The sequence below is a fragment of the Rhopalosiphum padi genome, chromosome 2, assembly GCF_020882245.1.
Source record: "Rhopalosiphum padi isolate XX-2018 chromosome 2, ASM2088224v1, whole genome shotgun sequence".
Lineage (NCBI taxonomy): Eukaryota > Metazoa > Arthropoda > Insecta > Hemiptera > Aphididae > Rhopalosiphum > Rhopalosiphum padi.
The window spans coordinates 80,321,484-80,393,572 of record NC_083598.1 but is presented as its reverse complement, the minus strand read 5'-3'; the positions used below and the strand labels follow the sequence as shown (position 1 = coordinate 80,393,572).

The 72,089-nt window shown below is 27.0% G+C and overlaps 9 protein-coding genes across 10 annotated transcripts; 6 read left to right on the top strand and 3 right to left on the bottom strand.

Annotated features, from left to right (window-relative positions):
* The first annotated feature begins 12,275 nt into the window (after positions 1 to 12,275).
* On the top strand, positions 12,276 to 16,450 carry LOC132923394 (casein kinase I-like). Its single transcript, XM_060987374.1, has 6 exons — positions 12,276 to 12,384; positions 12,509 to 12,613; positions 13,463 to 13,632; positions 14,370 to 14,622; positions 15,955 to 16,122; positions 16,200 to 16,450. Exons 1-6 carry the CDS (start codon positions 12,276 to 12,278, stop codon positions 16,349 to 16,351), a joined length of 957 nt encoding a protein of 318 aa, XP_060843357.1. The 3' UTR covers positions 16,352 to 16,450.
* Positions 16,451 to 23,466: 7,016 nt separating this feature from the next.
* On the bottom strand, positions 23,467 to 25,105 carry LOC132919969 (isoaspartyl peptidase/L-asparaginase). The gene is made up of 4 exons (XM_060981938.1): positions 24,491 to 25,105; positions 24,199 to 24,424; positions 23,894 to 24,129; positions 23,467 to 23,818 (listed from the first exon to the last, which is right to left on the bottom strand). Exons 1-4 carry the CDS (start codon positions 24,756 to 24,758, stop codon positions 23,616 to 23,618), a joined length of 933 nt encoding a protein of 310 aa, XP_060837921.1. The 5' UTR covers positions 24,759 to 25,105; the 3' UTR covers positions 23,467 to 23,615.
* Positions 25,005 to 27,627, top strand: LOC132919094 (protein KTI12 homolog). Its single transcript, XM_060980442.1, has 6 exons — positions 25,005 to 25,017; positions 25,354 to 25,467; positions 26,322 to 26,505; positions 26,562 to 26,673; positions 27,193 to 27,255; positions 27,378 to 27,627. Exons 1-6 carry the CDS (start codon positions 25,005 to 25,007, stop codon positions 27,603 to 27,605), a joined length of 714 nt encoding a protein of 237 aa, XP_060836425.1. The 3' UTR covers positions 27,606 to 27,627.
* Positions 27,628 to 29,275: 1,648 nt separating this feature from the next.
* LOC132919972 (large ribosomal subunit protein eL31) lies at positions 29,276 to 31,690 on the bottom strand. 2 transcript variants are annotated; one of them, XM_060981941.1, is made up of 3 exons: positions 31,542 to 31,690; positions 30,970 to 31,214; positions 29,276 to 29,483 (listed from the first exon to the last, which is right to left on the bottom strand). In XM_060981941.1, the coding sequence occupies exons 2-3, from the start codon at positions 31,191 to 31,193 to the stop codon at positions 29,333 to 29,335; spliced, it is 375 nt and encodes a 124-aa protein (XP_060837924.1). In that variant the 5' UTR covers positions 31,194 to 31,214; positions 31,542 to 31,690; the 3' UTR covers positions 29,276 to 29,332. The 2 variants fall into 2 exon arrangements, with proteins under 2 accessions (XP_060837924.1, XP_060837925.1); XM_060981942.1 differs by having other exon boundaries at positions 31,463 to 31,616.
* Positions 31,691 to 32,845: 1,155 nt separating this feature from the next.
* LOC132919970 (cell cycle checkpoint protein RAD1-like) lies at positions 32,846 to 34,925 on the top strand. The gene is made up of 6 exons (XM_060981939.1): positions 32,846 to 33,128; positions 33,692 to 33,790; positions 33,864 to 34,018; positions 34,076 to 34,310; positions 34,388 to 34,594; positions 34,788 to 34,925. The coding sequence occupies exons 1-6, from the start codon at positions 33,021 to 33,023 to the stop codon at positions 34,812 to 34,814; spliced, it is 831 nt and encodes a 276-aa protein (XP_060837922.1). The 5' UTR covers positions 32,846 to 33,020; the 3' UTR covers positions 34,815 to 34,925.
* A 123-nt stretch (positions 34,926 to 35,048) lies between these two features.
* On the top strand, positions 35,049 to 36,003 carry LOC132919971 (uncharacterized). Its single transcript, XM_060981940.1, has 2 exons — positions 35,049 to 35,295; positions 35,368 to 36,003. Exons 1-2 carry the CDS (start codon positions 35,293 to 35,295, stop codon positions 35,794 to 35,796), a joined length of 432 nt encoding a protein of 143 aa, XP_060837923.1. The 5' UTR covers positions 35,049 to 35,292; the 3' UTR covers positions 35,797 to 36,003.
* LOC132919966 (protein mini spindles) lies at positions 35,939 to 53,899 on the bottom strand. The gene is made up of 36 exons (XM_060981931.1): positions 53,694 to 53,899; positions 52,370 to 52,502; positions 51,984 to 52,174; positions 51,717 to 51,923; positions 51,391 to 51,565; positions 51,213 to 51,333; positions 50,931 to 51,151; positions 49,898 to 50,092; positions 49,657 to 49,837; positions 45,599 to 45,711; positions 45,324 to 45,537; positions 45,085 to 45,257; positions 44,874 to 45,025; positions 44,577 to 44,798; positions 43,769 to 43,952; positions 43,505 to 43,696; positions 43,344 to 43,441; positions 43,131 to 43,269; positions 42,887 to 43,049; positions 42,657 to 42,826; positions 42,419 to 42,589; positions 42,236 to 42,358; positions 41,707 to 41,859; positions 41,429 to 41,641; positions 41,218 to 41,353; positions 40,927 to 41,120; positions 40,285 to 40,619; positions 39,919 to 40,098; positions 39,650 to 39,854; positions 37,940 to 38,077; positions 37,527 to 37,714; positions 37,298 to 37,466; positions 37,058 to 37,231; positions 36,850 to 36,960; positions 36,556 to 36,709; positions 35,939 to 36,475 (listed from the first exon to the last, which is right to left on the bottom strand). The coding sequence occupies exons 2-36, from the start codon at positions 52,430 to 52,432 to the stop codon at positions 36,240 to 36,242; spliced, it is 6,054 nt and encodes a 2,017-aa protein (XP_060837914.1). The 5' UTR covers positions 52,433 to 52,502; positions 53,694 to 53,899; the 3' UTR covers positions 35,939 to 36,239.
* LOC132921193 (carboxypeptidase B-like) lies at positions 47,227 to 48,789 on the top strand. The gene is made up of 5 exons (XM_060984064.1): positions 47,227 to 47,236; positions 47,292 to 47,427; positions 47,511 to 47,739; positions 48,300 to 48,486; positions 48,542 to 48,789. Exons 2-5 carry the CDS (start codon positions 47,381 to 47,383, stop codon positions 48,787 to 48,789), a joined length of 711 nt encoding a protein of 236 aa, XP_060840047.1. The 5' UTR covers positions 47,227 to 47,236; positions 47,292 to 47,380.
* Positions 53,900 to 59,860: 5,961 nt separating the features above from the next.
* LOC132921117 (xylosyl- and glucuronyltransferase LARGE1-like) lies at positions 59,861 to 70,270 on the top strand. Its single transcript, XM_060983962.1, has 14 exons — positions 59,861 to 60,588; positions 64,608 to 64,806; positions 64,869 to 65,086; positions 65,212 to 65,410; positions 65,498 to 65,712; positions 65,882 to 65,967; positions 66,069 to 66,318; positions 67,015 to 67,173; positions 68,255 to 68,435; positions 68,509 to 68,633; positions 68,710 to 68,865; positions 68,956 to 69,135; positions 69,475 to 69,698; positions 69,815 to 70,270. The coding sequence occupies exons 3-14, from the start codon at positions 64,937 to 64,939 to the stop codon at positions 69,894 to 69,896; spliced, it is 2,007 nt and encodes a 668-aa protein (XP_060839945.1). The 5' UTR covers positions 59,861 to 60,588; positions 64,608 to 64,806; positions 64,869 to 64,936; the 3' UTR covers positions 69,897 to 70,270.
* The last annotated feature ends 1,819 nt before the right edge of the window (positions 70,271 to 72,089 follow it).

Below are 72,089 nucleotides of genomic sequence, written 5' to 3'. Positions count from 1 at the left end.
GCACACCTCCCCTCGCCCGCACCTCGATCATTATATACTATTATATATATTACGTTCTCCTCGGCTCTGTATGTAGTTGTGTACCGACGCTTTTATTTTATTATTATTATTTGATATACATTTTTTTCTATTATTATTATTATTATTATTATTTCATCTGCCTTACACGCATAGCTACACCTTGTTTGCCTTTCAATCAAACACACGAAATCGTCCGACACATCACAAACGACGACGACTCTTTCGTTATACCAAGCCGCCGCCGCCGCAGTCGTCGAAACACTACACACACGCGTACTGTATATATATATATATATATGTGTGTGTAGTCACATCACATCTATATAATATTATCATCATTATATTTTAATATGTATATATACTAATTCGGTATATACACAATATACACACAGACATATGACTGCAGCAGCAGCACACCGCTTTTTATACACATATATAATATATGTACATATATATATATGGATATAAGCACTCGCGGTCGTATATTATTATATTTTTTTTTATTACGTACCTTACATATATATACATATGTATGTATATGCGTGTACAACACGATGGCGTTACAATAAACGTCTCGTCATTTCAATAATAATAATCTATTTATATTCATAAGTCATCGTTTTTTAGTGTTTTAATGCGCGGCGTCCGCTGCAGACAACAGCGGCGGCGGCGCTCCAAATGTCTCGTGTGATGACGTGCTTTGCCGCCGCGCGTTGTAGCTGCGGGTACTTTGTTTTCCCGCGACGACCGAAATCCGACACGAGACACACATCGCCGCCGGACACACAATTGGTACATTGGTAGGTACAATGTAATATTATATGCGTTTGTCGTCGTTATTTTCAATTTTGTTTTTTTTTTTTGTCGTTCGTTAAGAACATCGTGTAACAACCACTATAGTTTGTTCGATAATTGCAACTCGACTGTTCGACATAGTATGACAGTCGACATTTAGTGTACTTTTTGCGTTATACGACTCATAGACACGACCAGGCTAAATATAAACAGAGAAGACAGATATAAGTTGTACAGATTCGTACCTTTGAGACAATACCTTCGCACCCTCACCATCTTAATAGATATATAATAATAATATATATAAATTTAAATTTCATGAGTATTTTGACAAATTCATTTTTAATAGAAAGACAATTCGGTTTATTTGTTTTGTGAAAAGTTTATAGACATTAAAATAGAACTTAAAAGTGTAAATTGAACAAGAAATCAAACGTATATATACTTTATATCGACACGTAAGATTAAATTTATAATTGTATAAAGTATAAAATGATGTTTTTGTAAAATAAACTATAATATTTTTAATAATTAATAACTATGTAAACCTTACATTAGTCAATAGTCATAATATAGTAACTTTTCTAATGTTACCTAAGCTGCAGTTAATGTGTACATTATCCACAAAATGTATAATTATTGTTCGTTAATGTTAGGTACATTACTACATTAGTCAATTTTAGATTTTATAGTTTATAGCCATAATATAGATTATATTATGCATGACATTGTCATATTATAGGAGCTTGAATCTAAAAAAAATCCACGTTGTTAAAATAATATAGGTATATAAAGTATTTATAATCAATGTACCTATTAAATTATAAATACCTATCACCTGGTATTTATAATTAAAACTTTAAATTTCCTGAAAATACGTTAAAAAACTAAAGGTTAATATAGCTCCCCTTATTGCGTCTATGTCGTATTATAATTATGACGAAGATTCAAAAATCCCTTGCTGAATGCTGTTGCTATAAGACAGATTTGGCTACATAACATAACGACAGTGGCGATAACTCCATAGTACTATAGTAGTATAATATTATATTATGTTGTTTTACTACGAATGATGATCACCACTCGAATTGGCCACCTGCATTTAATGAAACGTTTCGTTATTACGATAAGTTGGAAACCACTAGACAATGCCAAAGGATAAAAACGCGACGATATAAATAATTGCTCGGGAAAAAGTTGCTAGAATTCGCTTTGTTTTCGTAAACGCCTGTACATAGGAATGATTAAAAGTCCAATACGACGACGTTGTTCTCCCCGCGAAATGTGGATAATGAATACATATTGTAAAGAGTAAAGACCGTCTTTTGTCTGGCCGGCAACCGGCTGCTCTCTTATATACTAACCTACCTATATACAATACAGAGTGATCAGAATCGAATTTAATGTTACAGCAGTTTTCTCGTATAAACATGTAAAATAAAGAAAAACGTACCATAGAATCAAAACGTAATAACACAATAATCACAATTACTTGAGAATTTGTTTTTACTGACTGAACGTAAAAGTACAGAAAAACACTGACGTCATGGCTGATGTTGCACATTGATAATGATCTGCATTTTAGAAACGACAGTTTCATACAATTTTCTCATACATATTATTATCATCAATTTTGTCATTGTAATGGACCTTCATATATTTTTAACTTGACAATATTTTTAACACTATATATAACATGCAGTTTAATATATATTCATAAATTGTAATATATAAGATCAAAAACAATGACAAAGTGTTTTCAATTTCAATATAAAAAACCGATCACAGTTTATATTACTTATTAGTTATTGATGAACTACGTGAAAAAAACCATACGAAAACAGCGATACATACCATAGTGATATATACACAAGGACATGGTGTTCGTGTTCGGGATTTCATTCTTTCGTATTTTGATCAATTATTTTTATTATTATTACCGAAATCATTGTCATTATTATTCCTTATCAATTTATATTTCAATATTTTGCATATGTGGCACCTACAACCCCCTCGCCGACGAGGCGTATTAAAAAATTGCATCGTCCGAACACTACGAACCATCCGATAAATTTACGATATAAAAAATAAGTGGTCTAGCGTATATAGTTATAGCTATTAAAAACTGATTTCAAACATTTTGATTGAAAAAAAAAATAAATCAATTTTATAAAATCTTGAAAAAAAAGTTTTTGTATAAAGTTATCAAGTTACACAGATGAAACAATTATTTCGAGTTTACCTTATCCAATTATTATGACATATGGCGATTAAGAAACATTATTCATTATAGTCTATAGAGTTTAATTATACTTCCTCCATCAGGATTCGTGCATATACTTTCACAGATCAAATGCAATACAATTTTTAAAAACTTAAAATCATTACCAAGCAAAGAGTATGACATTAAAATATATTTTTTTTATAATTATCAAAATTTATTAAATGTCCGATCTTTAAACGTGAATACTGCATTAAAACTTAAAATGAAGCATACCAATTTGAATTTCAAAAGTAAAAAAAAAAAAATAACTAAACAAACAGTAAATAACTACAATAAATTGGATATGTGTAGATACCTATAACACACATCCAATTTATATTATTGTGATTATTGTGTTTTGTCACATTTTGATTATATAAATAAATTATTCTCTATTTTGTACTTTTATATACATAATATGATAAAATCGCTGTAACACGAAATGCTGATCGTATCTATAAACATTACACTGGGCATAATATATAGATGCTGCTGCAGCTAAGACGGGTATACTATATTAATATAACAGCGCAATGAGAAGAATTTCGTTTGTGTTGTATACTAAATTGATACGGCTTTGAGAGCGATAAACGATATTATATGAACACAATTATAGAACCTAAAGGTATTCAAATACACACCATTTTAATATTTTATATACGTATACCACTCAGTAAACCTATTATTTTAAGTGGTGATATAAGGAAATAATATCAACAATAGAGTGAACCAATATGAACAATTTTAAATCATCTGTAAATAATAAGAACTTACAGAAAGCATTTTTTTAGGTCATCTATACATACAAGGAAAAGTAATAGTTATTATAAATATAAATGCATCTCGCACCGCGCGAAACACCTGACATTATAGAGTAACAGGGTAACTGTACATAATTGAATTTGTTGATATTTACTAATTATGAACGATCACATAAATAAAATAATAATAGTAATGGATCCCTTATTACCTAACTTGGGTAATTTGACTTGTGGAAGAAAATAACGGTCGACCTTGTTATAAGGCGGTGGTGTAAACAGCATCTACTTGTCTTATTCTACTTGTACACCTGAAGCGATTACAATATCTACTAGATAATAGTAAAAGTATAATTCATTTAAATCATTATAGATTTTGCTCGTTCAAATCCGTGTTGTTTATTTACTAAATCGTTATATTGACTGCCCTAAATAATTCAGGTTGGAGAATTTTTTCAAAAAGCTATGCGATAACTTTTAAGATGTAGACATATATAGGTCTATGATCTATAGTTATTGGCTAGAGAGCGAGAGATCCATCTTATGACTTCCGAGTTGTTGTGACAAAACTAACCTTCCATATAGCTGGGAAAATTCTGGATTATAAAAAAAGTGACTATATAAATGACAGATTGGTCTAATATACTATAGTTATTAATGCCCATCGGCATTTATTTAAATCAATTGGAAGGATGGAATCGGGTCCCAAAGAATAATCATCTTTTTGCGATTAAGAAATCAAAGACCTCTACAATGATTGAAACATCTAATATTATTATTATTATATGCGTATATACTATATAATATTATATATGAATATGTGTATATATGTGTGTGTGCGCGCGCGCGCGTCGTCATCTTATGCGTTGTGCACTTGGCGTGCCGGAAGGTCGTTTCCATTGATGTATTTCGCTATTTCTCCGCGCGTTTATCTTTCTTTCTCTGTGTATGCATCACCCTCTCACTCTCTCTCTCTCTCCGGTCCTTCTTACCAACACTGTGTACACACCACCCCGGCGTCGAACAAAAGCCTTACACACGCCGATTACGGTCGGCGAAGTCGCTTTAAAGGCCACGCCGCGCGTAGACACAACGGTCGCGATAATTGTTTCCGGCATTTGGAACACTCACGCGCGCCGCGTATATAACGATGTTTAGCGAGGAAACATACGGACGCGGCCGCCCAGAAAAGGGGAACCATAACGTCTCCCACCAGAACGCACGCACGCACACACACGTCGTCGTCGTGGAAATCAAACACGGTGGACTCGTGTGGATGCGTGTGTGTACGACGGAGATTCGCCTTTTCAAATGCTTATGTTCGCGTTTTACATTTCATTTTCGATCAATTGCTTGTCGAACACAAAGTAAATGCGTGTCGACCTAACTATATACGCATGTACATATATTGAACTATACGTTCCTATTATACAGATATATGTGCGCGTGCAAGTGAGGGCTGTATTCCTGTGTATACTGTGTCGTAATAATTACCTACATAATATACAGAATGATTCACCAAGTGCAGCCACGTTCATCTCCACATTTTCTTTAAATGACGCATTCATTAAAATTTTGATTTTTGAAATTTTTGAATATGGATAAATAATAAATAATAAGGACTACGTTTTAAAATATTTAGATTTTTTTTTTTTTTACTTCATTTATACCCTGTACGATATTTTTTATTTTCCAAATGAAAATCAATCTGTTTTTATTCTAAAATAATAGTCCTTAAACATGGTTTAAAAAAAATATAATATGTAATCTATTATATTATTTACATTCAATTTATACAAATTATAAAACGTTGATAGATTAGTATTAATTATTAAAATATCCAAATAATATTATAGTCACTAAATCTTCCAAACCTATTGTCGTGGACCAATTATCCGAGAGTGGCGCTACACGGAGGCAAAGATGGGCAAGTGCGCCCCAACATTTGATTTTTCCCGTCCATTGCCCCTCTCCCTATAATTTAATGTTTAGAATATGTAAGTAAATAAAGAAATTGTAAATCATTATTAATATATAAAATAGTATTAATTACTTACTTTAAAGAGTTTTTAGACTTAAGTTATATTATTTTAAGTTTGACTTTTATAATCAAATTCAATATGCTTTTTTTCACATTTAGAAATAAAAATACTCAATAAAGTTAATACGAACTGTTTACTTATAAAAATGTCATACATTTAAAATATAAAAAGTTATGTATTGTTAGTTGTTACATACAAATAAAAGAAAACGGAAGAAATTTGAAGTTTAAGTGTAGTACATTTGTGATGATAATAATATGGTAGGTATAAATTTATTTTGATTATTTATTTAGAAATATAACATATTATACCCAAAACATTCTTAGCAATACACTCTCTTGAAAATATAGTAAAATCAGATCTATATAATCATGATCAATGCGTAATTAACGCAGTAACGTGCAAGACCAAACAAATACTTAATTATAAGCGATTATATAACTGTATCATATTTTCATTGCTTGAATTATTTTCGATTAACTGCAATAGAATATTTATGTCAGGTCAGTATAGCTTTTTTATGTTAAGAAAAAAAAAGAATCATATTTTGTTTTTGTATAACAAGTTTAGTATAAAAACTTTCGTAATTTATTTCGATCAACATCGATAACACCAAACGTATTTTGAATATAAACTATTGTTGCTATAGGTATATTATATAAATACAGTCGAATCGCGATAACTCGAAGTTTTAGAGTAATAAAAATTCGTTTTGAGGTATGTATTATTCGAGATATTTTACTAAAATTGATATTTTTTTGTATTGTTTACTATGCTCGTTCTACGTTTAGTTTGCGTGAATTTTCCAAAATCACGCAGATTTTTTATATAAATATGGAAAAAAGAAAATGCCGGACAAGAGTGATCGGGATACCGATTTTTATATAACCTATACAATTTAACATTTTATGAATAGGACAATTTTTTCAAAGATATATGTTGAGATATTGTTCTACATAATTTATTTATGTTTTATACACATATTATGTAAAGAATAAGAATAATAATTTATATAAACCTTGATGCTGCTCTACAATTTTTTTGTACTCATGACCGAAATATGCTTCTTTTACTGAGTTTTTTGGAATTAATGTGGGATTTAATGGGATTCGTGACTCGTGTAGGTAGATTTCAGTTAATTTTGGAATAAGATATATTTATAAATTCAATGATTGGGCAACATATGATTAGTTAAGTATACATATAATATTAATATTTGTTAAACACATTTATGCTATAACACCTTATTTTAAATCATAATTAGGTATGTATCTAATTATTTGTTTAATATATGTAAAAAAAAAACATCAGTTTGTCATATATAATAATATGTATAATATTTTAATTTACAAAACAACAATAATTTATAATAATACACGATACTTTTAATTATTTATTAAATGCATCTAATAAGTAGTTAGTAGCGATGTATCAATATATCAATATTTTATACAGAAAAAAAATTGTCATCGTTTTTTTAACAATCATAAATTCATAAATTCATAAAAGTAAATATTTTTACGACCAAAAAAAATTTTAATATTATAACAAATAATACAATTATATCCATCGAATGATGCAATGAATTTTTGTCTATAATTCACATTGAAATCCAGAGTAACATAAATCAACCTAACCTCATCTCTCGTAAATAATAAAAATTAATTAATAATTATGTATCAATATATCGATATTTTATACAAAAAGAAAATGGTCATAATTTTTTCACATTCATAAATTGACAAATGCATGAAAATAAATATTTCTATGACAAATAAATAAGAATATTATAACAAAACATAATAAAATTATAACCATCGAATGATGCAATGAATTTTGTTCTATAATTCATATTGAAATCCCGTGTAACGTACTCAACTTAACCTCATCTTTCGTAAATACTAAAAATAAATTCAATGAATTTGGGTTAGGTTACACTGGACTCAATAACGGCGACGCACTTTCATTTTGGACCATTGTGCGCCGCATAAGAAACTCCTTATTGTGTATGGCGCGTGGCGCAGCCGCAAGTACAAACCGCTCGTAAAATATCTGACAAGCGTTTTTTGGTTCTTCTCCAGAACCCGCGTGGTTTTTCCAAACCGTCGCCACACGTCTCGCGTGGATTTTCCAAACCGTCGCCACACGTCTCGCGTGGATTTTCCAAACCGTCGCCACACATCTCGGGTGGTTTTACCAAATCGTCGCCACACGTTTCGGGTGGTTTTTCCAAATCGTCGCCACACATCTCGCGCTCTTCCCGACATCCTTGCGGGGCCATCGGCGTCTTTGAGGATGGGAGTGGTTTCCACAAAGAGCGATGCGCCCACGAAACGATGATCGGTGACGGTAGCCCGAACGCAATTATGATGTGGTTGACTTCCAAATCGAGGCTGTCGATAACTGATCGACACCATTTCTCGTGAGCATCCATTGCTGCACTAGACATTAGGACACAAGCTATAAAGACACTATACGTAATAGGAACTGCTCGTGTAGCAGGACATTAATAAACTGTTAATGATTTGAGACGATAAATAAATTCTAAAACTATTGATTTTATTTTCTAGTTTATATTGGCCAGTATAGTTAAAATTAAATATTAACATATGGCACATATGCACTAATAACAATAATTTTTATTATAATAATAATAATAGTATAATATTATTATTTTTATTATTTTTATTATTAATAAAAACTTATGAATGTTTTTCAAATTATTATACGATAAATTCTCGAGATATTATTTTAACCATTCTTGAGAATTTATGGTATATAATAAGTGTTACTCAAAGTCCTAACCTATCATTAGTGGTTAAAATGATTTATCGATGTGTACTATTATCGATGTATTTTAATTGAATAATGCATTATGCACCCTCATAAAATATTTAACTGGTCCACTAGATGTGTGTACCCTTGTGATTGTGCATGTCATCATATTTTTTACAAATGTTTAATAAAAAAGTTACAGACATTTTAATATAATTTATATGCATTTAATATGTTTTGAGTAAAATTATTGTTTTACTATCTAAATAAATATTTTTAAAATACAATTAATAAAATAAAAAATTTTAAATAAAATGTTTGAATTCATTTTTATAACTCTATATTTAATATTATTGTGTTTCCAGTACTATGTTGGCCATGATGGTCTAGTGCCTATAGTTATGGCACTGCAATAAAAAACACAAAATAAACGAAATTAATCAGATTTTGTGTTCAGGATTTCTTAACTTGGAAAGATCAACAATTGATCTAAATTAGTTGATCGTCAAATATATTAGTAATTAGTATAGAGAGTTATCGAATTACTATTTTATATATATTATTACTAATTTATTTTTATTAAAAATTATTACATAATTAGTCATATTTGAAATTAATTGAAGAGCATAACGATGTAATAAATAATATTTTTGGCTCTATGTAAAAATATAACATATAAATTATAAATGTACTTACACACAGTTTATTATATATTCATATAGGTAGGTACATTTTTCCTAGTGAATCATAATATGATATTTTACTAAAATTGATATTTTTTTGTATTGTTTACTATGCTCGTTCTACGTTTAATTTGCGTGAATTTTCCAAAATCACGTAGATTTTTTATATAAATATGGAAAAAAGAAAATGCTGGACAAGAGTGATCGGGATACCGATTTTTATATAACCTATACAATTTAACATTTTATGAATAAGACAATTTTTTCAAAGATATATGTTGAGATATTGTTCTACATAATTTATTTATGTTTTATACACATATTATGTAAAGAATAAGAATAATAATTTATATAAACCTTGATGCTGCTCTACAATTTTTTTGTACTCATGACCGAAATATGCTTTTTTTACTGAGTTTTTTGGAATTAATGTGGGATTTAATGGGATTCGTGACTCGTGTAGGTAGATTTCAATTAATTTTGGAATAAGATATATTTATAAATTCAATGATTGGGCAACATATGATTAGTTAAGTATACATATAATATTAATATTTGTTAAACACATTTATGCTATAACACCTTATTTTAAATCATAAGGGCCCGATTTAATGTATATTTTGTTCACTTAAATAATTCTGATAAAATATAATATGATTAAAATTTTCTAATACATAGATTCTATTTATATAGCTAATATAATCTTATTGATAGTTACAATACCTATTGGATATGTTTAATATTTTATAAACATTAAATAAAATAATTTTAACTTAGCTTAGTTATACATTTATAATTCCCTTTATTAATAACATTTCAATTTTTCATTGTAAATACATCTTTAAATACTTAACATATTTTTTAAAATATTTATACGCATGAATATAATATTCACAAACAATATATACATTTTTAATGCATAAATATTATTTATACAATTAATTGTTTGCATTTAAAACCGGGCCCTAGACACAAATGAATCCCTAATTAATTTTATTTATATTATTAGTGACCACTTTAAAATGCTAATATCATTTATAAGTCCAGGATTATGAAAAATCTATTCCAAATTTGATGACACAGCTTAATCAAAATTTTCATTAAGCTTTTATGCAAAATATGAGTAATGATAAACATGTGTTCAAGAAATTCAGAACAAATTCTCCATTAACCTCAGACTTAGAACAATAGTAACAATTAAAAGTGGCACTAATAATATATTAACTTGGGTATATAAATTTAATAATAATAATTAATAACTTATTAATAATTACCAATAAATAGGAAACAACATCAACCATTTACAAAAAAAAATGTCAATATTTTGCATATTATTAAGTAAGAAATATAATTTTAAAAATATATTTATTTTAATATTTAATATTAAAATTGGGTACACGTATATATAAACAAGTACTTAGTGATAATCATTATATACATGTGATAAGTTCATTTTTTTAATTTTAAATATTAATTTAATTTAAGTACTCTATTTATATGTATTATAATTATTTTATCTTAATTATTATTATTAAATACATAAGAGTTACCTATCATTTAATTTTTAATGATTGATGTTGCTGTCTCATATTTAATTTAACTACATATGAATAAGTATTAAAATTACAGTACATTAGCACTTACAATATTTTTTTATCATTCACAATTTTTGTTTATCATTTTTAATGATAGTGTTAACGATTATAAAATAACCGTTATACAGCACAGGTATCGAAATTTAATTAAATATTATTTTTTTTTACTTATTTCTTACCTCGATGAGTAATGAGTATAACTTCTAGTGTTGGCCAACGATATCGATAATTCGATACAATATCGATATCGTGGGTATTTTTTCAATAATTTCGATATCGATATCTAATAATAATTATCGAAAATATCACAATATCGGTGTGATTAATCGGGGCTCGGAATTTTGCGGTTTTACGGATTGGACAGATCTTAAAAGTTAGTGAAATAGACACTAATTTTTTAACTACGGTAAAAAAACTAATTTTAGATGACTTAAAATATCGAAGAGAAATGATGGGTTTAATATTAGCAAAATCATCAGCATTAGACCCTAGATTTCGTGAGTTAAAATTTCTATCTGAAGAAGAAAAAGAAACTGTTTGGAAACAACTTGAAAATGAGCTGAAAGAATTAATTACTGATCCAGAAATAGAAAATGAAGAAGAATTAATCTCTGAATCAATATTAGAAAATGAAGAACATTTTGAAACACACTCTCCTCCTCGTAAGAAATTACGATCATTAATGATAGATAGCGATGATGATGACGAAGACGACTATTCGGTAACTCAAAGTCCTACGATGAAACAACTTGAAGAGTATAAAAATTTGAAAATCAAAGTTCCCTACGATCAAGATCCTTTAAATTGGTGGAAAGAAAACGAATCTAAATACTCAGCTGTATCATTACTAGCCAAAAAGTACTTAAGTATAGTGGCCACTAGTGTTCCCTGTGAACGGTTATTTAGCGAAGCTGGAACAATCATTTCCAAGAAAAGAAATAGATTATCTCCTGAACAGATTTTTGAATTTATATTTCAAATCGAACCCAAGTTCTGAAACATTGATGGAAAAACTGCTCGAAGAAGAAATTTAAAAAATAATATATAATTGCTAATTAATAATTAATTTACACTCATAATATAATATTAAAGCAATATGTATTCTATACTTTTTATATACTTTCAATACACTCGTAATATAATATGCATTCTACACTTTTAATGTTTTAAATTTTTAATATGCTTCGATATTGAAAATTATATCGTTGGCCAACACTAATAAATACCGTTGTCATAGTATGCAATGTGATTATAATAATTTTACGATGAAAAATATACTCGTACGAACATCAAATTAATGAAAACTAGTTCATTATTATCCTAAGACGGCAAAAAAATAAACAATGAACACTGATGATAATTTTTTAGTACTCGACGGAGGTTTAGATGGTAAATTCGTGTCCAGCATTAAGAATGTAATCGGAAGTGGTAAATTTGGGACCGTCCTAAGAGGTCAATAAACATAAATCCCTACCACGACCCTGGGTAGGGGTAGACGGGTATTATTGGTTGACATAACATGCGTTATAACTCAAAACTACGTTTAGTAAAAATATATAACTGTATTCTACAACAGGAAGGAATTTGTACACGTTCGAAGAAATCGCCGTCAAAATTGAACCCATTACCTCTGTGCATATAACTAAAGAAATACATTTCTATGAGATGCTCAAAGGTAATAGTAAATTTATATTTTATTCCATATCGTTTTATTATGTATAACATTTTATAATAATAATAAAGTGTACATTAAGTGTAGGCTTAAATTGTAACAAATTTAAATGGTCTGATATAAATTGGTAATTTATACAAAATATTTTTAAAAATCAAAAGCAAATAATTTTAAAATAGTTTGTTTAATTATTTTCAAGAACGTGATGTATTGATGGTGTCTTCCTTATTTATATGGCATTTAATAATTATCGCATTATCGTGTGAGCGAAAACAATAGTTCTAATTATCGATAACAAGAATAATAATTTATAAAACTTTAAGTTATCAAAAGTTGAGAGACGAAAGTAATATAACGTTTATACGATATATACCTAACCTATTTATACTATTTATAGTATGTAGTATAACTATTATATTTTAACAAGTTAAATAAACGAATTGAAACTTTCAATTGTATAAAACTAATAGATTTTTACCAAGTTTAATAATTTTTAAGTTCCAAACTTGAAATCGAGTATCACAGGCGTATCTATTACTATTACGTATAGGTAGGTAAGTGTACAAGCACAAAGTTGCAAGTAAAACGATAGGAGTTGTATAATAATTAAAACTATTTATAGTGTACAAACTTACGGTTATCTTGGATTGTATATATACTCTCGTGAAAAAATCAAATTTGAATATTATTTGAGTTCTTGTAGGTACGTGTTTTAATTTTTACATCTATCGACATAATCTCAATAATTTTTTACATTATAATAATTGTAACGATTGTATTGTTTTTTATTCGATTAATATGAATAGGTATATACGACTTTTAATTTGTGTGTATAATATTATTATTGCACGGTTTCAGTGAACGATCACGCAATTGAAGGGTTACCCGACATCTACTATTTTGGAAATATCGGAGTGAAATACTCGGCCATGGCTATGGAGTTGTTGGGTCCGTCGTTGAAAGAGCTTTTTACGATTGGCGGAAACAAAATGTCACTAAAGACCGTCCTGATGATCGCTAATCAAATGGTGGATATATACGTATTATACACTAACGGACGATGGCATTTACAAACGCCATCTAAATATTATATTACAATATTATAATTAAACACATAAATTCGGAATTTTGATCGGTTATATAATTATCTTCAAAAACATATTATGCCGTCGTCGTCGTCGTCGTCTTCTATTGCCCAATATAAATTATTATAATATTATACCGATTGACGATTATCATTACTACGCTGTGCAATTAATTATATTTAGGGTCGAACGAAATAAAATATAATATAAATCGACAAATTTTTCGATACGCATATATGTGTATTCAAAATAAATTTTACCGTATAATTTGGTGCCCGTATATATAATTGCTGCGCATATAGACTGATTAGACTGACTAATAATTTCCATTGAATGTGTAACAGAGCTGGCTAGAATGAAGGCTTCTAATTATAATGCATCTGCAGCTATATATTCATTATACGCCAACGTTGACACCTATGCAAATACGCATTCGAATCAATTGAATTCCGCGTACAAAATTGTCTATTTTTTCGATAGTTGCCAAATTGTTTTTTTACTGTGGATTTTAGATATCTATACAAATGGTATTTATTGTATATTTATTGATGTGCACCGGCGGTGACAGTATTTCGACCACTGACATTACCCGCGAATTTGATGAAACGTTTCACCGTATAATCTATTTATTCCATACATATTCATTATATAATTTACAAACATTTGCAATTGTTTTACAGCTAACAAGAATCGAATACGTTCACCACTGCAAGCTAATTCACAGAGACCTTAAACCTGAAAACATATTAATAGGACGGCCGAGACAGACGTTGCCGTTCAAGGAGTCGACAGAAGATACGATATACTTAATCGACTTTGGAAATGCCAAAACGTACATTGACAAAACCACTAAACATCACATACAGTATAACACGGAAGTTGGCGTTTTTGGAACATACCAGTTCATGAGCGCTAACGGTCATTTGGGTATAGGTAAGAAGTGTACGCGTAGGTAGATATATATCTATAACATAATGTAACGACTCATAATAATTATAATTTCACTCATATCAGTTTAGTATAATTATTAAAATTTACATTATTTAGTTACTAATACGATTTATTCTTTCCTTATAATTTCAAAACATTACATACAATTCAATATTTTATTGTACATTTTTAATTCGTGGGTCTTCTTAAATAAATTAATAAAAATAAATGTATAGCAAAACCAATCATTTCCATACCATAATACATTTCAAAATAAACTTTTACCTTACAATTCAAACATTTTTTTATTAAGTGTCTGTAATTTTTATAAATGGGCATTATTAACCAATAAACAAATTAAATAATTAATAAATAGCTTAATTTAATGATTTATTTAGAAATAATAAAACTTTGCCCAAAACCGGATCGTATTTTTCATTAACAATTAATTAATTAAAAACATTGAAAAACAATTTTTAAATCGATTGAATTTTGAATGAATGAAATAATATTCAGTTTCAAAAATACAACAAATTGTAAAATTTTACAGTTTTTAGTAGATATCAACAAGTTTTTAAAACAAACTCCTTGATAATTTTTGTAATATTTTACATTTTTAATACCATTTCTACGTACTGAGAAAAACTTAATTTTATTTAATTAATTAATAAATTAAGGGCAATAAAATTAAAATTAAAACTAATAAAAAAGGAAATTTATTTAAACATATTTTCACACCTGTATTATTAGCCAATAGAATATTAAAAATAATTATAATACCTTGGTAAACAGTATTAACACTTATCAATAACCTTCCAGAATATAATCGTTGATTCTTATTATAAAATGCATTAATATATTTTTTTTAATTAAGTAATTTTAATTTTTAGATATCTTAAAACTTTAATATCATTATAGTTTAAACATGACATATTTAACGTTTCTTTATACGAGAATAAGATATCGTTTAATTTAGTCTGCAATACAATTTAATATTTTTGTAAATACTTTTTTGTAAATCATGGTAAAAAGGAGGCAATTGAGTCATACATGGTTATATTTTATATTAGTACTACTAACTTTCCAATATCTTTCAACATTGTGTACCTATGCCCAGAGCCGTGCCGTTAAGATTTGGCGCCCAGGGCAAATTTAAAAATATTCATCCCCTATTTTATTTATCATTATGCATTTCAATCTTTTTGGCACCCCTTTAAACCAGGCGCTAGGGGCGCATTCCCCCTACTCCCCCCCCACAGTACGGCTCTGTCTATGCTTATATATAGGGCTATATATTATAACGATATGTTTATGTTTATTATATACCGTCTATAGAACAAAGTCGTAGAGACGACTTAGAATCTCTCGGATACGTTCTACTGTACTTGATCAACGGCACGTTACCTTGGATGAAATACTTTGAAGAAGACAATATCAATGTCTTTAGCTGCGGAGAAATGAAAAAAAAAATTAAAACGAAAACTCTTTGCGCTGATTTACCAGGTAAACATAAAAACTAATCTCATATGAATATTTTAGAACAATGTGATGACTGATCAATTTTTTTCTTTTATCTATAGAAGAGTTTGCTAAATATTTTGACTACGTAAAAAAGTTGGAATTCATCGAAACTCCCGACTACGATAAATTGATAGATTTGTTTCAATCCGTTTACAAACGCGAAAAATTTCCGGATGATAATTTATTCGACTGGTCGACTGCACTCGTATAGCATAAAATAATACATAGGTACATCGTAAATAACAACAATACAAAGTCACATAGTGGCAATGTGTCTTAACGAGGTTCATATAAATGTTTACTAAATATAAAATAAACTTTTGGTTTTTTCCTGATTATGAACTAAGCATTTAAATAAATTTGTATTATTATCATGGAACAACGGCTACTCGTGTGAACAGAAATATAGTAATATATAAACAACTAAAACAAAAATCTATACTGGAAAACATACATCACATGAGTACATGACACATACAATAATTAGGTATTCCAAATAGTATTCGTCGTATTGCTAAGTGCGATTATATTTTATATCACAAACACATAAACAAATAATTGAAATTAATTACAACGAATATAACGTCAATGTCGTCGTTATTAATAATGTACCTACAGTTCTCTAATAAGACGAAATTTAGACCTATATTGTATATAGAATACGTATATAGGTACTATTATAATAACGACTGGACAATGAAAACCAATTTCTACAAACAATCGATCGTTTTAATCAGACAATGTATTCATCTAGTCGGCTATTGAATCACGAATTTTCGTATTAGCTTACCCATCTTGAGAATTACCTACACTACCAGAGCATTTATAATGTCTAGTAAATATAGTTATAGTACGCCACGGACTTGCGAGGATCTACCCAGCTTAATTTGATTCAACTGCACAATCTGCAACCAACTAGAAATGATCATACATAATAATTATGTTGTACTTGAAAATATTAAATCGAAATTAAAATGATTGATACACGTTTGAATATTATGCGATAATTAGTTTTTTTTGCAGAAATATAGAATTAATCTTTTTTTTTATCATAATTATCCACTAAGAAAATCAATGAAACCTGATAATTTAACCACACTGTACATGCATATAAATATATTAACCATATACACAGAATTCACTATTCTTTTAGATTTTTATGATGTATTTACATACAATATGGTAGTGTATAATAAAAATATATTATGCATTTCTATTGCGTTACTCTGTACCACTGCGAAAACCGACGAAAATATAGAAATAACGACGCGTGTACAATATAATATGTATATTATATATAACAGCACTCCTTTATATGTTTATCATTTCTTTTGTACGTTTTGTTTTATTTTTTATTTACTATTCTATGTATAATATTTCTGTAGTATACGCGTCTGCATAAAAACATTCGTCTTATTTATATTGGTACTGTCGGAACTCGGAATATATTGTGCAATGTAAACCATAAAACAGCTCACCCGATCGTTTGATATTTATGCTTATAATAATATCCGTATACCTACAGATAATAAATGTATAAACAAAAACGATAATATATATAAATATAATGTATATCTACTACACAGACAGAGAAAACGAGATACGCACATAAGGTGAAAACTGACAGACGTTTGAGAAATATTGTTTAATATTTATCGAAATATATTGAACGATTCGAACGTCTCGTATGTTTTCTTGGAAACCAAATTAATAGGTATAATATAACAGCTATTTATATAACATATATACCTATATAAATAATAAAGTATACTTACATATTATAAGCACGTGAAGAAGCAGCAATATGGCATACATTGACTGGACATTATCAGACGACGGACAGTTATTGGTTTAAAAGTCTCTCTAAAATAAATTATAAAACTAAATGTTTTAATTCAATGGTCATAAATTAAATTCTTTAACGGTCTAGGTAATTTAGAAAAAATTTCGAGGGCCAGAAAAAAACTTAAATATTAGTTTATATTGTTGCTTTGTTGTTAACTATTAATTTTAACAGCAAAAACAACTATAATTTAACAGTTAAATTGTCTTAAAAAAGATATTTAATGGATATGCAAGCAAATAAGTGAGTAGAGATGGGGCCATTTCTTATTACTAACCAATAGATTGAACATTTGAAAGAGAAAAATGCGTTCAGATTGGCTACACAGATACGCGCTGTTATGATGCTATAAAGAAAATCACACCATCGCTACCGGTGTTTTTTGTTGTTTATTTTCTCTTATATCTCTTCTAAATATTTCAAAAACATGCAATATCAATTAAATTTTTTTTAGTCTATCATTTGTATTTTTTTAGGCCAACCTTAGGCTTAGAAAAAAACAAATACTTGTAGTTCAAAATAGCAACCTGTTTTTATTTTACTTACAAACCCGCCAAACAAGTATTAACGAGGCCCACAAATACCATGTGGCCACTGGTCTGCACTATCATTGCCCATTGATCAGAACAAAATATAATATCCGAATAGTTCAGTTAAAAAAATACAATGTATACATAATACCTAAATTATGATACGTAAGAGAAATTAATTGATTAAAGTATTAAATAAGCCATATAATTACTTAAAAATAGGGAATAGGTATTAAGACAGTAAGTACTATAAATTATATATTATACACTAATACAGTAATACACTATACATAATTATCAGTACAGTATATGTATTATCAATAATATATTTAATTATTAAACAGATGGCAATATTATAATTTTTTAATTTACTTTATTATATTAAATGTTAATACTATAAGTACCTATAAGTTATATACGGTAGGTAAATTATAGGTAAGTAAAAAAAATTATCTTACATGTTTGATTAATTATTTTATATTTTTCCCTTTTTTAGTTCCATCATATTGCTAGTAAATTATTTCAGTATATCTCTCCATTTTGGTAACTGGATGTTTCCAATCTTCTTAAAAGAGTCTCCTTTATAGCTTCCTATCACTCTACTAGTATATCTGAAACCTGCAGGTTCTTTTGTCTATTCTAATTTCCAAGCCATAAAAAATAAGCCCATAATCACCTCCTTTAACACATTCTTAGAACCTATATATACTCCTCGAAAAACCTGCAGTATTTTTATCGGTCAGTAAATGTAAGTTGTGGCCCGTTTTATTGACATTTAATTGTCTCTAGTAGAAAATGTTTTTGTATATAAAGCAAAACGTACTTTCGCTTTAAAATAGAATAACCGATACATATTATCATTATTATTTTTAATTAAAAATTAAAATACACTGTCGAAAACTGTAGAGATTTACAACGAACACGTATTAGTTCACCGATAACCATTCTATACGATTAAGTTGGTTATTTTTATTTCATCTAAAATTAACATAATGAGAAGTGAATTATACAATACAATGAAAAGCGAAAAAAATAAAATATTAAAATTGATTGGCGGTCATAAATGTTTTTTTCGTAAAGTTTTACAAATTATATTGAACTTTGGTATCGTAAGTGCTTTGCAAAATTGAATAGTTTTAATTTTGTAATGAAAAGTTTTAACCAACATTATCATAAACTATTATTAAAAAATATTTTTAGTAGACAAAAACTTAGTAATAATTTAAAACAAAAATAAGTTGACAATATGTTTCATTCTGAACGGAAAATTATAATATTGAAAATATAACTTTTAGATATGTTTTATTAATAAAAAGAAATATCCATAATGCTCAATCTTCAAAGCTACCCAAATTGCCTACTCATTTTTATATTTTTAGAGACACCTTTAATAAGTGTATCTATCAAAAATATTCTTTTACAGGTGTTATCTTAAGTTTTGAATTGTATATTCTATATCTTTAGTCTTTACCACGCCGTAACTGCTGTTTGGTGTTTCTATTCTAATAAATAAACTAAGATAAGTTATGTTTAATGCATTTTAAATATTATTATTTATTACAATATTGTTATGTGATGACACGGCGTTTTGGGTAGGCTATTTTGCTGCACGTGTACTGTCTTGGTTAGTTGGTTCTATATTTTATTTTCAGAAGCTTATAAATCATTATCAATTATTTATATACAATATGAATAACATATTATTATGAACATCAGATATAGTACACAGGACATGGCACAATGGCCCAATTTAGTGTTTGCAAGTAATTCAACTGTGAAACGATTGGATTCAAGCGACTGTATCGGCACTCACTGCACATCTTGCACGTTACTCGACATGTCTGTGTGTTGTATAGGATGAAAATAAAAAAAAAGGAGTAAAATAGATAACCACTCTACTGTTTACAGTAAGTGTCAAGTGAACTTCGTCACTGGAGAGTAGATCACAGTAATATATGGCGCGTTAAATTAAAATTCAATGATAAATCATTAAACACGAAAAACGATTCTTAGCGAAAACGGCCAGTAAACGTGTATATAACTATAAAATATAGTATAAGTATATTTTATAATAATATATATTTATATTTATACTACAGTTATTCATTAAACTATTGATAATAATACAGTAAGTTGAATTAATGTTTACCGAAAATATTGCATTTAAAAATATCATTGTGTATAAAATATAATAATATCTATACAGTAAGTGTCAAGTTATCACGAATTATAACAAAACCGATTTTTTTTCCCAATATTATTGAGCAAATAAGTACTGAGAATTTATAACTATAAAAGATGATATTAGTGTTAAAATACGAAGCATTTTTCTCGGTATAAATCTTGTATATATTCACAAAAATTAAAAACAAACCACACATCGTTATAAAATCAATACTTTCATCGCCTTGCTCCATAATTTGAAGTATACTCTACGCCACCAAACTGAAATACACTGAAGCTATATTTGTATTGAACGTTTATTTAAATATATTAATCCATTCAAAGTGTGTTCAATACGCCACCAATAATATTGGCCGTCTCACAAAAACTCTTGAATGGCGTAATGACTGTATAATATCCTGTTGGGGAGGGGGGGGGGTGGTAATATCAATAATTTACCTGCAGAGCCACCGCTTAACCTAAACACAAGCTTGAGTCTTGACTCTTGAGGTATAGCCGGTATAGGATGAGTGCTTACAGACAAATTTTGCTGAAACATCGCCACAGCACAAACCGTAAAATACGAATACAATATATCATGCAACAATAGTGAACAATATTTTTGAGCTTGGAGCAAGACAAACATTTAGAAATCTACTCCTTACAGTTCAGCATATGATTTTTTTTTTTTTTACAGAAAAAATACGGTATATAGGTACTGTTATATTTTATAGTTTTGTGTTTTTAACATTCATCAAACACCCGCCCATTTCAGATGCCAGAAAATTGCCTCGAAAACACCTCCGGCAACCCGTGCTGTTATACTTGTCGTGGCGTTGACGGCAAGGACGGATACATAATATTATTATAATATTATTCCGACGGCGTCGGGAACCGAATCTTGTGACGGTGTGCGCGAGCGCCGCGTGTGTGTATGTGCACATACACAGGTATATATAGGGAACCACCACCGCACGCCCCGCCCCTACGACTAAAAGCTATCCGAATCAAACAAACCGACACGAACGCGCAGAAACACGTCATAAATATATACAAAACGTACAGTCGAATAAGTCGTCGTCGCCTCCGCCGCCGCGCCCGTAACCATGGCGAAAAGTTATTTGCACAAATCCATATTTGTACCAACGCCGCATCGTCGTTTACCCACACACATAATATAATATGATTTATGTACACAATATTTACCTAGAGCGATATTTCTGTAGTTATTTTTTTTTTTCTATGTCACTCGTTATGCACGGCGACATTCGATTACCAACCGATTGAAAACCCCTTATTACACGCGTTTAGGATATAGATAAGATTAACGTAGGTATTTTTTTTTTTTCGTCCGACAACTGATATTTATTGTGTCATAATAATATGATATCACTGCTCCTAAAACACAGCAATAATAAAACATATATAATAAAAAAATTCAATAACTCACACCTCATCGCGATTATAGTTCCATACATAAGTAGGTACGTCTATGCACCTACGTTGCAGTAGATAATAATTAGGTAGGTACCTACTTCATAGACAATTTTTTGTTCGACTGTTGAACAAAATGTAAATGAAAAGATATTTTATTATATAATATGAATTCATTAAATCTTAATAAATTTAAACTTTCTCACAATTAGTCTACTAGACTGAAGATCATGAAAATGTAAACAAACTAATTTGTTTTACAACTTTTAGTACTTATAGTTCTATTTAGTATTTGTTATAAAATAGTATCCTAAAAAAATATATTAATAATATATATTATATTTATATTATAATAATATAAATATTAATATAATACATTTTTCATATTTTTAGTACATGTGTAGATAAATTAATGCTTTTTTATTAATTATTTGTTAATTAACCACTTTGTCTAATATTGTTATATTAAACTTTTGTAAATTTTAAATGTTGAAATTAAAAGTCATCATCTTATAACACAAGCTTAGCTTTTTTGTGATGTTACAATATACTAGATATATCTTTTTTTAATGTAAGTTAAAAATGTACTTATTAACTGAATAATTTTTGTTTATTTTGTTGCAAAATAAATACATACTACTATTAATAGTATTGAATTAATAAATATATGTATTGGATCAATTAAATTCATTAGTGTATAATTCTATTTTTATAATAACTATTTTTGGATTTCAATATAAGCATAAAATAACTTATATAAATACAACTTTATGTAAATTTCCATAAAAAATAACAATCTAATTGAAAAGACATTAATTTCAAATAATTCAATTATCTCTACAATTACACTACTTCTCTGAGGTACATGGCAAACTAACTATAGAGTACCACAAACTCAATTCATCATTAAAAGACGTTTGTACCATGGTATATCAAAAACTTAACTTACCAGACATTAAACAAAATACTTCCAAAACTTCTGTAAATAGGGTCTATAAATTAAAGGCCTACTGATTTTTTTTTATTCTTCAACACAGACCACAATAGACATATGAATATTACTGCAAAACTGTATGTTACCATTCTAAAATTAATTCTCTGTTTTTGATACTTAATGACTATTATCTAATTGTCTAATTGAATCTAACTACATTTAATATATGTATACAAATTAAATGCGGAAAGGAAAGTAGTTACTCACCAATTTTGTAAATGATTAGATTATGGTTGGAAATATTAAAAATATTATAGTTGTTGTAATATTTACTTAATAGGACAATAAAAGCAATATTTGGTTTAATATTATTTATGCTTATAATTTATAAACATTTAAAATTTCAAAATAAATAATGAATATTTTTTTCAACTTTCAAAATTATTTAATAAATTAATATTAATCAGCATTTATAATTTTTAGTATATATTTAACAGTATTTAAAAAAATCTATTTTATTCAAATAAAATGTAATAAGTAAATTTTGATTCAGCAATCACATTAGATTGTTTTACAACTCAACTGTAAACTGTTCACCCTTTTTAATTCCATAATAAATGATTCCGTTTTTTAAGTAGGCCCATGCCATTTTAGGAGAAGAAAAACCAATACCGACTTCCCCACTCTTGGAAATAACAATAGCTCCAGCACTGCCACCCACACGGGCAGACATACCATCACATGCTTTCTGAGCTGCAGTATTTGGAGTTTCACCTAAATAATAATAATATAAATATTAGTAATAAACATCATAGTTTTTAACTAATTAAAGATGGTTATAATTTATACCGTTTTCCAAATTTTGCATTATTCTTTGAGCCAAACAATAGCGCATTATGCTATCACCATGGCCAGTGGTTGAAATAGTGCCCACGTTATTGTCACAGTAACCACCAGCACCAGGAACAGGTGTATCACCAACCCTGCCTGCCATTTTGCCGGTAATTCCTCCTGTCGAAGTACACGACACCATATGCCCGCTGTTTCCATCCATACCAATTGCACCAACAGTGCCAACACCTCCACTAAAAAATCAAAATTTATTATATTTTTTATACGGATAATTGATGTATATAGACATAATATGTTATTACTGTCCGATTTCAGTTAAAATGGGTTGGCTGCCCGACTTCAAAAAATTGTCTAAGCCTGTTCTTGCATCACTTGTCATCAAATAATCATCACTGACAGTCTCAAATCCCATTTTTTGAGCAAACTCATTAGCACTTGTACCCATCAAAAATACATGAGGAGTGTTTTCCATCACTTTTCTGGCTAGTGCTATTGGATGTGCAATGTTTTTTACACCAGTAACGCTTCCTAAAATCAAATAAAAATAAATTTAAAATTCATCATAATTTATATTTGACATTAAATATTTCTTACCAGCCTTCATGTCTTTTCCTTCCATAATAAGGGCTTCCATTTCAATTTCTCCCTTTAGATTTAACACCGATCCACGGCCTGCATTAAATGCCGGTTCATCTTCCATGTACTCAACAGCGGCTTGACATGCATCCGTAATACATGATGTTTTTTTATAGGTTTCATGAGCCTTTCTGATAGCAGTTAAAATTCCATCAAACTTTGGTTGATCACGATTGTCTGGTATATTTCCAGCTCCACCGTGCACAACAATCACTGGTTCAGACATTATATTTAAACGCCAGAAACAATCTTAAATACTATGATTTAATATCAACAGCATCAACACTAAATGTTAAACGCTAAATTCAGTACCTACATATAAATGCAATATAGGTGTAAAACTGTAAAGATGTTTTTGTAAAAGTAATCAAATATAAATCATAATATTAAACTAGGTACTATATACGTCAACACAGTAGGCATTCAATTATTGTAGTACTATAATCATCGTAATTTATTATTATTTACTATTATGCTGTACGACAGTAATCTGTTTAGTGTTAACTAAATAGTAAATACTATTAATGAGATAAATAGGTATTAGGTAGGTACTATTTAGTATTTATTTATTCTGTGATATATATTAAGAAGAAGAATTTAAATAAACATTTAACAAGTTGTTTTATCTCTTATCAATTAAACTTTGACTATTGACTATTGAAAACTGTAGTAGTAGTTTACTAGTATTGACTTAAAAGTAAAATCAAAGACCCGCTTCACGCTTGTGTAGACCCGTTTTTATAAGCGTGCAACATAGCAAATTTGCGTCCAGACCATAGACACATAATAGAATAGACCAGGAATGATACGAAATATATGAGGCGAACATGAAATTCAAAAATACTTCACTGAACAACAGAACAGAGAAGTTATTTTAATATCTGATAATGAAATAATTTCAAAAATGAATTTGGACAAGAATGTTTTGTATTTAGGTAGTTATAAATTAATTTATTAATGATAAACTATTTGAATTTTTAAATTTTTATTCTATTAATTGTAAGTTTATCAAGTATGGTAATTTAGGTAAATTATAGTTATAAGTTGACCAATATTTACTAACATTTTTGCATCTTATTTTAATTTTAAGATTTGTTTTTTTCATTAGATTTGTAGAATCTGTGACAAAATAAAATCTTCTAAGATATGAGTCAACTTAGAACATTTGTATAGTAATTTTAACAATAAAATATTTTATTAGTTTTAAATTATAAATAATATATATTTTGTTAACTTGCAATATTTATAGAAATGAAGAAAGAAGAAGATCTCTGATCAAAATTGCATTATGATGCCTTGAAGTTAGTATTATAATATTATTTTGTATTTTGTAGATATAAACAATTAATTCAAAGAATTTGGTCTATAGATTTCATATTAATTCCAAATTAGTTGGTTATAATATCATTGTAACCCTACCTCAAACACAAGCTTTTAGCTTACAGGAGGTAGATAATCTAAACTGTATTTGTTGAACTTGTTAATTTGTAACCATTTCTTTTGATTTCTAATAATAATAAAAAGAATTGTTCTATAAACCTGTAGTTATTCATTTAATAATAATCAACTATAGAAATACTACATTTTACAATAAAATTCAATTCTATTTTTCATTTATTCATTGTTCCACCATCCTCAGCTCCATAATGTTAAACTAATTATGTAATAATTTTAACTGTTTATAGTTGTTTAACCAAGGAAAATGTTGTAATATTAGATTCTGGAAATTTTATTAAAGGCATGTATAGTACTTTTTAATAATAATATTTTAAAACTTTTCATTTATTAGGATTTAGATATGAATTGTATTGTTCTTCTAAAAGTTTGAGTACACCAAAGTGTTTAGTTGTGTGTGATATTTCAACTGAAAAAGCTTGGGAGCTAAATGAACGCAGACCTGAACAAGAAAAATATATTAGGAAAACATTTAATGATCTTGTTATGAGATATGAAGAATCAAATCATTCAAATAGGTTAGTTTAGTGAAATATATTTAATTATATATTAAATAAGATGAATGTTTACTTAGATGGGATTCACCATTGATAAATTTACAATTGGATGACACTTTGCCCGCTGAAGACATTCGAAAAGCAATTTTTGAAGTTGCTGCTCCTGTACCAAATCAATCGACAATAAATGTAAGAATATACTAATGTAGAAACTAATCTATAATATTAATAAGTTAATTAATCATTAATTTTTTAAGATGAATTAAAATTTGAAGCATATTTCAAACTTAATTTTTAATAATGTTTTCATTTAGTTTTATCATTCAATCAAATATTAAATATTTTGTTTATTTTTTTACTTTTAGTTTTTAATTATACTTATTACTAATTACAAAATCTTAACATAAATAAAAATTTTTAATATTTTTACTTTTTTTTTTATTAAAAAAAATTAAATTAACCAGTTTTTAAAAGTTGAAAAATTAAGGTTTAAACATTATTTATTAACTTTTAAATCAAGTAATATCTTAATAATGAGAAATGTCGCTTGAAGTACTTTGAATTATTTTTGAACTATAAAAACATCACCTAATTACTTTTTTATACTTGTATATTATTTAATTATGAAAATTTTGTTTTTCTTGCAAAAAAATTTGAAGAAATTGAACCTTGTCTTTAACCTAATGCTTGTATTTTTGTTTACAATAGGCTCCATTAAATTCTAGTTCATATTTGTATGATTTAGATCAAAAAACACAAGAAGTAATTAATGTGAGTATAAAAGGATTTTTTTTATAGATTTTGTCTTAAATAAACTTTTAGTCGTGTTAAGAATATTATTATTGTATAATAATTAATAATAGTTTTTTATTGTTTCTGGTTGTATTTTATAGTCAATTATACAGTTGAAGAAACAAGGTGTGGAAGGAGAAAATATTGAATTAGTAGATTACGGAGGAAAATATCTGAACAAATTGGACAAAAGCATCTCATTGGTGCAGCTTGCTAAGTCTAGGGAACAGTTTCTATCTTATGCCAAAAGCCATGTTTCAGTTACAAATAGCCAATCAAATATTATTAACGTGTTTATAGAATTCCTGAATAACAATGTTACTTGTTGAAAAAAATGATTATTATTTATTTTTTCATTGGACGAGTTTTAATCATAAGTTCCTTTTGAATGCTTATGATGGGACAAAATCTTGCTTTTTTTACCTATGGCCTCACATTATGAGGGGCACATGTACAGAATTTACTCCTATATAATGGATGAGTCGTTGGGAAGAAGATTTGAGGCCGAGTGATATGGTTTGAGATTCATTACTAAAAATTTAAAATTTTAAAAGTTTTAAATTGAATTATAATTCTTTAATTGATGACTGCATTGCCTAATTTGTTTTGCTTCCCTAACCTTGTGTTAGATAACATAAGTGATTTATTTTAAATTTAATATGTCGAACCTATGTTATTATTGATTTTCAATAGTACTCACTACTCAGTATTTCAGTACAAAAGTTTTTATAATGGTTTTACAACCAATGGTTACATTTGAATGTTTTTAACATTAATAAATAAAAGTTGTAATTTTAGATTAGACAATTCAATTATTAAACATTAAAACGAAATAATAAATCTCTTCAATTTTGCCCTTGAGTTTATAAACACATTTTAACACAGAAAAATAGTTGATAAGCACTATACGTAACATGGCCAACTAAAGACTAAAACATTATTATACATTAAAAATTATATTTTGCTCAAACAGAAATACAGAAAAATTACACACCCTATGTCCTCATAGCTTAATTATTAACTAAGAACCTATATTAGAATTTTTTTATAAGTGAAAACATCTAATTATTGTAGGAAGTCAAAGGACAAATTTAAAAATATTATTTCATATATATTTTCATTATATTCTATTAAAACTCTAAAAACTATTTCAGTACTTTTGTTTAGGGATAGAAAGAACAAATTATATTATACTAGTAATAATTTTAAAATTGAATCTTAAATTAAGGATACTAAAATAGTAAAATTAAAATACTGATTACTACTAAATTATTAATAGTTTATAAAACTCTAGTCCTAATGTGAGATTTTAAATTTTAAAAATTATTCGGATACTACTTAACAGTAACAGCAGTGCTAGTTTTAATCGTTATTTTAAATGCTTGCAGAAATAACCATCCTTGACAATCAGTATCACTCAAGTTTATTGCCCGTAACATTTAAATACAATATTTGTTTTCAATTTCCAACAGGTGACAACCAAACTATCTTGATATCATTTACAGGGAGCAATGTTGTTGAGTTAAATTTAGACATTTTACTAACAAGTAATGAAAGTTATTTATTATTTAAAAATAATTAAGACAAGACAATTAAACATTGATAGACAATGTATACAATATTACAATAGATAAATTATTTATTTTTGTAAGACTTATTAATTGTTCAATAAAATATTTTATAAGTGAATAATATATTTAAAATTAAAACTTTTCTTTAATTTAGTTCTTAATGAATGATAAAAAAAAATAAATCCCTTTCTTTTTTTATAATACTTTATACTGCAGTGTTTTACCTTATTAAACATACCTAATATGATTTCTGCTTTAATTAATATGTTTTCAACACATTTTTTTGAATCCAATATTTACATAATATGTACACTTCATCTTACTAGAACACTGATGAACTTTTTTTAGGTATTATTAGATTTTTAGGTTTATATTAACACTTGAAGAAATTCAAATTATTGAAAAAATAATAAAAAAACACAGTAAAATATTAACAATTTATCATTTTATACTTATTTATTATCAAAGACAAAGTGTTTACAAGTTTATTCTTCGGTTCCATCAACATTTTCCGTACCCAATTTTTTGAATGTAGGTACATTCACCCAGGTGACCAAAGTGTATAACTTGTGTGGTGAATCTTCATCATCATTTCGTCTCCTTGCTAATTGTACACGAATACGGAATGGTACACTCCTAAAATTAAAATATATTAACATTATAGTAAACAAATTATCAACTAGGACCTAGGTAATAGTATTAATAATTTAAGTAATTTATTTAAATAGAAATAGAAATAAATATACTTTTCAATAATTATTTTAAATTAATATAAACATAATAAATATGAAGTAATAAATGTGATTTTGAAATTGAAAAAATGTAGGTTATAATTAACATTTTTAAGTATGAACTATAACAGTATAAGTTTGTTAAATAATTATCTTATAAGGTTATGGTGGTGTTTCATCTAGATGCCCATAAAATTGTCCTGTGATCAAAGTTATCATGATTGCATATATAAGTGATTTATTCTTAATTCCCATATCTATTTCATTATTATAACAATAACAATAAATTGCTCATCTATTTGATTACTTCACTAACACAAATATATATGTATCTACATTAAATTCTATTCTTAAAAATTTCTTTTTTGATATTTGTTAAATGTAGTAGATAAGTAGTGTGTAATAAAATGCCATAATTATTATTTTTTAATTATTATTATTTGAGTAGGTAATCTTAAAAAATTTCCAGTAACTCGGATAACATTTGGTCTATCGAAGCTCTACTATATTTAAAATGTTTAAAGATAATATCAAAAAAACTAATAATTTATTAACAAATTTTACTTATATACTACACCTTGGTTTTTATATTTCTATATATTTTTAATACATTTTATAGAAATTATTTTGAATTCATTGAAATAAAAAACTAGAATAATAATTTTGTAGACATGAGTATAGTTTGATCATTTTAGTTTTTCTCTATAAATTTCTTATCAATAACTACAAGGAACCGCCAAATAAGAAACTAAAGAATTTTAACAATTTTAACTATAAAATAATGGGACCAGGTGTTCGGTATTAAAAAGTTTCACTGTACATCAAAACTTGAATTTCAATAAAATATAATGAATTAATCAATGTAGCTAGTAATTGATGTGAATATCAAATTATAGTAATCTTATATTTTCAATATTGTACTTAATAAATCATTAATTGTTAAAATATAAATGAAAATTTATTTTTTTTAACCCGCTAATATTATATTAAATGGTAACTAACTGCAAAAAATTAATCAAATAAAATATCTCTCAAGACACTAAAGTGAATTTATCCCGCAAAATGTTATTTTTATTACTAGCAAATATTAACTAACCACTGTATATTTTAATCCAACATTGATTTTTTTTTTAATTTATCAGATAGTAAGGTTAACACGAAAATTTTAAATAGTATAATATCCATATAATACCACTAACTTTTATTTGTTCCGATTTATACCAAAAAATTGAATTTGAAGTAAGTAACTTATTGACCCAATGACATGATATCAAACACTAACTTTCATACCAGACAAGACCTCAAGTAATAATTGATCAGATATTTAAATTAGACAAGACCATTAATAATATAATAAAAATCCACAATAGAGATAAAAATATTTTACATACCTAATTCCTTTGGACCAGACAAACTTGTTCAACCTAGTGTCAATGCGCACATCTTGTGTGCCCATTTGTTGGGTGGCAAACTTGCGGATTTCTTTGATTGCGCGAGGGGCTCGCTTCTTGAAACCAATGTTCAAGAGCCTCTTGTGCATGTTAATGGTATACACACGGGTAACCACCTCATTGATCGCAGATTTACGTTTCCTTTCCCTAGTTAACTTGGCCATCTTATGAATTCGTCTGCAAGACTGCAACAGAACAACGAATTAGAAACACTAACACAAATTTGGTACCTTTCCCATCGATCATCGATTAACTCAATCTGTTTAAACGGTGTTTCGACAAGAATCGGTATTTAATCTTTAATATATAAACTAATACATATGTACACAAACGAACAGAAGTCCGCGAGTACTAATTTAACATCAAATGAAAAAATTTTATTAGCAATAAATAAAATAAGTTCAAAAGTATATAGGTTTAATTATTATATTACCCTAAATACTTCTCAGCAACAAATAAATTATATTGATGTTAGAATAGAAGGATTGAATTGGATAAAAAATTTAACTTACCCGAGTCAGACGAGAAAGAACGAAGAATTATTTGCTAAAGAGACGAATTGTTTACAAAAATCTTTGTACATTAACCTATAATATTTATTACCACATTTTACACGCACGTCGGCGGTACGAAAATAAATTTGGTCACACTGAAATCACTGATAACATTAATTAAAATGATAAAATCATGATAAAAAAACACACGGATTAAAACATTATCAGTTTATCACAATTTACGTTCAATAACCTGAATAACCATTCTCATAAAAATTTAAAAATATAGGATTTAGCCGATTTAGGGATGGAAATTTCACCCATTCTGGTGAACCGAATCATTCAACTCTGTTCAATGCCTCAGTATAATGAGTCAAGTCGACTCTCAACTCACCAACTCCCGATTTGATAATTCTATTCAACTCGTGAGGCTTGACTTCATAGGTATGAATAGCTCATGAGTTGTCTAAATAATCATCATCGAGTTCATTACCTACTATCGTAAACGTTATCGACTTATGTTTAAGGCATATCCATCAATAATTCTAATAAATAATAATGTTTAATTATGAAATGGGTCGATATTTAAAAAATGTAGTGGATTTACCGAAACGCGTGATCAAATGACCTAATATTTAAGATAACAGTTTATGGATAAATTTTGAAAAATTGTCTAAAAACTTGAAAAATGTCCATAAAACAGTAAAAATTGCATTCAAAGTTAAATCTTTCAAAATATGCACAGTATGAACTACATTAGCTTTGCGCAGTGGTGATATACTGATATCGTGACCAATGAAATTTGTCCGGGATGTTATTATTGCTAATTGACAAAACTACTTTAAAATTACATCGTATTAAAATAACCGAAATCTAAACTGGCTTACATACTAATTGGGAGCCTCGCTATCTTCAGAAACATGGATTAATCGTGCAAATAAAATACGTTTAAATTTGGCGAAGAATTTCCTTTTGAGTAAGCCACTTTAGATCTCGTGTTATTCCAGATTCCAAATATTATATATTATATATAATATAATCTCTTGTTATAATTATAAGTTATATCTAAATTTCTGATTTACGAATTTAATATTAAACAATTCTTTTTTAGACTTACTTCAAAATATATTAACTAAAAAATTAGTAAAATCCGTGTAGTTTCGGATTATTTTACTTTGATTGGTCACCCAAGTTAAATGCGGCTTGTGCCGTGATTCCTTGAGTTATAACACTATAACCATAGACATATAATATTAATGTCTATGACTATAACCATGCCGGTGGTTTAACTTGAGATAAGAACATAAAATGATAACATATCAAAAATTCCGTCGTCTAACTTCGAATTTGATTTTGACAGTTTGACACTGGTTTTATAACTTATAAAGTTATAAATTATAATTGGTTTTTGTTAGTTAAAATATTGAAATGTTATGTAGTTTTATTCTTACATAAATGTGATTATTTCAATTTAATATAGTGTCATCATTATAAATTATGGAGATTGATGGTAATGGTTCATTTGAAGAGAAATATCTTTTGGTCGCTAAAGCTGACAATGTTAAACACATTTCGTCTTTGTTGAAGGCAGTTAATTTTAAAGACGTAAGTTGTTCTTTATATGAACCTTAAACGGCTTAAACTATACCTTTTATCTAATTTATGACTTAAATTGTTTACTTCTATTATCAATAACTATTACTCCTTTTGAACTTATTTATTTATTTAACTAATACAAAGAGCAGAATATATTGAATTAATGTTGAATGCTTGTATAATTGATTATTTGATAGTCAGAAAACTACAATATTTTATATTGTCTTGAGTTGGCTGATTATTTTAAGTGTAGATGGGTTGTAAACTTTCAACTATAGAAAGAATGATGGAAAGGGTGGAAAATACCAAAATGTGAGTTTCATATGTGATATTCTGGGACCCAGAATAATATTGATTAGAGGTCAAGTATGTCAATTGATCCCTAACGAGAAAAGTTATACAAGGAATATTGGCATCAACACAACCTTAGAGCAAAGAAAGCCTAAAAAAAAAGTATTAGTAGAGTAATCACGAGAGGATGGAGTGAAAATATATTGTATATTAAAAACTATACTGTACATTACCTAAATAAAACTATAAAGACTACCTATATAAATATGCTATATTTGTAGGTCGGTGTATGTTTTGCAACTGAACATGGTTTAAAAATTGTGGTAGAAGATTCAAAATGTGTACAAGCAAACACTTTTATAGGCAGTGAAATATTTCAAGTATGCTGTAGTATGTTGTTGATTTTTCCTAATGGTATAAAGCATATAATTTTAAATTTAATTTCTTTTATAGGAGTATCACCTTAATGATGATACGGTTGCTTTTCGTGTTGACCTCAATACATTGATTGAGTGTCTGACAATCTTCGATGGGTGTTCAACTAATCCTAGTTCCACAACTGCTTTAAAGTTGACATACAAAGAATATGGTTCTCCGGTGAAATTATTGTAATTGCAAATAAAATAAAATAAATTAGTCATTTTAAGTTTGTATTTTAACCTTAGGTTAGAAGAAGGAGGTATCATTACCGACTGCTCGTTAAGAACAATGGAAGTGTTCGATATCCTTGACTTCAGTATACCAGCAGAATCGACTACCAGTAAAATTATATTAAGATCCTCTGATTTTAAAGATATTCTCAGTGACATTGATGGCACTTCTGATTATGTAGAGTTTACATTTTCTGAAGAGCCACAGTATTTTAAAATTTTAACTTCTGGAATTGCAGGAAAATGTAGTGTTAGTCTAATGGACCAAAATATAGAATAATATTAATTATTTTAAGCGCTCGATTATTTTTGATTTTCTTTTTTAAGGTTGAGATTCCGTCCAAAAGTGAAATAATGGAACAGTTTGTTTGCAGTTCAACGATTACTGTTAAATATAAATATAAACAAATTAAACCTTTTTTAAAATGTATGAACATATCACAGAAAACATTGATACGTACAAATGAGGAAGGACTGTTGTGCTGTCAATTCATGGTGCAAGTAGACAGCCACACTTGTTATTTAGAATATTTTGTGAGTACTGTATGTAATAAATCGTCTCACATTTAACATTTATTGTATTTTCATTACTAAATAATACGTCCAAATTAAAAATATCCCACGAGTTACTAATTTTAAAATTGAATACAATTTTGAAATAGTTAATGCCTTAATGGTCAATCAACTTTAGATATTTAATATTAATTATTACAAAATGTTGTTTCAGTGTACACCGATTGTTGATGAAGACTGATGCATCAATTGTAAACATAACATATTTTTTCATTTCATAATATGTTACTACAAATTATTAATTGTTACTTAATTTTATAATACAACTAAGACTAATGTAAATTATGTTATGATGAAAATAGTAAATTGCTGTACACAATATAAACTATATAAGCATTGATTATAGAATAAACTATAATAAAATTATATTAAATAATTAAGAAAATAACATAAAAATATTTATTTCATATTTTATTCCATGAAAAAAAAAACTTAATATATTTTCTTCATACAAAACAATTTTATATTTATAGCACGGTCTTATATACGTATATAAGACCGTGATTTATAGCATTACTAAATAGTAAGTACTTAGTTTGTTCATCATTTGTTACCTGTCGGCTGTCAGTAAATAGTGAAAAAGTTACAACTATTTAAGCTTACACAATTTCCATCAATACTTTTGTCACAGAAGAAGATTCACTAATAGATAGTAAAGAATGGTAAGAAATTTTATGGTAATTTTGTATTTTTATATCAGAAGACTGTTTACTGTTTTTTTTATTTTTTTGAAGTCTGAACAAGTGAAATACGATAAAACTTGGATTATCAATTGTTTTTCAAACAGCAAGCACACTACCTCTACACCAATGAGAGTAGGTTTTCTTAACCACTCACTGAACATCTTTGCAGACAAAGTAAATGAATTCATATACCTCACGCCTGAAACATACGTCATGCACTCGACACTTCATTTGGGAATTTTATCATTTGATTCATGTCACCACGGTAAATGGGTTCTGAGCTTTAGCGATGAACCATCAGCAATGGATTGCATCGAAACATTGAGGAAAAATGATATCAAAGTGACGGACATCCAGAAATTAATATCAGAAAGAGCTCACTTTGAAGATGCTATAATCAAAACTGTTACTGATGTAGGTTTTCCACATTTTGTAGCTGAAGTGGAAAATGCCATAAAAACAAAAATGTTTGATCATTAAAATTAATTTTAATCAAAAATAAGAGTAATAATTATGATTATAATATTAAAATTAATATTTGACAAGTCTAAAATACTAAAATGTAAATATTATTTCATGTGTTAAGTACCTATATATTAATAAAAAATAAAATCTGTTAAAATCCACTAAAATAGTAAAATATAATATTAAAAATTATAATAAATTACACATTATTTTTTTTATTAATTTGTTTGCAACACAATTAGCTTCTTCGTTCACAAAAAAAAAGGCTCGTACACAAATTTTGATGTTTTCTATTATAATATTAAAGCAAATATAAAAAAAAAAATCAAAGAAACAAATTACATTACACATTTTGGGTTTTCAGTCTTGGTAGGAGTAGTGAAAGGATTTGGGCATACCGATTTGACCTATATCAGAGCACTTGTTAGAAAATAATACTATATAAATGGAATAAAATTTTATTTGCGTGGAGAACGACTTGTGTTGAGCATTGGTAGATCTTCGTCTTGTGAGTCCTCTTCTAGTCGATTGTTTCCGTTACATTCTCCGTTTGATGCACTGTATGTTTCTTCTCTGGATGCTTTCATTTTCAATATTTGCAACCGTTTCATGAAACCATCAGCTTCACTTGCAGTTGCAGATTCAGGTTTACGTATGGGCATAGATGTGATTGGCTTTAGGCTGTCACTATTTCCTACAAAATAAGCATAGACGGATACATAAGTGTAAACAAAATGTTAATTAAGCTAGAAAGAAAAAATTCAATAATATTACCATTGGGTTCGACTAAACAGCTTTTTAAATTGTCTTCAATTGCTGACAGTTTACGATGAATATAATCTTGAAAATATTTTGTAGTCTTAGAAATATGTGGTTCTATGTCTATATTTGGATGCTTTATTTTGAATCTATGCAACTGCTGTATGCCCTAATAAAAAAATTCACATACTATACTCAAAATAAAGAGTTTTAGGACTTGTATACAAATATTATTCTGTCACACAGCGTATACTACTTATAAATCGTTCATTTCTAACATACTATATTATAATTGTTTCATTAACTCACTTCGTCGGTGTTTTCATGTTGACCTATTAGTTGGAATATATCAGATAGTTCGTCGTATGGTGTTCGATGTTTTCGTTTACTACTTTCAGGTCTAGGTTCACTGTTCAAATGCTACACATATATTAAATTTAGATTAAATAAATGTAATAAATTATGTGATGAATGATGACCAAAGTAAATATTTATAACTAATAATTATCATAATTACCCTTAAAAGCTTATGTATGTAAACAACCATTTCTGAATCTTTTGGGAATTCTGGACTAGCTAAACTTTCTAATACTTTATCACTGCGTATTTTTACCATAGTGTGAAGAACAGTTTTACATGTTCTTAGTGGGGTGTCAGATGGTTGTTTTTTCCAGTGTTTTGAATCAAACTCCTAATTAATACATTCAAATGACAACTTATTAGAAAATGAAAAAAAAAATGTATATAGTTGAATTACCTTTAAGAATCTGTGTATGTGTGCAAGCACCCGCTCGTAGCATAGTTCATCACCCCACTCTTGAAAATCTTTAACAATTTTCCATATACATTTCATTACCAATTCTTTATAATGATTGGATGAGTTTTGAGGACATTTAACGGTGTCATAAAGCATTGCCAACAAAGCGCTGTGAAATTATAAGTTTGATTTAGTATAATATCTACATTAGTTTAGAAAAAATGCTTACCATGTGACTGGTGTATGAGCAGATCGTTCCAAAACATTCATAATAAGACTGTTCACACATCGTCCAAAAAGTTGAGTATCTGTACTGTTCTCTGGACCCTTCATACTTAGTAGATACAATAGTTTTGAAAGTAAATCACGCACAATTTGTTCATTCAGTATTAAGGTAAATTCTTGATATTTGTACAACTAAAATTTTTTATATATATATCAATGAATTCAATATAACTAGTGGATACATAATTCAAGTAAAAATGAACTAAGAATTGATGGAATGAAAATGAAAATTGAATACCTAGCAAGTATTCTCACATTTAAGCATTTAAGTAATTAAATAACTTGGAGCTTATTGATTACCATTTCACTATTTTAGAGTCTAATAATAACTTAAAAATTAAAATAAATAATACTTACATTTAGACACATATTAAATATATTCTTATACCCAACGGTGACATCAATGTCATGAGATTCAGATAAGACATCAAATTGTTTAATGATTGCACAAAATAGTGATAATACTTTTCCTCCTTCTAAAAACTTTGATCTCATCTGTATCAAACAAAAGAGAAGAGGTAAATAATACGTCTTAACACGTATGTTTCAATTAAATATTTGAAGTATATCATTTCAATTTTCAAACATTAAGTTCAACATGAACGAGCATCATTTGCTTTTGCTTCTTTATCATTTTGGTGTAACTATTATGGTTATAATTATCAATTTATCCAGTTAATACATTAATGTGGGAGGAATCTGGGCGCGTTTTACCACATATACCTCAGCCCTATAAATGTATTTTATCTAATGCATCAAATTCATCAAATTACATTTAAAAAAATTTAAAATATTTTTTTTTACTAAATGAGTTTGAGCTCAAAAGCTTTTTATGAAATACACTTATATCAAACACAACATTGAGATTCCAGCTATAAATGGGTTTACTTGTAAGTCCACTACTTCTCATACTATAAGCTACTGTAATCATTGGTCATATAATTGAAACCAACGCTAGTTTCTAAACATTCCTACAGTACCATCAATGTCTATACAGATTTGTAAATAAAAGCTTTCATTATTCCACCTCGAATGGCGAGTATAAAAATATCTGTTGTCTTGGTCAAAGGAAATACTGTGATTTAATGTTAAAAACATTGCATAAAAACTGTCTTAGTCCCCACAATGCAACAACAAGTCAATCATACAATCACATACAAAATTATTGCAAACACTAATCCAGATCCATGAAATGTAGCAAAAACCACCATTTAGAGAAAGGACTATATAAAATATTGCAACAGCTTTACAAAATGTAAGTTCTGTGGCCAACTATCATACAGACAACTAAGAAGAATTACTCAATTCAGTGTCCAAACAGTGCTGGACTAACACATCAAAAATCACAACCTTAGTCCTAAAATAAAATAAAAATATATTATGGACTATTGTTATTATATTATATTTTATATTTCTTGTTATTATTTATATTTTATATTTCTTGTTATTATTTATAATTTATATAAATATTATAATTGTAGAGTTAATTCCACACTAATAAATAGAGCTAGGATTTTGTAGCATTTGCATTTTCTTTCACAGTACTCCAGGTACATAGCTAATAAAAATCAAAATTTGATTCATAGATCACAGAGTTCAAATATACAATTTTGTTTTTGCTTTTTCTTACTTATGATATTTGTATATAAATGCTTTTTGGTACTTTTGTGTCAGTTTATTAGCTTTTTCTTTAGTATTTGTTAATTATACGCATATTCGACATCTTTAGAACATTTACGTACATATTAATTATAAATTAATAAAACAGTTTTTAATTTACTTTTTTCATTATTTATTAAATTGTATTTAGTTTTTCTAAGAATTAATTTGTTTAAACATATAAAAATGTGTTTAATAAATTATTTTTTTATATTATAAATGTTTTTCAGCTAAACTTTTACATTGTCAAGTCTTTTTTGGTTGCATTTTGCTGGTTAAAATACATATTTTGTAGCATTGGCAATTTTTTAATGCCTTTATTGTAGGTTTTTAGTACATCATTTTCCTAGCCCTACTAATAAATAAAATTAAAAAATGTTAAATATATAATAATTAAAATAGACTTACATCAGATCTCATAAGCATTTTATCGAGACTTGTTAGAGCAGTTTTTGAAATCTCTATATTTTGTGATGTAACTTGATTTATTAACTGCTGAATAGGATCAGGTGTAGGCGCTGGTGGTGTTTTAGGACTTTTAGTAATAGTTGCAGTACTGTATGGACTCACATTTACACATGGTTTAGATGATGATATATTATCAGGTAAAGATCTAAAAACGAGAAAATATTTAAGTTTATGTTATTATACATATTAATATACAAATAGTTACATACTGAGTATGATCTTTAATCATTTTTCTGAATTTCACTTCATCTTGATCTGTATCCCAGTTATATGATTTTAATTTTAACTGTGGTTTTGAAATTTCTTCTGCCTCTAGTTCTTTAATAAACTTTTCATCGAGACCATAACGTGTTACTTGAGGTTCATCATAAACTTCACTAACAGGTCGTCTAATAGAAATACAAATAATAATACAAAATATTTTATATGAGTATTTCTATCAAGAAGTTTTAGTTACTATATCTCTCCAACTCTAGTATGAACATATTTACTATTTATAAGTGCTAACTAATGTACCTAATCATGAGATATTGAGATAGTGCATCAACAATTCGTAATTAAAAAAGTTTAATTACCTAATTCCCATCCGTAATGCAGACGAATGCTCTATGGTAGTAGGTATGTTTCCCATTCTATATGATAAAGTACTTGCAGATCTAGAAGGTGAATCATTTGAATATCTTTGAGGACTAGATGTATGGTTAGATTCTTGTGAAACATTAAATGTAGTATTGTGTTCTTCTTCGTCAGAATTATATTCATCGTCAACAATATCCTCAGTGTCAGGAACTTGTTGAACAGGAGGTACAACCATTTTGATAGTTGGCTGAACTGTAGCAACTGGCACAGCACGATTCTTTGATGCTCTTTTTAATCGTTCTCTCAGAAGGCCCATATCTTTTTCAGATATCTATACAAATAGTAAAAATGTATTAAGATTATTTTGTAATTACAATAACTAAAAAATCCTCAAATTTTAGTCCATGAGGAGAATAACAGTCAAAAAATTAAAAATTAAAAATATATTTTTGTTGTTACTATCCAATCTTAAAATTTAATTGGTTATAATCAATAAACTATTGAATTGGCATCACATAAATACAGTTCTTTTTGAATGATTATTGACAATTTATAAGATTGACAAATTGTTATATACACATTTAATACTTATTAGTTATTAGTTATTATAATATTTAACACAATAAGTGTATTCTTACATTGCCAACAAATTTAAACAGTGCTTCTCCGTGCAAAAAGAATGCAGCAACAAAACAATTTAGTGCAGCTGTTCGGACAGAATTATCTCTATCTCCAATACTTTTTGCAATTTCTTTGCAAGCAGCTGCAACACTAGGTTGGCAAATTGAAGTACCATAATCTTCTATCATAGTTGCCAAATGTTCTAAACACTCTATAAGTACAAAGAATATTATGATATATAAAATATATAAATACTTTTTTTTTTAAATGTATAAATTCACATCATGATGTTGATTAAAAAACATTACCTGAACGCTGTCTTGAGTTTTTTGATTTAACACCATCCATAATATATTGAAACATTTTTGTATTTGGGAATATGAATGCAATTTGTTTTAATATGGCGCGAACATTGCTTCTCACTGTATCTTTTGGGTCACCCAACTAAAAGTGTGAAAATAAAAAAAAATTATAATTTTTATTTACCTATAATTAATATTTAATTTAACTTTTACTCACTTTTGTTACTAAATATGGCACAAAACTTGATGCTTCGGTGTCATGGAGAGTGTATTTTTGGGCCATTAAGATGTCAAATATGTGTTGTAAATAGTCAAGACCTTTTAAAAGTACTGATGGATTGGTATCAAAAAATCTTAAGGTCATCCATTTCAATATTAGATCAAGATTACTAATTAATGCTCCATTGTTGTCATCTGCTGTATTCAAATCCTAATTTAAAATTAGGAAAAAATTAGTATATTCATGAATATATTGGATAGATATTTTCATAATACCTCTGAAAGAGTTTCAATTGCTTTAAGATGATATCTGAAATCTGAATGAAACATGTTTGTAATCAACACTTTGTTAATGCCAGCAGTTAACATTTGTTCTCGAAGTTGTTCGACAAATTCTTCTCGAGGAGTAGTAAAATTCCATTTCAATGACTAAACATACCAATATTTTGACATTATTATAATTCACTAATAATTAATAATTCAGATACCTAAACTATTAGATATATAACTATAATAAATGTTTTTATTTTATTTTTAAACTTTTATTATTTTGACATACAGGGTCTTAAAACAAAAGTATTATACTAAGTTAAGCACTGTCCAAAACCCAATAAGAATAATATTAATTTTAGAACTTCAATCAAAAATAAATATTAGAATCAAACTTCAATATTTTGAAAACATTAATTTTTATTGAAGTTTAATGATTTAGATAATAAGAATATAAATATATTTATAAATTTAATCCTGATAAATACATTTAATATAAATTGTTATAAATATATAATAATATAAAAAAATTTACTTTTAATTTATGTTCATCAATATCACGCTGATGCTTTAAGTTATTTCGTTGGAACAATGGGCCATTATCTACTTCTTCTTTCTTTTTTCCAGTAGCTGTGCTTACTCGTGGAATCACATTTTCCTTAATAAAAAAAATTCATGAATAACAAGTTAACTAATATTTTTATAAGTTTAAACCAACTTTGTTAGCTTTAGGAGCAGCTTTAGGAGGAGGTATCTTTGATCCTCCCGATTTAACTGAAGAGCCAGCAGGAATACCAGATTTTACAACTTTAGGTTTTTCAATTGGTACAACAGGTAAATTTGGTCTTTCTTTGTCCAATTTTTCTCTACAAAACTTTACAGACATGGGCTACAAAACAAATAATTTATTAAAATATTTAGATATATTTTAATATTTTTAAACAATAAAATTATACCTTTAATTTTTCACATGCTCCATACATAGAAGCATAACCTAAGTGCATCATAAAACCAAGTACAGCCTTTTCAGAAGCACTACGAACACTCGCATTTCTATCTTCAAGACTTGTGTAAAGAACCAAAAGCAAACATTTCAACTCGTCAGCTGGAATTGACTTAGAAGGGACTATAAAAGTTAAAAATTAAATTAAGACTTGCTCAACTATATTGATAATTAAAATCATACTGAGTGGTAACTTTTCTGCAAGCCAAGTCCATAACTCTGAACGCAACGTTACTGAATTATTTTTTAACGCGTCTAAGAGTATATCACCGCCGAAAAATTCACGATAACCGCATACATCAGCCCATGTATTCATACATTGACGAGCACTTTGACATTTAAAAGTCTAAAATAATGTATACAATCATTTTTATTTAATATTTATTCTAAAAAGTGTTTGAATATGTAAAAAGTTAATAAAAAGTACCTTCGGGTCACCCAATGCATTTAAAACACCAGGTAAATAACCTTTTATATAGTTTTTAAAAGAAGATCCCATAGCTTTTGAAATTAATTCTACCAAGTTAATTGCATTGGAACCAAGACGAGCATTTGAATCACTTATTCTAAAAGATAATTGTCAAATAAATTAATATGAATCATAATTATTTTTAAATACTTATAAAATAGTAGTTTATACCTGTCTTGTAAAGCTTTTCTAGCTTCACCTAATTCGCTTGTTATAAATTTGGCTTCATTAACAATATTTTGCAGTTTGGTTAAAGCATCAGAACGAACCTAAATATATGTATATAATTAAAACAATTTATTTTATTTTATTATAATATTTACACTACTTACTTTCCAATCTTTATCTGAAAGTTCATTAATCAAAGAATCAGTTATTTGAGGAGATATATCAACTCTTGGAACAATGTCTCGTATGTTAACTTCATAAGCTGGTTTTTCTTCATCACTCGCGGTTTCTATGGATTCAGTAGATCCATCCATTTTTTTCCCACGAGTTGGCTTTGGCGGAGCTTCACCTTGGTGCTAACAGACAAAAAAAAACTATATGTATTATTATTTCTTACAGAATATATAATAAATAAAAACCAAATTTACCTTTTCAAATTCCGCATTTATTTGTTGTACTAATGTTGGTTTTTCATTTTCAAAAAATAAACTTAATTGAGGTCCCATATAAAGATACATAACACCCAGAAGAGAGATAACAGCCAAACGAACTTGGGGGTTAGAAGCACTCACAGCTTTTTTGACATTTTGCATCACAGATTTAGGTTCAATGCTAAAATATAAACAAAATAAATACATATATAAAGTTTTTAGTATTATAAATTATATCATTTAACAAAATTAGACATTGAACATGAAACATAATGATAATATTATCATGAATATATATTTAAATGGTCTTATTTCACTCCCAATTGTAACTAAGTTTCTCTAAAATATTACCAACAAACTATTAAATACAAAAGTAAAAAAATAGTGTAAGATTCTGTTGATTTTAACACATCATTGTCAACATAAATTATCTATTACCATAAAATTATTCTACAAAATGATGGTAGATATCACAACATATATATTAAAGTAACAAATAACATAAAAAAAAATACAAACTAATACAATTAATAGTAAAATATACGTTGAGTAAGGATTAAAATAAATAAATAAATATGATAACTTACTCCAATTCAGACCTGATAGCATGAAATTTAAAATAATATTTTTAATAAATAAATAACTGTAGTATAAAATTGAATATAACTACTATAATTTATTTTATCAAGGTAAGACATGATTATCTTGATAAAAAAATTTTTTTTTAATTTACAATGGTAATATATTTTATGAATTAAAATGTATTTTATATTTTAAATATTAATAAAAATAAAAATAAACTTACATAAATCCAAACTCTAAGATTGCACCCGAAAGCCAATTCAGGGCATCAATCTGAACTTTTGGATTTTTCTGTACAGTAAATGCATATTCTAACACTGCATTACAGACCAAATCTAGTCTAGTTGATTCTGCAAGAGTAGTCAATACTTGACTAGCTAAATTACCATTTTTATTATCACCCAATAAGGAAGAAACATCTTGAATACAGCAATTCATACCAGTACTATAAATTTAATAATAATGAAAAGATAAATTAGAAACGAGAGTAAAATATAAAACAAATAAGTGATATAAATACCTAGTTATAGGAAACTTTTCAATGACTTTTTTCAAACACTCAAGTCTCAATTTTTGTATTTGTACATTATTATCTTTAATACCGGGTTTCTTATTCAGTAGTTTTATTAACACTTGGCTACTAACTGTCAATGATTCCATTTGATCAATTATCTGAAATAAAAGAAATTATAAAGTAAACAAAAATATTTTTTTAAATAATTATCACAAACTTGAGAAAATTCTTGAACATTAGACAAACGAGTTTTCCAATTGGCATCAACCATACCATTTAAAATTTCAGGAGAACAAAATGTTAAAGCCAGTTCTTCTAATTCATCATCTCCAATTTCATTTTCAGTTTCAATCGGAGGAAGAGATTTTGATTGTACAGGTTTACGTCCTCCTGATAATATAAAAAAATATTAAGCATATTACAATATTTTGAATTTTAAATTCAATAAATATATACCAGGAGCACTCATAGGTTTTTTAACCTTATTGTTGGCAACAGTTTTACTAGGAATATTAACAGCTGTGCGAGTTCTTCTAATAACAGTGTTTTTGTTAATTGTAGCTGTTGCTTTTTTCTCTGCAAAATTAGATGAGACAACAGCAGGTTTTGATTCTCTAACAATATTAGTTGGTTTTGCAGTTATTACAGCTTTTTCTGATGCTTCTTTTATCTAAAAAAAAAAAAATAGCCATTAATAATTATAATATATATATTATGATATTTCTACTTACTTTAGCAAGTTTTATTGCATCAACAGTAGTCAAAAATGGAAGAATATTTTTTTCTGATACAACCTTCCATGCAGTACCAAGAGCTTCAGCAGAATTATCTCGTACAGTTGGATCTGTAAAATAAAAATAATTAGTAAATGAATAAATAAAAACAATTTTATTTATGCTCACAATTAATATAAAAATTTATAAGCTCTATCTCATGTAAGAATAACCTTTAATGGTAGGCTTCTACATACTGAGGTAGCAATATAATACATGGCTAAGGCATTAATGATTAATCACCTGATATAACTTATTTAAATTAATTATTACAGATTAAAATTATTTTATACATTATGTTGTTATGGGAATATATCAACAGATATAATAAAGTATAATGTTAAAATCTAACGAGTATGAAGAATTACTTATTTTTATTAAATGTTATACTGTATTTAATTAATATATATTGTTTAGCACAAAACATTAACTTAACAAATCATCAAAAAGCTAAAAATCAATTTGTTTTAAAAAATCACAAAAATATGATTAGAAAAGACTGTAAGTTATGGAACTTAAAAATAGAGAAAAAATATATTATATTTTAAATACTTATGAATTCAGTAGGAGTGAATATAATCAGTTTAACTCATATGAAGCATATTGAAAACGAACAAAACATTGGCCAAGACAAAAAAAAAAATTATATTAATCATAATAATTTATTATCGAGCACAACAAATAAAAATATGAAATATGACTCAATAAAAGACATCGATAAAGTAATTAATAAAATAATGATGTTTAATATGGGCAATATTATGTATTTATGCATCCCTATGTGTGCATAATATAATGATATAGGACAGGGGGTGGCAATTAAATTGTATGGCGGTCCAGATAATTTGGAAAATAATTTTCAAGAGCCAGAAAAAACTTTAACATTAGTTAATAATTGTTATTTGATCATGATTATTATTGTTAACAGCGATAAAAAAATAAATGCTATCATAATCTCCATATACATAATAAAAATAAATTAAATATCTATAATATGTGGAAAACCAACATTGAAAAAGTGATAGGACTGTTGATACATTGCAGCTAAGATTTTTAGAAACATTCTACCATATATCCAAACACTTCTTTTACACATTTCGACATGTTTTTAACACAGTCTTTATTAAAATAACAAAAGTAGAAAAAAAATGTAGTTAGTATCGCAATATAATTTTTTTTTTTTAACTAACTTGTACCTGATAATCATTGTACCTTAAATTGGAAGACAAAAAATTATAAATAATTTTATACAAAACCTACAAAAGATACATAAAAATACAAATTATTTTACAAAATGAAAATTGAATTACAAGGAATATGTTTATCTCCTTCTGCTAATTGATAAAAATAATAAACTGTCTTTAACTACGATCATCAAATACAGTGTTGAGTATTTTATATTTCAGTGCATACCAAATAAATTTGATAAATTTTATCATACAAATGATATTTATAAATTTATTGATAATTGTAATACAAAAAAATTTGTCAAAGTCTCAACTATTGGATACACTAAACAAGGAACTCCTTTAAAGGTAATACACATAAAACCGGATAATAATCGAACAAACAGTGATATTATTTGGATTGATGGAGGTATATTTGTCTAACCATTTTTAGCTCTTTACAAAATGTTCAAATATTTTAATAGGTACTCATGCACGTGAATGGATAACTATTTCATCAATAGTATACATAATAAATGAATTGATACATAATAGAAAGTCTTTACCAATATATATGAAAAATATACATTTTGTCTTAATGCCAATTGTAAATCCTGATGGGTAGGATATTAAGGAATTTAAAAAAAAATCAAATAAAAGCATTTAGTCATTTTACCATAAATTATTTAAAATTTAATACTTAGGTACACATATTCATATGAAAATGATAGGCTATGGAGGAAAAATCGTGTTGAAACATCTAACAAAAATTGTATAGGAATAGATTTGAACCGTAATTGGAATTATGATTGGTACAGTATAAACTCAGATGAAAACTATTGCTCAGAAAATTACCAAGGAACAACTCCGAATTCAGAATTAGAAATAAAAGCAATCATTCAGTTTATTAATAAAAATTTAGCTAAAATAAAGGTCAGTTTACACGATAATTGAAGAACTTTAGAAATCATGATTTTTAACTCAAATTCAATGTTTTATTTAATATATGTTGAAACAATAATAATATTAAACTATTTTAATTTAATTTAATTTTTCAGTATTTGTACTTAATGATTTATTATATTATCTATGATAATAATATTTTATACTATATTAATTTTATATAAATATTTTGTATAATATACATCGCCTTTTCTTTATTTAATATATACTAGGTTATAGTATTTTAAATAGTGTAATTGTTGATACAATATTCGTTAAATGTAGTATAAATAGTATAAATAACATATTATGAAAAAATGAAAAAATAATAACATATCAAATCAAAAATAATTGGTACTTTAAACATTATATAATTAAACGTAAATCAATATAAAAACAACCAATCTGAGTAATATCAATCAGTCAGTAGGTTTAAAATAAAGTTAAAAAAAAAATTATAAAACTGTGTACATTATAGCATCACACAATAAAATACTATAAAAATATATATTAAGTAAAGTAAATACTTATAAAAACCCCTTGTTGAACAGGGATTTATAACATTACATTCATACGGACAAGCTATTGTATTTCCTTGGGCATACACTAAAGATCATTTAAAAAAAGACTATGATAAACATCAAAACATAGCTACATCCATGTCATTAAAAATATTTGAAAAAACTTCAAACACTTATACCGTTGGTCCAGCAAGTACAGTGTTATATAAAGCATCAGGTTTAAATTCAATTAATTTTAAACTTAATAATTAATGCAAAAAATAATTTTATAGGAACATCAATGGATTGGATGAAAGGTATAGCAAATATAAGATATGTATTTGCATTAGAATTAAGAGATACTGGTATCAATGGTTTTAATTTGCCTACTAGTGAAATAATACCATCTGGTCAAGAAGCATTTTGTGCTGTTTCTGTGCTAGCTCAAGTTGTTGAAACTGATTACCAATCAAAAAGTACATTTTGTAGATCTAAACATTTTTTGTTTAGTATAATGTTAACAATATATTATTTCAATTAAATAATGAATTTTTGATCTACCAAAGAGAAAAAATAATAATAATACAAATAATTAATAAAGTTAGCTTGATCTATCAGAAACATCAAGATGGATAAACACTAGATTGAGCACACTAATACTAAAAGCAGTCCACGATTTAGAAGTTTCCTTTACCACTACAGGGCAATAAAATTTATCTATATCTATTTTTCATTTTGTGCTTTGTTTTTATCTTTTAAAAAAAAAAAATACTAAAGTAAACTTGTTAACAAGTATCAAATAATTTACAATTTTTTTAATTGATCTAGTAAAAGAATCCTAATTGTTATGAAGCCCTTAGATTTATTTGTATTTTTACAGGTTGGCAGCTAATTTTAATTTTCTACAGTGGTAAGGGAGGGGGTTACTTCCAAAAAGTAGCTCCTTTCATTATACCAGTGCTATAACAAATAATGCAGTACAATATTTTTTCTTTTATCAGTGGTTAGAAATTTGAAAAATTATTAAAAACGTACTTTAATAATTAAGTGTAAATGAATTATGTAGTAAGTGTACTAAATCAGTACTGTGCTCAGATAAATAATTTTTTATGATGGTATTAAGATACAAATTTTGTAATTTATCTAAATAAAATAAATATATGGTAATTTATCAAAATAAATTTAGCAATTGTGTAAAAATAAGTACTACAACTCACATTAAAACAACTAACAAGTAAACCCATCATAATTTTTAATTTGTAATACGCTTAAAAATAAGATTATGTTATGTATGATTAATTTAGTTGTTTAAAAAATATTATATTAAATACATAAAATAATTAGTTTTTTAAGGCTTGACTTAAAATATGATTAATTAAAAATAACACTTATGATAAAAAAAAATTACCTGATTCATTTAATGTTTTTATTAATGCTGTGGTGAAAATTTTTAAATATTTTTTGTTTAAAATTGTTGGTGTACATTTTGAAAAGCAGCGAGTTAAAAATGAAACTGATTCAGCTTTTACTGATGGATTTTTATTGTCTATTGCAGTCAAAATATCTTCATGAATAGATTCAAGTGTCATCTAAAATAATTAAAAATTATTACTTATATCAAATTATAACTGTTATCAAATTTAATTTACACTTAAATATATGGCATCAACAGCATCTCGAAGTGGCAATACAACATTTTGTTTTTTTTCTTTAAATTTTTCCAACAATGCTGGTATACAAGCAGAAGCATAAGTTTCAAATCGTTTTTTTAATCCATTAGCTAACATTGCCATACACTTTGCAGCAATACCAACTATTATTACATTAGAATCTTTTGTAATAATCTATAGAAAAATCAAAATTAGTATACATAAAAATATATAAACATATATTAATTATAATATTATACTAATTTAATATTTATTGTTTTAATTGCATAGGACAATTAGTATTCATGATAAGATAAGTTTGCATGATGGATGAAAATTTGTCGTTTTTCTCTACTACAACACTTGAGGGTTAAGACCCATCCGTATTTCCATCAGTCAGATACGCTAAGTTATCTGGTCTTTCGGCGTACAGAGTATTAATACAGATAAATAATGAGAGCCAAGATTTCAATTGAATGCATTTTTTTTTTATATTATAGATTATTTATAGTCTGTTCAGCAAGAGAATGTGCCGATTCTACGCAACCCCCCATGTCACCATGCTACCAAAACTGATTCGCTCATGGCTGCGTATTTTTGGGGAATGTGCAGAAAAACTGATTTTGGTTGGCGCATTCTCTCGCTGGACTGAGTATATATAATTTGATTCAGATAACAGATACTTTAAAAATGAAATTTTACAGTTTTTAGGTCAAAATATTATCTAAGGTAACTGTATTAGATCTAATGTTATGCTCACAATTTAACAGGTATAAAATTAAATAGCTTAATATAAAATTTAACATAATCTTTATTTTACACCGTATAATTAATAGTATAGTGCTATATTGTCATACAATGTAGTTCACTGATAAAAATCATCCCTTTTTTTTCAATAGATTTCTTATAAAAAAAAAGTTTCAAATAAATAAAAATATTATTATTATTAATTTCAGTCAAATTTTTTTTTTCAATTTTTGATAGTTTTTAGAAAATTTAAATCCAATTTCTTTATAATATTTTGGTTTCTTACTTTCTTTAAGGCTCTGACCAAATCTCCATATTCTCCACTTTCTAATTTAGGAGCTTTAGACAATATTCCTTCTAGCGTATCTATGGCTTCTTTACGTTCTTGCCATTTTTTTGCTTCAATCTTTTCATAGAAATCTTTACTGAGTTGACTAAGTATGTTAACTGGATCAATATGTTCTTCTGGATCATCAACTACATCAGTGCCTTCTTCCAATATTATATCTGTTGTTTAATTTTTTTATTAATTTTATTAATTCACTTGTAATTATTTTTTTTTGCTTACCTCCATTAGCAGCAGCTACTTCTTCCATTTTAGCAGCTTGTTCTTGTTGAGAACGTAAGAATCGGGTGGGTCGTGGTTTATCACCATTTATTTTTTCAAATTCTGCTTCTAACTCTTGAATCTAATTTAAATATTTATTTTAATAAAATTGTACAACATGCAACCTAGGTATTTTTACTTGTAGAGGTTTTAGATTAGCCAAATTAGCTTTAACAGGTGTAGGACCAATCCAAGAATAGATTTCTATAGCCAACAATTTTGCTTCATCTCTAACACTTTTATCTCTATCTTCAAGAATTGATTGTAATTTTTTCAGTAGAGGCTTAATATTTAAAACTTTTGATCCGTATTCTCTATGATTTATAAAATATGACACATTTAAAAAAACTATAATATTTATAATCACTAATTATTTTATTCATTGTTTTTATTAATAAGAATTAACATAGGTTTGTAATTTAAAAGTTTTATGGTTCAATGTTTTTTTTATTAGTATATACTTACTTTATTGCCTGGGTTGCAGCTTTAATGCAAGTTGAAACAATTTTAGGAAATTTATGATCCATTCCTTTAACCAATTCTTCTATTACAATATCTTGCTTTTCAATTTCAATAAACATTAATGTTATTTGTATAGCAATATCCTTAGTTTTTGCTTTTGGTGCACCATAACATTTTGTTATTAAACCAGTCATGACATCACCCACCGTACTATAAAAAAACTAATGAGAAACACAATGAAATTTAAAATACAATTTTAAGCTAACTAACCGTCCAGCAGTAGCAGAATTTTCCACAAAAACTAATGTGGCTTCAAGACCTTTTTCCTGTGCAACTGCATTGCTATCAATAACAAATTTCTTTACTATTCCTGTAAATTTGTTCCATTCAGGAGCTTTTTCATCTAATTGTCCGAATAATTTAATAGCTTCTTCATAACCACTTATTCTGGCTTTCCATAACTAAATAAAATAATTTACATTTAGTATGTTTTAAGATAATTGTAATTAGGTAATATATAAAATGAATTAAAAACATCTTGTATAATGTTATGGGCAGCTATAAATGTATGTGATTTTGACTTAATAATTAATAATATTCAAACAGTAAAAAAATTAGTTACATAAAATATTATATAAATTAATATAAATAGTTACTTTGTGTACACATCTTTCCTCAATGGGTAACTTTGTATATGATGTATCTTCCTCGGTAGTCATTTTTCCATAAAGTTTTTCAGAACAATATGAAATTTAAAGTCAATAGTTTATTTTTTGATTCATTAATGCGCTAAAAATAAAAATAAATTTAAATTATGTAATTTATATTTAAACACAATACCTATAGATGCATTGTATTTAAATATAATCATATTTAAATTTTTTATTAAAAAAGTCTTATTGACTAATAAATCTTGTTTTACACAAAATTATATTAATTTTATTATTTATTTAAGTACAAAATAATAAAAATGAATGATAAAGATAATTACAAACATGAATAAAAATCTCTAACTCATATAAGTATTTAATACACAAAAATTATTATAGTCTCAAATTATATTTAGTAAAATATAAGCACTAACTGTGATTATCTATGTAATTATTTTAGAAGTTAAGACACTGCAAAAACTTTTAACAAAATTAATATAAGTAGATTGATAAAAACTTAAGTATTCTTTGAAATGTACAATGTAAAGATTCAGTAGATAGAGTGAGAGGTTCTAAACAGGTTTGCTTATTTGGATATGACCAACCTACATAAACTGTCTTGTATGATAAATTTCTTTTTATGTAGGTTGATGGTTAATTACAATTTTCTCAACATAAATAGATTTATAAATTTGTTTAAGTTTATACCCCCAAAACAGTAAATGAAACACACTTACATTAACTAAATTTAAATGAAATATGTATATGTGGTTGATGTATAGTAAAATTGTAAATATCTAAGAATATGTTTAATTAAACTATTATATAATAAAATATTATAATATTGTTTTTAATTTACAAATAATATAATTATCTATAGTTTTATTCAATAACTTATTAATGAAGTATAGAATTTGTTAATTGTATAAATAACCCATTAGTTGACTTCACATTAGAAATCTTAAAAAGAAAATATTAAATAGATATATTTCATACGAGAAATAAATCAACAAATTATTGACAAATGTAAACAATATTAACAAATATATAACTATGTCAATACAATAATCTATTGGTTTACTAAAAAAACAAAAGGTATAATTAAATTAAAATTGGTAATTTTGTATAAATAGAACTAGGTACATTATGTAGATTAAATGTATTTAAATATTAATATTAGGCACAATGTATTTGTATACCTATAGAAAATAATAAACTAAGCAGGTAACTCGTACAGACTCTAGAGTATCTTTAGAGATTAAAGTGACTAGGAACACTAAAAGTGTAACGTTATTGTACATAATACATTACACAGAATTATAAAACGTACCTTAACTTATATCTTAGCGTCAATTGTACAGTATTCAATGGTTTTCTCCAAATTGTCAATCAATTCAGTTACAAATAGTAGGTACCTCCTACGTCCTGTTCAGTAAGATTATAGATATTTAACGTTAAACGATTTCGGTACGAATTACGAGGATATACATTATACTTGTATCAACTTAATGTGTTTTATCAGTTGTGACAAGTGAACGGAGGGATATTAACGATTTTCTTTACTTGACGCAATAAAATAAAAAAATGAAAACAAAAAGGAATAACACATGTTTTATCACAGGGAGATTGGAATATATAAATAATAAATAATAGTGTCTTTGGAAAATTTGAGAATATACTGCTATCAACAATGATAACATTTTAGATAACGATTATTTTAAAAAGATAATTTTAAAATGCTATTAAAGTCACAAAGGTTTATACATAGAAATATAGAATATAGATCTATAAACCTTGCAAAGTTGCAACTAGCTTTAAGATTTAAATATCAATAAAATCCTATTGAAAGACCTAAACAAGTGAGCAATGTTCCTATCTTTAAATTTGATAATAGGTCAATTTACTCAAATAGTAAAGAACCACAATTAAAGATACCTCCTAATAGTATATCTTTAATTGTGGTAAAGATTAAAGCTACTGTATAGGGTATAGGTAATTCATAATTGATTCTTCTGCACGATCATTTGGTGCTTATGTTAAGGTTAAGTTAAAGACAGTTTTTTTTAATAATACAAAACAGACGTTTCATTTGTTTAAAACGTTGTTTATTATTTTAAAAGTTTTTTTTTATGTGATGAACAATTTATAATAATATTATTTTTAATTTATGACACTGCTCTGTTCAAGTGTGATATATTGGTATATTATAAAGTAACATTATTCTTATATTATCTATACCATTGTTATACATGCCATAATCTACAGACAAATTATATTTATTATATTTTATAGAAAAAATTACAATACAATTTTATGTTTTTTTTGAAACGTTTATAGGTAAATAAAATGTTTTAAATAAAACCACTTGTTTAAAACATTTTAAACACATGTCTAAAACAATTTATATAAATATAAAACACATTCAAACCTTGGTAATATAAGTTTATAAAACGGAGATGGAGACAAAACATAAGGGTGTGGCGTCCGTTTAAATAATTATTATAAAATTTTATATTATCATATACATGGAAGTATGCAAAATGGAAAATTGATAAATTTTTGATTTTATTGAATAGGTATCCATGAATATGTTTTGGGTATTTTTATTGTCGCAGTTTATAAAAAATAATGGTTATATAAGTATAGATTTATCTTTGTGAATCTATGATGTTTAATTATTTATTATAGGTATCAATAATTATATTATAAGAAAGAAAAAATTAAAAAAGTATTGTAAGGATTGTTAATTTTTTTAAAAGAACATGCGATCAGTTGCGCAATTATCGGGAGTGTTTGGTGTCAAATTCACATGGGCCCCCGGTCTTGAGGGGCCTCTAGATTAAAAAACTCATGTACGATATTCCTTTACTATAAACTGTAATATACACATATTATAATATTTGTTTTAATATAATAAATAATGATGTGTTTACTCTTTTGAATTAGAGAATAATTCAAATTACGAGTACCTATGTGAGAAAACAGTTAGGTAAGTGTATCGTAATACAGTATAGGTCCGAAATGCAGATAAAGAGTTAGAGTATACACTATAATAAAAAATTTGAAACTTCTTTTATTATTATACATAATTATGTTGGTGTGTGTACTGTGTAGGTAGTGTGTAAGTTATGACTTGTGACAATATTACCTGTGTGTCTGACGATAATAAGACAAAAAAACTATCTATCTATAGAATTTTTTTATTACTAGGTATATAATAATAATGAATTGGATATAAACAAAATCATTAATGATTTTGCTGCCGTAAATACAAGAGTTAATTTTTATGTTTAATTTTAAATAAAAAAAAAAAATTTAACAAATAAAAATTATAATTATATTAATTAATTAATACTATGACATGAGAAAACAATATTTTTAAAAGGTATGACTGTTTTTCATTTTTATTATTCGGTAAGGGCCCCGGTCTGGAAATTTTCACATAGGCTCCTTATTATTAAGTTGCGACACTGCATGCGATATACATATTATGTTTATTTAAGTAAATGTAGTTGTAATAATTGTCATCAGTTGATTTTCAAAACGTAATAAAACATAAAACCCCCATAAATATTACCTAAATATCTAATTATAATTTATATAATGTCTAAACCCAAACTCTAAATGCAGTGTACACTGCAGTTGGTATTAGGTATATTGTATATTATTTTAAGAAGTCTATTATATTATTCTAAATACTACTATACTAGTATTTTTTATACATACATAGAATTGGTATATTCATGATCATGACACATGTAGGTGTATAAAATGTTTATAAACTATATAGGTACTGTTTTAACAGCGTTGTATAGTTCTTGAGTCAACAAAATAGTAGGTATATATGCGACAAAAATAAATAATTTCGTAATAATAAATAACAAAGAACATAATAATTGAAGTTCAATCAGGAGTTGAGACCAACCTAAAAATAGGAGCGTTATAAGAATGTTACGAATGAGAATGATCATACCTAGATTAATAGCTTTTTAATTTAAGAATATAAATTAAAGATAAAACCTTCAAAACCTTGCAATCATCGGCCACCGGCTTGACATGTCATGTACTCATGTATCATATTTTGCTTCTATTTTTTCTTTCTTTAATAGTAATTTCATCAGATATCTTCGTTTACTACGATACAAATTAATTGCTATACTACCTATACTAAACACGTTTCACGTACCGCAGAGTATCTTTCCACAAATTCATAATAATTTAAAACTATTAGAATCGAATTAAGCTGCTGCAGATTCCTAAACATACTGGCTACCAACAAATTGTATTATAGATCTTACACATTGTCAATTTTATAAAAATGTATTTTACGAATATTTACAATTACAAAGTATTTGAATACAATATACAAATATGCAAGTATAGATGTTAAATTGTTAACAATTTCACAAATAACATGTCTGACTATTTAGAGGTAAATACATATACCTACATAATAACAATTTCATATATATTAGAACTAAAATTGATAAAATTATAAAATATAGGAAGTGGCATTTTTTTATTTTAAAAAATGTCAAATTTTTGTGAAAAATGATTAATAAAACGGACTTTATGGTATTTAAATTTTGTTAAAAAACTTTTAAAAAGTATTCAATACTTTAAAAAATTATTTTTAGAATACCATAAAATTACTTGTATACGAATATTTTACAAGACATATTTTACTGCCATTCTGTCACACCATTATGGTTAACCGATACATCATATTATTATGAACGTAAATACGTAATGACTAATGTACATAATAGTATAAGTATATAATATATTTATATATAAACTGTAAGTAGATAAAACTAAAAATAGCTGTATAAAAATATTAAATTATGTTACATTAGTGGCATGTTCAAAAGTATTTTCTTTAATGATTGGGACCTGATTATCGGGGGTTGATGATACAGTGCTTTTATTTTATTATTTATGGACTTGTAAACATATAATCTATGCATCATGTTACAATATATTAAATAGCCTATTATATACCTATTTAATTTCTTAAATTTTCTAGAATGAACAGTCGGGAGCCGGCTTGATTCATTCCTTTCAGTGATAAAATAATATATTCTTGAAATACAAATAATTACCTTTATCTTTAAAATATTGTAGTTTTATTAATATTTATTATTTTATTTATGTATGATAAACGGGTAATAACCCTTTTGTGTGAACAGTATCAGGTTTACATTTTTAAGTATTAACAGTAAGAACAAAAATAAAAGTAAGACAAAAAATGATGAAAATACTGTTTCAAAATAATAATAATTAGACAGTGGTAATGGATAATGATAATGCAAAACAGCAATACATTAATAATAACATAATAACAATAATTAATTTACAATTAAATTTAAAGCTAAATATACATTTCTATTAAAAACAGTACGTGACATAAAGAAAAAATCTACATGTTCAGTAATAAGATTTGCTAGTTTTAATGCTCTAGGGAAGAAAGAAATGGAGCTATAATTATTTTTATAAAATGGTACATGAAATAGGTTTGAATTTCTTAAACGATGGTTTGTTATATTAAACTCTATCATAGAGAGCAATTCTGGGGAAAAAATATGACCATTTAACAAATCATAAACAAACATAATATCTGCAACTTTTCTTCTTACCTCTAAAGATATAAAGCCTAATTCAGTTATTCGTATATTACGCGAATTATTTGAAATAAATGGAACCTTTATTTTATAACTCAATAATTTTAAAATTTATGTTGAACATTTTCAATAAGACCAATAAAAGTGATGTAATTAGGTGACCAGGCTGTCGAACCAAATTCAAGGTGTGATCTAACAAGCGCAAAAAATAAAGTTTTCAATGCCTTAATATTTTTAAAGTTGACTGTATTTCGGTTGATAAAACCAAGCATTTTAAAGGCTTTTTTAGTAATAGTATTTATATGAGAAGTGAAAGAGAAATTGCAATCAAAAATAATCCCTAGGTCTCTTATTGAGGTTACTCTTATGACGGAACAATTGTCAATTTTGTATTCAAAACTAATGGGATTATCTGCGCGTGAAAAAGTGATAACATTACATTTATTGATATTTATTGATAAGCTATTTTGACGACTCCAAGTTAGAAATTTATTCAAGTTATTTTGTACCTAAACCGGTATAATATACCTAAATACCTAGGTATTATAGCTACTAGTATTTATAGAACCATAAATAGGTAATATTGTAATAATGTAAATATGTAATAACTTTTTAATATTTATACTATATTAATAAAATTACTATTAAGACATAATAGTTGAATTTACGAAAAAATGTTTGTACGTTTGTAACATATTATTTGCCATTCCTGATTAAGCTAGGGTCAGGGGGGCCGTGGCCTCGGGCCCACAACGGATATCAAACAATAGTGGCCCCCTAGTGAATAGTACGTTTTTTTTTTTTTATTAAATCAGAAATATTTGGACATAGTAATAATAGTATATTTTATATATTAAAAAAAAACATGTACATTTTTATTTTTGCATTTAAAAAAGTAAAAAATAAATTTATAAATATATTTTTTTGTCTGAAATATTTTTATTTTTTGGTCATCAATATTTTGATTATGGTTATGGCCCCTAAAATTGTTTGGCCCTGGGCCCAACATTATCTTAATCCGGGCTTATAGTGATAGACCATTATATTATACACGTTTATCTAATCATATTTTATGACTAAGTTTATCAAGTTTATGTTAATTCAATAACATAATGTATTGAATGTGTAATGTGTTTATATTTTAGAAGTATGGTATTGGTGTTTACTGAACGTATATCGATATACGTCCAGTATCTCTATATAAATCGTATACAAGGCCGTATCTGAGGGGGGATCCAAGGGGTCCAGACTCCCCCCCCCCGTCCACGAAATTTTTAAAAGTAGAAATATTTTAGTGGTGAATATAGTTTATTGACTAAACATTATCAGCATTTATATTTAAAAAAAAATGTTTTTTCAGTTACGGCCTTGATCGTATATACCTACATTGTTCTTTAAATGAATATTATGTGAAAAATAAAACGTCAAGTACAGAATTTAAATCGGTATCGGGTATATGGTAATAATAAGTCGTATTTCGTATTGTATGTAGGCGGTACACATAAAAACACTGCACGTTTGAACCTACAGAATAATATATTATAATACATTATATATATTACTGTATATAGGCACGCCATAGGTACACATAAGTTAACGCTTCAGAACAATATTATTACGGTGCCGCACTGTCGGCAACAATAAAATTGAAGTATATTCGCAATAATATATAATTATACAGCCGTAAATATCGTTAATGTCGTTCGCTCATTCACGGCATGTAAAGCACCTAAATTTGATTTTGTCACAGTCGCGCACTAGATGGCAGCACGCGACGAACAAATAACATAATATTATTATACACAATATACATGCAGCGTACATAAATATGTATGTATATATGTTGTATCGACCGGTCGACCGACAAACCTCGTCGTCACTCGGCGTCCGTCCCCTTCGACCAGAAATCGTGGGCGGCGCGTCCAATGCTGTGCGATTTTCGTCAAAAAAATCGCATCTAACCCGGTGCATTCGTCACCGTTTTTGGGCCGACGGCCGTGTCACGGCGGAAACCGTGAGCTTTTGCGAAAAAACTCCTAAACATCCGTCTCGTCTGTCGGTTATTATCGATTTTACGAACAGGTGTGTTGCCCGCGCGGCTAATGGGCACGCTCCGCCGCAGTGGGCATGACTGTCAACCGCCGCGGTGTACGATATTCCCTAGTATTTCCTGCACTACCCGTTCAGTTTTGTCCGACCGAGGTCTCGATTTGAACAAACGCGTGACTTATCGAATATTTTCATTCCGATCCGAATCCAACTCATGTCCATAGGAACCTACATAATATATCACATCCATGATGTATCACATTGTGTTGTGCACGATCGTCAACATCATCGTACATTAATTGTATTATAAATTATAGTAATAATAATAACGCGTGTACCATCGGAAACTGTTCAATAACAAAATATCTATATATATATAATATATATATTATATAAGAATAGGAAGGTTTTCGATATTAATTATAGTATTTTACGTCACGATATCGATTACAAGCAGTGTAGTTGCGCGTAAAAGCTCTGCAGGATAAAGCTCTGTCCGTAAATGTTTCAAGTGCGTGATAACATTATTCGCGATCAACAAACTGCGTATGAGCGGTGAGTAATATGTATATTATATAAAGACAAATTCATAAATAAATACCAATTATTTTTTAAATTTCATGTTTGAGGGAATTATAAATATTATTTGCACGCGTTTCGTAACTATTCGTCATTTGCATGCAGACTATTTAATAATCAGTATAAATATTATGTCATTTAGTTTTTAAATAATAAATTCACATACGTCATATCTAGAGCCGATGAATCATAATAATTAATGTGAATTACGCAATATACATAGATTTTTAAATAGAAAATTAAATTTTTTCTTTTAACCCATCGTACTTAAAGTTTAAACTATTTATTTATTTATTTAATTATGCTTTTTTAAAGATATCAACATAAATTTAGGTGTCTAACTCCTGGTATACATCCCACAGTACCTACTATACCTATATAGTTTGGCGGCTTTTTTAATACGCCAGTGTTGCCATAGTTATATTAAGAAACTAGGTATTATAGGTACCAATATATATTATAATAAATATATTAAAATATATATATTGTGTTTAAAAATATAAAATGTATAAGTAGGTAGTAGGTACCAACTCATTATTATTTAGAATTTAGATAAACTATAATTAATTGCGAAACCCAAAATAATTATTATTTATAGGTAACTAAATGTTACAAAATATTGAATTTTCTTGTTATTTGATGATTTAAACCATCTTATAGTAAAAAAAAAAAGTATAGCGGGATAGGATACAAATATTCGTACTGCTTTTCGAGTAGTGCTTGAACAGTGAACACTCGAGTGTTCAACTCACATCTCACATCATCTCACATGATTCATCTTAGCTGTAATGGCCTGTGTAGTAATTTTGTATAATATACAATATATACAGCACTTTTAGCAACTAAGAGTGCTTGGAGTGGGGTGCCATGGCAGTCATGGCACACATTCGTTTAGTTTATACTACCCTAACTGTCTTGTAGTTAATTCCAAAATATTAAAATAATATAATAATAAGTATTATTTAAATGATTAAATGTATCACTATTTTTAGTTATATTGTCAAAATAGTAGATACCCATTTTATTAGTGGCTATTATTAGTACTGAAAAACTGTATTACTAACTATAATACGGTTTTAAGGGCTGTACGAGCTGTATTGTAAATTATAATAATAAGCAGCAAAAATGTATTTTATAAAGAGAAAAAAACAATGTTTTCATTAGCTTTTTATTATCTAAATATTTTTTATTGGGTAAATCATTAGTGAATATGCATTGTTTATGAACTATAAGATTATATAATATATAATATATATACCTAGTCAACTTTTTTTTTAAATTACTTTAATAATGAGTAAACCATAATAGAGAAGAAATTGTATTTATATTATGATTCATTCGTTGCGTGTTATTTTAAACTTTTACTTAGTCATCATATCATAATTTATGTTGGAACTAAATAAGTAACAATTTGCATTGATTTTTAAATATTTTTATTATACAGGACTACATGTTATAGTATAATAAAAATAGACCGACTAAAATGTGCAAATGTGCTTTGTATATACTTTTAAATAAAAATGTTATAAAAAATTCATACGTATATTACCAAGTTTGTGAATAATATAAAATATAGATATAATTTATATATAGGTATCAAAACATTCAAAACCAATATTACCTATAAATATGTAGGTAAATAATATTATATAAACGTATCAGTGGCGTATAGCCATGGGGTGAATGGGCAGTGGACATGCCCCCTCCCATCGGCTGTATCAACTTAATATAAAAATGAACTGCAGTTATTGTTAATTGTTGACTATGTTTTTTTAGTATTTTGGGTTTACCCCCCCACCCCATTTTAAAATCCTGGCTACGCCACTGTAACGTATGATATTCATTTAAGTTCTCACATTTCATGTATTCCTTGTAATAGCATGTTTTCTTAACTACTCTTATAAAATGAAATATTTAAATTTATAATTTGTATTCCTTAAATCTAATGCAAATATACGATATTATACACTACACAGTGTCCGACAAGAATTTACCCATTGTAATATCTCTTGAAATAATGGAGATATCATAATTATGTTTGTTTTTTTAAACTCACAGGCACAAGGACTACAAGTATTTCATATTTTAATTTAATTGAATGTTTTGGTAAAAAAGTTATAAAAATAATTTTTTATTCAAAAAAACTCGAAAATAACCATTTTGTAGTTTATTTTTCTAAAAATGTTGACGTTTCAACATTAGCATTGTGATTTTTAATATTTTTTTAATTTTGAGAATGTTCTTGTAATGGCACGATGCTGAGGGCACATGTTTGATAACACTTAAATGGTATTAAATAATTCACAATTTTTCTCGAAACTAGATAAAACATTAGAAATCGTGAGATAAATGAAAATAAAATGTTGAAACGTCAAAATTTTCATAAAAATAAACTCTACAAAACGACAATCTTCAATTTTTTTTTCAAATAATTAAATTAAAAATAATTTTTTTTAAATTTTTTACTAAAACACTAAATTAATTTAAGTAATAACTAAATATAAGTCATTGTTTCTGTGAGTCTCATAAAAAAACAAAATTATGATACTTCTATTACTTCAGCTAGAAGATATCGCAATGGGTTAATCCTTATACGGGAAAAAATCATAATTTATTGTTTATAAGTTACAAGTTATAAATAGTTAAAATTTAGAATATTAAATTAGAAGATTAACATTTAGCCCTGCCTCCGAATTACAAGACTTTATATGCCTATTAAAATTTTAAATATACCTAGGTACTTAAAATAACTGATTAACTTATTTAAAATTTGATCCTTATTCATAAAAATTTTCAATAAATATTTTACTTTGAAATATAAAATTAAAAATATGTTGTCTTAAACATTTTTAAAAATGATAAAAGTAAAATATTATATATATATTTAATAGAATTTCCACTCACTTGGTGAAACAAAATATAACTTTATACTGCCATTGGTTATAATGATACATATCCTATATATCACATTGTTTATATTATATTATATTATTATTATTTATTATCAATATTATATTAAATATATAAATTGTTTTAAAATGTGTAAGATTTAGTAAAACAAAATATAATTTACAATTATTATATATTCATTGTCATTTTATACTTATTTACTATTTTATGACAATCGTTATCTTATTTAATCTAATATGTCTAAACATCTTTACGACCAGGAATTTATAATTATATTTCTGTAGTTAAAATTGAGGGGTTCAAAATGAAAAATTAAGAGTAATTGATACGCTACTGAAGTAGCGGGTATATATTGACGTAAACAAACAAATTTAGTATTGAGGTCCTGAACATTTAATATTAATTTAAATTTTTCATCAGGAACTGATTGAAAATCAATAAAGTCAATTTGCAAACTTCTCTCATTAAAATCTTTTTTTACAATGAGTTGATTTTGAACCACCAACTTACAATAAATTAGCACCTATTTTAAAGTTACAATTATCCAATATTGTTATGTAAATATCACAGCTGCAGGTCTAGGAATAACATATTTATTCACCAAAGCGGTATAATTATATAATTATAATGTTATATTTTGATTCACCAAGTCGGTGGTCATGAGATGAAAAAAATTACATGATATGAAATTTTAGTATCCATTTCATGAAATGGACAATTTCATCAAGTGGATGCAACATATATAATATATTATATAACAAATTAAGTCAGATATAAACTGTAACCGCTGGACTACTCCTTTTCTTAAGTCATTCATGCCAAGTACTTATATTCTTTTACAGCACATATTATTCTTATTGTAAAATTAGCTTACAGATTGTATATTTTTTAAGATGTAAATAGTTTTATAATAATTTAAAATAAGTTTAAAAAGTTTTCTTTTACTTTTTAAGATAACGATTGTTTTATTATACAGATTACAATTAAATCACTTTATAATTTATATAATATAGGTATATGTTTATGATTTACCAATAATAAAATTTATTTATAAATTGATAATTGATAATTTAAAAATATTACAGATATATAACAGCAACATAAATATACATATAAAAGAAAATTTAGAATAATTTTCTATTGTGGCTATCATAGCTCGACGAAGGGGGCGCAATGGTTTGTGTGCCCTTGGTACCACCCTGGTTAGACACTGGCTGACTAGTTTTTTGCTGGGATCGTTATTCGCATCGTTAATCATCTATTACGCTGTTTTAAACCAACGAGGTATAAAAACGGAATCGAAGACTTAATTATTATCATTATTAAAACCCACAATATATTTTTAGTTCCAGCCTTAACATACGCGGAAAGTAGTAGTTATGAAGTTCAAAAACATGAATCAACGTCAGAAGCAATGGAAAAAGAGCTGAGATTATTAAGAAGGCAGCTTAGTATGACACAAAATCATTTATTAGCTGCAATGAAGACGTCACTGTTTCCGGTTTCGCCTACTGATTCACCACAGCTATTACCAGAAACTCCTGCTCCTTGCTCCTCTCAAAAGGTATGTATTATCATTATGTAATAAGTAATAACTATAAACTTATAAGTTATAATATTAATTTAATTAAAATTAATTGTTAATTAATAGTTGAGTAACTTATAGTAATTTTTAAAACGTATTTTTAGATTACAGACACGGTAGATAAATGCGAAGTAATTGAAGTTGGAATCGTGTGTGCTGGTTATAATTCTACTCGTTCAGTAGTAACACTAATCAAATCAATACTATTTTATCGTAAAAACCCACTGAGATTTCATTTTGTCGTGGATATTATATCAAGAAAAATTTTAAAAACTTTGTTTGATACTTGGAAAATACCTCAATGTAAGTCCTATAGTTCAACCTATTGAATATTACGAAAAATGTTACTTAAATGTTTATTAAATTTCAACAAAATATGACCTTTTTTAGTGGAAATAGAGTTTTATCCAGCTGAAAAAATTATAGCCGATGTCTCTTGGATAAACAATAAACATTATTCTGGGGTTTATGGTTTGATGAAACTATGTTTAACTCAGGTATTTCCAGATACATTGAAACAAGTCCTAGTTTTGGATACAGATATTACTTTCGCAACAGATATAGCTCAGTTGTGGTCAATGTTAAAACGCTTCAAAAAAGAACAAGTAAGTACCGAATCGATTATTTAATTATATGTATAGAATACTAATGAACTATAATAACAAGATAAATATTAGAAAATAAAATCGTTTGTAAAATTCACGTTTAAATGCTCATAATGATTATATATTATACATGCATAAAATACTTATAAATATATTATAAATATTATAGGCGTTAGGATTGGTCGAGAATCAAAGCGATTGGTATCTTGGCAAACTGTGGAAAAAACATAAGCCATGGCCTGCGCTCGGACGAGGGTAAGCTATTGAATACGAAAAATAAAACCATAATACTTTAACATATTATTCTAAATAATATTATATGTGTAATAAAATAACGTATATTTGTTCGTTTATAGTTACAACACGGGTGTGATACTAATGGACTTACGGAAATTACGTTTAATTGGCTGGAACGGATTATGGAGATCGGTGGCAGTAAAAACTCTAGTGACACATTACTGGACCAGTCTAGCTGATCAAGACATTTTTAACACGATTATTAAAGAACGACCGGAACTCCTTTACCCCATGCCATGCCAATGGAATGTCCAACTCAGTGACAACACTAGGAGTGAACTGTGTTACGCCGAAGTTATCGAGTTAAAGGTTCGTATCTTATTGCAGGATTAATTTTATCAATGTACAATGTATACAGAGTAAGCAAAAACAAAATTAACAAATTTTTTTTCTAAATATAAACTTGTGCTAATTCATATGAAATGTAACTAATATTTATTATCGTCTAATCACCAATCAAACTAATGTCAGAGTAACAATGATACCTTTTAATTAAAACATTTTTTAAATTTATTCTTAATTAAATATACATTATATAAATCTTATATATATTTACTTCTTAATATTTTCCAGTACTTATTTTAAGATTTTAGACGTGGTATCCGAATCGCCTCGGTAGTTGCAGGCTGTTTGTTTATTAATAAATAATAATATTCATAAAAACATAATATTATAGGTACAAAAAGGACACATGGCGGCATGGCGCCATGGTATCATGGCACCATTGGCACCTCAGCCTCTAGTTTTATAAGCCTGTCAGTCTTTCAGTGGATATTTTATTTTATATCTATATCTACGAAACTATGTAATAATTTAATTTATGACTTTTATATAGTGTATATCTACGTGATCCATATTATTTAATTGTATTATACTATTTGTGGCCCTAAGCAGTCCTGGTCGTACTAAAACTAATAAAAAAAAACAACTGTTGGTTATCATAATATAGTATAATGCGTAATTATGTTATGTAATTACTTTTAAATAAATATCTTTGCATTTCAGATAATTCATTGGAATTCGCCGAAGAAACTTAAAGTAAAAAACAAACATGTTGAATTTTTTCGAAATTTATATCTTACATTCTTGGAATACGATGGAAATTTGCTACAAAGGGAACTTTTTGGTTGTAATTATTCATCCAGTACTCAAGATGTACCAGAAGTAAGTCGATTCTTTTGAAATATTAAAATTGTACGAATATGCAAAATATAAAGATAATAAACTGATTAGAAAAATAATAAAAATACAGGACGAATGACGATGATATAATATGATGAATTATTATGATACAAACTAATAATTATATATTTAATTAATTTATTGGTGATCGTTGTTCAGCTTATTTCATAGTCACATTCCTAATAAGAAAATCATAATAACTATCATAAATTCATAACTCTTATGAGTACATTTTAATTGCAAATATATTCACTGACCACTATATAATCTAAATATAGGTAGTTATTTAAAATAATAACCTTATTAGTTATTATTGTTAACTTATTGAGCGGAATAAGTCAATAATTGGATTCTCTTTATAATAAATATTTATTTGAAATAAAAACAACGTCTCATAATCGACAAATAATAAAATATTAATGTGATACCGAATTTAGTAATATAACAGCGCCAGTCACTTACACGTTCGGGACGCACATTACTTAGTACTTTACTCTCAGGCGACAGTGGTTGTTGGTGTTGTTGCTGTCAGCGACGACGACGGTCGCGCTCTCTACAGCTGTGTATATTATGTATTTATATATTTTAGAAATACATACATTTTTCGAGATAACATTATTGCGCACTGCAACAATTTAATTTAAATCTTGAAATGTAATTTTATAAGAATATATATGATATATTACGTACATTTCAATATCCAACATTTGACGTTTACATACTCAACTGTCCAAATAACGGCACTAATTAACTTTAAATAACATATTATTAATTTTGCTATATCATAATAAATAATAATACAAAATACTCATGAATATATATATACGAGTAGATTACTACAATAGGTCATATGTTATAAAACTGCATATGCACCTATTGGAAGTTTAAGTCTATCGTTTTATATATAATATTATAAAAATATTAGCAATTATTATTAGTTGATTTGATGGGAATATTATTTAAAATAAATAATTTTTAGCCGAATTTTGAGCATCACTTTCATTTAATATCATTTTACATAAAAATCTTTAAAATTGATAATTTTAACTACATTTTTATTTAGATCAGTGAAGATGATCTGTGTTACGAGTTCAGAAGAGCAGGCATGGCTAGTCTAAGGACTCACTTATATTTTTTGGATTTTGATTACCAGTCATCGCCAGACGAATGCGACATTACACTTGTTGCTCAACTATCAATGGATAGACTTCAAATGGTTGAAATGTTATGCGAGTATTGGGATGGTAATATTATATTTGTTACGATTTTACTATGTATGTATAAATATATAAAAGTTAATTTTGTATTTTTTTCCAGGTCCAATAAGCTTAAGTCTTTATATGTCTGATGCCGAAGCTCAACAGTTTTTGAGCTATGCTCAAAATTCGGAAGTGTTAAGGAATCGTAAAAATATTGGATACCACGTAGTTTATAAAGAAGGGGTAACATTTCTACCTGAAATAATATTAAATTCGTACTTTATATCTAATCAAAATATATCTATGTACATTTTTATAGGACTTTTATCCTATAAATTTATTGCGGAATGTTGCTTTGGAAAATGTTGTAACACCGTATGTATTCTTATCTGACATCGATTTCTTGTCAATGAGTGGCCTATACTCGTATTTAAAAAAGTACATTTTTATAATGAACATTAAGTCTTCCGATAAGGTAATTTCATTATGCAATATAATTATCTAATAATTAATTTTTCGTGTATAAGCGATTGATTAAAATAATTATAATTTTTAACTATTATAGGCATTAGTCGTACCTGCTTTTGAAACTCAAAGATATCGAACTGCATTTCCACAAACTAAAGCAGATATACTAAGAATGTTAGACGACGGAGCTTTATTCTCATTTAGGTATCACGTTTGGCCAAAAGGGCATGCGGCAACAAATTACGCCAAATGGAAAGGATCTACTGTTCCGTATAAAGTAAACAATAACTGTATAACGTCTAAATAACATTAGAAATTATTTTTCCAAATTAAAATGTACTTATAAATATTCAAAATCCATTCTCTGGTAGGGTTTATTTATTTTGTGAATCACGTTTTTGTACATTTTTTTCTTTTCCAAATATTACATTCTCTTATCATTCAACGTTTATGAATAAATTGTGCAATAAAAATTTTTGAAATTAAAAAAAAAAATCTTACAAATATAATATGTATACGTATTTGTATATTTGTATATCTTTACATTTTATTTGTTTCAAACACTACGGTATTATATTTTTTATACTACGTAAGCTTTAATTAATAATTTGTATAGGTATCATGGGAACCAGATTATGAACCATATGTAGTGGTACGCAGTGATGTTCCAAAATATGATACCAGATTTGTCGGTTTCGGTTGGAATAAAGTGTCACATATCATGGAACTCGAGGCTCGAGGATACACTTTTATTGTACTTCCAAATGCGTTTATAATTCATATGCCTCATGCGCCAAGTTTCGATATTGCCAAATTTCGAGGGTCTTCTCAATATAGAAGGTTCGTATTCACTTTTTAACCTTAACCTTGACATCAACCAAAATGCATAATTCTGTTAAAACCACAGTAAAAACTAAATTGAAAATTTTTTTATTGATTTGTTACCTACACTTTAGATGTTTGAAGATTCTTAAGAACGAGTTCATAGAAGACTTACGCATACGGTATTCAAAACGATTAAACCACACTGAGAGTTAATTCCAATTAATTTTTAAAACAAAATATTATCATTGAGTATATTCAGTACTTATACTTATTTACCCAATGATAAAATGTATGTCTTATTGTGCCTGCGTTTCTTTTTAGACCAAAATATTATTTATATTAATATTTATAAAGTCGTTGTTTTTTTTTGTTTAGAATACGTCAATATCTAGCTCAATAGGTTATAATTTATTCATAGTATAATAATTATTTATTTATTTTTTAAATATTTGTAATTTTTATAATACGTTGTATTTAATTGTTGTGTAAAATGTTCCTGTTTTGGTTTTTAAAATAATTATATAATAGCTATTTATAAAATTTGTCTGGATCAAAATAAATGAAGTGTTATTTTTTTCTTTTATGTACACGAAGCGAGTTTTTATTAATAATATAGTTAGCTTTGCGTTTTAGGGCAAACGCCTGGATACATAGAAGTTTATGATATAGTCCCTTGCGAGTTGTAAGCAGGTGTGTTTTATCTACATAAGCGCCAAGAGACAGTTGTTTTCGTTTTCGGGATATCCCAGCTGTGAGTTGCATCTGGCACGAGCCAAGCAGCTGCATATCGCGTTTACCTATAATTTTAAAAATATCAGCAGCTTGCGATCGCTTTATAATAGTTAATTTAAGACTTGTTTTGAAATTTGAGAAGACTTCATGCGATTTTACAGTATACATTTTAATCAAATATTAGACACAATTTGACATAATAATGTATTTTTTTTTTATTGTGCCTACCCGTATGGCCGTATATATTAGCAATCTGTTATAGTATCATATAAAATAATATTTTAATATATTTATACGGATAATATTTTTAAAATAAATATTAATAAGAGTTTTCTTTATATTATGTTTCGTTCGATTATTATTATAGATATGCGCATTTCATAGAATTAATAGCAGTCAAATAATAATTTCTATTTGTTATTACAAATTTTTATATTACTTTTTTTATAACATCTATTGGAAATCACATAGTAGTAGTTATGTAATGTCACATTTGAGACTTAAAAATACAATCTCTGAAATGTTAAAATCATCTTTATGCACACAGGGAAATTTAAATTTGAAAAAAATCAACTGGATATATAGGAGCAATGGAGCCTGTCCATCCTCATACCTGAATATCTACGTAACTATCAATACATCTAACTGTGTGAGGTCACGAGACAATTAATGTTATGGTATGTACATCCTGGAATAGCCATTTTACATGCATCGTCGGTTATAAATAATATACAATATGCATCATACATTTTTATACGTTTTAATAACAAAAGTATAAAATAATGTTAAATTAAACGTGGACATAGCAAAACTATAATTCAAAGTGATGCATGGTTTTAAAAAAATTAAACAAATATTTTGTAAATGCAGATAACAGCGGTAGGTAGGTACATCACAATACCACAAAATTTATGTCATAACAATGTAAAATATTCGAATATACGTTGAATAAATTTATAAAATTATATTTAATAGCTAGGGTTTATTATTTAGTTATTTATTATTATTCAAGGCGCATATATTTATAGTCATTTGTAAAATATAATTAATTATTATAAACTATATTATAATATGTATCATGATAAACAAAAAAATTTTCGACTTGTCAAACATCAAGACAAAACGTGAAACGACGTTCGTCATTCAAACTTTAGCATGAGACATTTAAATTATATAGATAATCTTATATTTCACTTATTAATTAGAATAATTTAAATTTTTTTAAGCCTATTTTAGCCATAATAATTATAAATTATCATCTAATTAATGCAGTAAATTATAATAAAAAAATAGGTATAATATATTTAACAATAATAATTATATATATATAGGCGCTCCGCGTTATAAAAAAAAATCAAACGCCTAGGTATATACTATACTACACAATATTCTACATTTTAATATATATATTATATTATTGGGCGCCTTATTACAATACGTGATGATGAGGTGTTTATGGAAACACTCCGCATAAAGATACTTTATTAGTTCCTCCTCACGACCTTACTCACTATAAACGAAATAATTAAGTCACAATATAAACATCTCCCAATAATCATGCGAACCCACTGATCATATGGATTTATCGCATCCAATAACCTTCGTGATAAAATCCTTGAACCTCGAGGACTGAAATGAATAAATTGGTGCAAACATCACATAAAATGTAACTTT

What these genes read in the sequence shown, in the direction of transcription:
- LOC132923394 (XM_060987374.1), top strand. Translation starts at nt 12,276, where the DNA reads ATGAACACTGATGATAATTTTTTAGTACTCGACGGAGGTTTAGATGGT. An exon ending in TGATGATCGCTAATCAAATG is followed by an intron (nt 13,633 to 14,369) that starts GTGGATATATAC and finishes ATTGTTTTACAG; the next exon opens with CTAACAAGAATCGAATACGT. An exon ending in TCTTTGCGCTGATTTACCAG is followed by an intron (nt 16,123 to 16,199) that starts GTAAACATAAAA and finishes TTTTATCTATAG; the next exon opens with AAGAGTTTGCTAAATATTTT.
- LOC132919969 (XM_060981938.1), bottom strand. Translation starts at nt 24,758, where the DNA reads ATGTCTGAACCAGTGATTGTTGTGCACGGTGGAGCTGGAAATATACCA. An exon ending in ATTTTAACTGAAATCGGACA is followed by an intron (nt 24,130 to 24,198) that starts GTAATAACATAT and finishes TTGATTTTTTAG; the next exon opens with TGGAGGTGTTGGCACTGTTG. An exon ending in AATGCAAAATTTGGAAAACG is followed by an intron (nt 23,819 to 23,893) that starts GTATAAATTATA and finishes ATTATTATTTAG; the next exon opens with GTGAAACTCCAAATACTGCA.
- LOC132919094 (XM_060980442.1), top strand. An exon ending in CAAGAATGTTTTGTATTTAG is followed by an intron (nt 25,468 to 26,321) that starts GTAGTTATAAAT and finishes TTCATTTATTAG; the next exon opens with GATTTAGATATGAATTGTAT. An exon ending in CAAATCAATCGACAATAAAT is followed by an intron (nt 26,674 to 27,192) that starts GTAAGAATATAC and finishes TGTTTACAATAG; the next exon opens with GCTCCATTAAATTCTAGTTC.
- LOC132919972 (XM_060981941.1), bottom strand. Translation starts at nt 31,193, where the DNA reads ATGGCCAAGTTAACTAGGGAAAGGAAACGTAAATCTGCGATCAATGAG. An exon ending in GTCTGGTCCAAAGGAATTAG is followed by an intron (nt 29,484 to 30,969) that starts GTATGTAAAATA and finishes TTTTAATTTTAG; the next exon opens with GAGTGTACCATTCCGTATTC.
- LOC132919970 (XM_060981939.1), top strand. Translation starts at nt 33,021, where the DNA reads ATGGAGATTGATGGTAATGGTTCATTTGAAGAGAAATATCTTTTGGTC. An exon ending in TAGGCAGTGAAATATTTCAA is followed by an intron (nt 33,791 to 33,863) that starts GTATGCTGTAGT and finishes TTTCTTTTATAG; the next exon opens with GAGTATCACCTTAATGATGA. An exon ending in CTTGTTATTTAGAATATTTT is followed by an intron (nt 34,595 to 34,787) that starts GTGAGTACTGTA and finishes ATGTTGTTTCAG; the next exon opens with TGTACACCGATTGTTGATGA.
- LOC132921193 (XM_060984064.1), top strand. Translation starts at nt 47,381, where the DNA reads ATGAAAAATATACATTTTGTCTTAATGCCAATTGTAAATCCTGATGG. An exon ending in AAAATTTAGCTAAAATAAAG is followed by an intron (nt 47,740 to 48,299) that starts GTCAGTTTACAC and finishes CTTGTTGAACAG; the next exon opens with GGATTTATAACATTACATTC. An exon ending in AGTGTTATATAAAGCATCAG is followed by an intron (nt 48,487 to 48,541) that starts GTTTAAATTCAA and finishes ATAATTTTATAG; the next exon opens with GAACATCAATGGATTGGATG.
- LOC132919966 (XM_060981931.1), bottom strand. Translation starts at nt 52,432, where the DNA reads ATGACTACCGAGGAAGATACATCATATACAAAGTTACCCATTGAGGAA. An exon ending in AATTCTGCTACTGCTGGACG is followed by an intron (nt 51,924 to 51,983) that starts GTTAGTTAGCTT and finishes GTTTTTTTATAG; the next exon opens with TACGGTGGGTGATGTCATGA. An exon ending in TAAATGCGGAATTTGAAAAG is followed by an intron (nt 43,697 to 43,768) that starts GTAAATTTGGTT and finishes TTTGTCTGTTAG; the next exon opens with CACCAAGGTGAAGCTCCGCC.
- LOC132921117 (XM_060983962.1), top strand. Translation starts at nt 64,937, where the DNA reads ATGGAAAAAGAGCTGAGATTATTAAGAAGGCAGCTTAGTATGACACAA. An exon ending in GTTATGCGAGTATTGGGATG is followed by an intron (nt 68,436 to 68,508) that starts GTAATATTATAT and finishes ATTTTTTTCCAG; the next exon opens with GTCCAATAAGCTTAAGTCTT. An exon ending in GATCTACTGTTCCGTATAAA is followed by an intron (nt 69,136 to 69,474) that starts GTAAACAATAAC and finishes TAATTTGTATAG; the next exon opens with GTATCATGGGAACCAGATTA.